Genomic DNA, 71,810 nt, shown 5'->3' with positions numbered 1-71,810 from the left:
CTTGCTCCATCCTCCATGTGACAGCCTTTCAGATATTTGAAGATGGCTATCACATCTCCTTTCAGTCTCCTCTTTACTAGGCTAAACATACCCAGCTCCCTCAACTGTCCCTTGCCAGCCTTGGTTTCCAGACCCTTTATCATCTTGGCTGCCCTCCTCTGCACACCTTCCAGTTTGCCAATATCCTTCTTCAAGTGTGACACCCAGAACTGGACACAGGACTCTTGGTGGGGTCTGACCAAGGCAGAAGAGAGCGGGACTATCACTTCCCTTGAATGGGACACTAGACTTCTCTTGATGCAGCCTAGAATTGCATTAGGTGGTGGCGTTGCTGTTATTTTTGCTGCTGCATCACACTGTTGACTCATGCTAAGCTTGTGGTCTACTAAGAAACTGTACGTAACCAAATGGGGCAAATGTGCTGGACAATTGTATTTCTTCATAAAGTTCCCAGGTGAGTTGTACACATACACTGTCAAAAGTCTAGGCTTAAAGCAATGGGCACCCAAGTGGTGGCTGCTGACACCCAGGGTGTCACCAGTGTCAACCATGGAGCCCATAAGAGATATTGTTTTTCCAATTCTGATGGTTTATATTGCTATGACATTTGTTTGCATAATGCACAAGAATATCTAAACTAGTAATTTTGGCAATGATTGGTGTTATTATAATTTTCCTTGTGTACTGTGTATTTTCTTCTTTGAGATATATGTAGTCAGTGGCACTTGATGAGGAAGTTGAAGGCTGCTTTTGTCCAAGAGAGAGATTGTTGTTATTACTAAATTTGTTCCCAGCATCACACCCTAAATTCCTGGGGTGCCGACTTGAATAAAATATGGGGGCAGGTAAGCCCCACCCCACATAATTGGTCACAAGAAGTGGCACATTCACAGCATTTGAATGGCAATGCCCATTGACCTGGGTGGGGGCCTGGACCCCACAAATATTTTTTGCTCAATCTACGTTCTTGGCAGAGCTATGCACAGTTTCTGGTCCTGATTTATAAATCTGGATCAGACTCTATAGGGTCCAAACCGACCCAAACCTGATTTGCCCTCCCCTGCATCCACATCCAGATCATGATAATGATCCAGAAAATATAGTTCCCCAGTCTGGAGCTGGTCAAGAATAAGAAAACAACACAGAGGAAACTGATGAGACACAAATTTATTCAAAGATCAAGATCAGAGGTCAGAGTGAATGATATCCCAGGACTACTCAAGCTCTAAGATATGGACACACACACACACACACACACACACACACACACTATTTTCTTCCCCTTATTAGGCTTTCCTTGTTGTTCAGGTCAGACCTCAGCACAATGATGTAGCATTTAGGGAAAAAGATGCAACCCAGTAACCCAGCACTGGAGGACAAGATGGAGAAGACCTCCACGGCTACCATGTATTTCCCTTTGGTGCTCAGGTAGGTTGGAACAAAGGTCAGCCAAACACTGCAGAAAACCAACATGCTAAACGTGATAAATTTGGCCTCGTTAAAACTGTCAGGTAACTTTCTGGCCAGGAAAGCCACAAGGAAACTCACAATGGCCAGAAAACCCATATAGCCCAAAGCACAATAGAACATGGCAGCTGAACCCTCATTGCACTCCAGGATGATCTCACTCTTCAGTGACTGCATGTCTGTATCTGGGAATGGAGGGGAAGCACTTAGCCAAAGGGTGCAAATGCCAGCTTGAAGGAAAGAGCAGGAAAAGACCACGCAATTGGCCAGCCCCTTCCCCACCCATCTCCTCATTCTGGATCCGGGCTTGGTTGCCATGAATGCTAGAACCACGGTGATGGTTTTGGCCAGAATACTGGAAAGGGCCACCGAGAAGACGATGCTGAAAGTCATTTGTCGGAAGAGGCAGGTCCCTTTTCCAGGCTGACCAATGAAGAGCAAGGAGCAGAGGAAGCAGAGAAGGAGGGAGAGGAGGAGGAGGTAGGTGAGGCTGCGGTTGTTGGCTTTGACGATGGGCGTGTCCTTGTGCTTCACAAAAGTCGCCAGCACGAAGGTGGTGATCAGGGAGAAAGCCAGAGCGGAGACAGCTAAGCTGAGCCCTAACTTTTCTTGGTAGGAGAGGTAGCTCAGCCCCCTTGGAATACACCCTGTTTGGGCCTGGTTTGGGTAGTTTTCTTCTGTGCACTTGACACAGGCATCCATATCTGGAGGGTAGAGGAACAATTAAAAATGTCAAGATGATGACCTACATCTACCTGAAAGAATCAGTTATGGCAGGCAGTGAAAGTGTTCTTGAAATTGTTTGACAAACTCCAAGAGATTGGACACCCATAATTTCAGGGAGAGGGTTTGAATGTTGCTGAGCTTGGTCTAGTACATGCATATCCTCTAACATTCCTCTGATGAAAATAGGGATGTCCAGTTACATAAACATATTTTTTATTATTTATACTTTGCCCTGCTGCTCTGGGTAGCTTCCAACAGATATAAAAACAATGAAACATTAAGCATTCAGAAAACATTAAATATACAGGGTTGCCTTCAGATGGCTCAGGGGTCAGATTATTTTATAGCCGCTAACATTTCCCCAATCAAGCTAGGGAATTCCTAAGGAAAAGCAAGGCATTCTGGGTTCAAATCAGAAAACAGGATGGCTTCTGTAAAACCAGGACTGTCCCTGGAAAATAAGGACACTTGCAGTGTCTAGTAGATGCACATCTCATCTAAAACGAAGAATGCTCTAGGAAGTTCCCTTATTCCCATAGTATATTCGTATCTGCTTGTTGTTATTGAAAATCTCCATAAATTAATTACAAAATAATTAATTAATGAGCCCCTGTGTTCTGATTCGATACATGATGTCCAATCACAGAACGTTTCAGGATTTGGGCTCATTGGCCCTTAAACTCTAAGTTATGATGCGCAGCTTGGGAGTTTAGACATTACATTGAGAGTGGGAGTGGTTTAGCCCTTCAGGAATGTATATAAACAGTTGCTTTGCCCCTGTGGTACAGTTCTGTTAGTTCAATAAAGTTTCTTGCTGTTACCATTGTGTCTCACTTTGGGGGAACCCAGCTACACTTCTAGGGCCTCCTAGCCACCTGAATCTATTTATGGCCTGAGGTCTCTGAATACAGAGACTGACAAAGGTTCAGTAAAGGGCTTTTCTTTAGGTGCGGAACTCCCAGAGAATGGATCCCACTTTTCCATTTTTAAAATATTCATCTGATTGATCACATGGCTGATGTGTGTGATTTAAATACCCCCTAATAGTCTGTTTTAAATTAAAAATATATTGTTATTTAATCCTGCCTTTCTTCCAATTATCTCAATGCAGCTTATATCATTCCCCTCATTAGATCTTCATGATAATCCTGTTTGGTAAGATAGTGACTGGCATAAGGTCAAAATGTCCTTGTTTGTTTGAAACATAATTTTAAAAATAAAGTTGCTTGTTTAGTTTTCGTTAACATATGTATCTCTGTCCATGTTGCCTCTTACCCTTCTGATTTGAGATCGTCCCTTCTGGACATGGAAAACAATCATAGCAGCAGAATTTCTCTCCCTCCTTCTTTTTCCTGCTGGAGCCAGGATAGCAGTTGTCATTGCACACAGAAACTGGCAGCCCCTGCACAGAAACATGAACAGTGGCTTAGTAGGAATATATGAACCCTCATGATTAGGAGAGTGTGCATGTGCCAGCTGGGTCTGTGGACCCTAAACCAGCGTTTCTCAACCAGGGGCCATATAGCCCCCTGGAGGCCCCCAGGATATTCCAAAGGGGCCACAGGTGAAAACCACATAAATAGGGGGCCTTGACAAGAGACTAGGGGGGCAGGTTTCTGTCATGTGAATTATTTACTCTGCCTAACATGGAGTGGATTACTGTCATCATGCCCAGAATATGGAAATATCAAGCAGAGATAAAGTAAATAAACAAGAAAAGAGATAATGCGGGATTTGACCAAAACAAATTCTGGAAAAAGGAAGAAACTTTCAAAAGTGTTGAAACTTGTTTGCCTCTCCATCATTCAGTCTCCATTCTCTAGATGTTGGCATCTTATACTAAACCCCCCATCATCCTTGATCATTGGCTATCCTGCCTGATAATGATGGGAGTCATAGTCCAACAACATTAGGGGACCCAGCATTATTTTATTTTATTTTACAATATCTGGGATGGATCTACACTCATGATTTATAAGATTAAGAAAGGGTTAAGGAAAGATTTTCAAAATGTAAGAGCCACATTACGTTTAGCTTAGAACGTTGATCATGCATTATTAAAATGGGACACCAGAGGTTGCTGCAGAGCAACCAGGACCCAGGCAGTGAGGGGAACTGCTGTTTTGGAAGTAATTAACTTTTTTAAAGCAATTATGTTTTAGAATGATATAGTTAAAATCATTCTAATGACATTAAAAAGGTCAGTGTACATGCAGCTCTGGTCTCACACTGCTACATCTCACCTGATTAAAGCTTTTATGCCACACAATCTGATCATCATAAATGGTTAACTCTTTGCCGAAAGGAGCCTGAGGGTTCAGTTTTCCAACTTTGGCTCTAATCACTGAACCATTGGGGTAAATCCTCCAGTTTGTAACATCGAAACCTACAACTAATTCTGCATTTTCATTAAAGTATACAGTATCTCCAGCACTGTTGTTGAATATGATGCTCCGTAGAAATTGATGGACCTGGATTTAAGAAAGAACAGTCTGTGGTAGAAAATCTTAAATTAACTGGAGATTCAAACACCCATTGGACAGAGAATTTACTTTTTTCTCAGAGCCAAATTGATCTGCGGGAAGAATCAACTCGGTATGGATATCTAATCAGTATGGATATCTAATGAACTAACATTAAGAACTAAAAAAGTGGAACTACAACCTCGGACACTCTTGGAGCATAATTCATTACTGCTGGAATTAAGAAGAGTAGAAAACTCACCTTACAGATGGAGGCTAAACAAAAGCTTATTAGACAATAAAAATTACCTCGCAGAAAGCTGGGGAAAACCTTGAGATATTATTTTGAACTAAATTTGAAGCAATGTATGGATATAAATGTGGTTTGGGGCACAATTAAAGCAGTAATGAGAGTTTTTTTATACAACAAAATACTCTGCAAAAAGAGAGAGAGAGAAGAGAGAAGAAAAAGAAAGAGTTACTAGATGAACTGATTAAACACGAAAAACAAATAATTAAAAAAACAGGAAATGAACCAACAAAACAGAATATAAAGATGTTACAAACCTAATTTTCATTGTTGGTAAATCAAGAAATTGAATGGAAAATAAAATTGATAAAACACGAATTTTGAGTTTGCAAACAAATGAGGAAAATTGCTAGCTTAGCAGTTTTTTTAAAAAAGCAAGGAAGTTGGATTGGAAAATGAAGATAAAATTGATCCATATTTAAAGTAGAATGTCCTACAAAAGATTCCAAAAGAAAAGATAAATCTTTTAAATGCACCAATAATGATGATGGAACTGCAACAAGCAAGAGGACAAGCTAAAACAGAGAAATTGCCATGACCAAATGGACTTTCAGCTAAATATTACAAAAAACGGCAAGATCAGTTGGCACAACCATTGAAAGATGTAATGAATAAGATAATGAATTTGAGTAAATTGTCAGATTCTTGCTTATATTACATTAATTCCAAAACAGGTTTCAGATTTACTTTTAGTTAAAAATTACAGGCCGATCTCACTATTGAATAATGACTACAAATTATTTGCCAATATTTTAGCAAACTGTTTGAAAACAGTGTTAAAAGAAACAATCCACCAAGATCAAGCTGGCTTTCTACCTGGCTGCCCGATGAAAGATAATACAAGGAATATAATAGACATAAAAGAGTATCTGGAGGCCAGGAATGAAAAGCAAGCGGATGTGATCTTTACTGATGCAGAGAAGGCCTTTGATGATGTTTCTTGGATTATTATGAAAAAGACAATGGAAATGATGGAATTTGGAGGGCCATTCCTTAGAGGAATTGATGCCATATATTCTGAGCAGAAAGCCATTCTGATTGTGAATAATGTAGTAACTGAAAAATGTGGAATTACAAAGGGAACAAGACAGAGTTGTCCCATGTCACCATACTGCTTATACTAGTCTAAGAGATCCTAGCAAGAAATGTAAGAGCAGATGAAGGAATAAAAGGAATTATGGTGGGAAGTAAAGCATATAAACTGAAAGCTTTTGTGGACAACCTTGTGATAACAGTTGAAGAAGCCCTGGTCAACATACCAAGGCTGTTAGATAAGATTCAGAAATTTGGGCAAGTAGCCGGTTTTATGAATTCAGTTTGTTTGTTTGTCTGTCTATCGTTCTTTCATCTATCTATCTATCTATCTATCTATCTATCTATCTATCTATCATCTATCTATCTATCTATCTATCTATCTATCTATCTATCTAATCTATCTATCATCTATAATCATCTATCATCATCATCTATCTATCATCTATCTATTAAAAAAAAAGGCAAATGAAATCGAAAAACTGCAACAGTTGGTAATGATAAGCATCCTAGCTGACCTCAAAGGACACATCATTATTCCTTAAAATCTTATTCCCTTTGTTTCTGTTTTGTCCTCTAGATAGATGGCAAGAGAGTTCCCCCTGCAATGCAAGAATCTCAGCTCAAGCTTCCATGACAGCTCTTCATGTCGGAAAGTTCTTCCTGACAAGTATAATACAGTGATTAAGGATAAGAATAAAAACAACAACATGGGAGGGTTGGGAAGTATATATATATATATATATATATATATATATATATATATATGAGTATGCGAAGTAAATTGATTTAATGTTTTTGAAAAACCTAATAAATACTACTACTACTACTACTACTACTACTACTAATGAAAGTTCTTCCTGATGTTCATTCAGAATCTCCTTTCTTGTAACTTGACACCTTTGGTTTTGGTCCTACCCTCCAGCGCAGGAGAACACAAATCTGCTCCATCTTCCATGGGACAGCCCTTGAGATACCTGAAGATGGCTATCGCATCTCCTCTCACTCTTCTCTTATCCAGGCTAAACATACGGAACTCCCTCAACTGTTCCTTGTCAGGCTTCATTTCCAGAGCCTTGATCATCTTGGGCTCCCTCCTCTGCAGGCAACCCACTATCTGCTGACAGGAATGGCAAAGAGCCAAATTTGAAAACCAGCCCTCTTTACTCCACTTCTTCTCTCACCGCAGCACCTCTCCTCTCCTCCTTGCACCCAATACACAGCTCTGGACTGCAGGGGTGGGAACTTAGTTACCTAAAAAATTATCTGATTTAATTACCTGCCATGGTTCCACATTCTGAAATGCCGTTTTTCGTCCTTCTTTCAATCTTCTATGCATGGATTTGAACTGGAATATAGCATTCAGAGCATGTGCCACAGCATAGATAGCATTGTAGACATTGTAGCTGTGGCCAGTCATTTTCATTTCAAACAAACCTCCAGGAAGACTCTCCAGATTCTCTTCCCCAGTGCAGGTTTTATTCTCTTCTCCTTCCCACTCCTTGGACGTTGTTAGCAAACAGCCAAAAGCCTGTTCCCAGAAGTCTTGAATAAAGCCATCTCTTTTGAACCACAAAGGTCTTACCATCTGAAGGAACTTTTGGAAACCCTCAGGCTGATTTGAGTGAACTGTGAAAGATATGGAGCCATGGAAGGTTTGTAAATCCCAATTCTTTTGAATAGAGTGTGATGCAAAATCCCAGTGAGATGTAACGATCCAGACTTTGCCCCGGAATGGCAATTCCAAGAATGGTGCTACAAAAATGAGCATTCTCAAAGCCTGAAAGGATGGAGGTTCTCCATATACAAAAAACACACTGGCTTTCTCCTTGAAGACAGTTAAATAGTATTCTACACGTTGTAAAACATATTCTATAATCTCATCCACATAATTCCATTTTGGTATTCTCATGATGAAGGCATAACAGATGCCGTTTTCATCAAGCATTGGGGCCATTGTCTGCAAAAACCGGTCCCCTTTGTCATCATCCACAGCCCAGAGCCCAATCCATGTCCATCGAAAATGTTTGAGTAACCGCACAACCCCAATGTGCTGTTGGGCTTCATTTGGGACCATCTGGTACAAAAAGGGGAATAAAGTGTTGGCATGTTGTATTGGCAAAAATGATCCATAAGTGAGCTGAAATAAAATGCACAAGTATTCTTCACGTGGTCTTCTCTGTTTTGCCACCAAACCATTTAGCCACTATCACGTCACCCCCAGAAGTTTATATGCAATAGAACAAATGTTCCAGAGCATGACCAGACCCGTCTCTGGCAGTCAGAGCAGAAACAGGGAATTGGTGAGCTGAGCCAGAGGGTTGGAAATGAAAGATCTCAGTACAGAGCTAAAGTACTAAAGTAGTGTCCAGAGCAGACCGAGGAGATTACATCTACAATAGGAGCAAAGTCCCCACCCACCATCTCTTGAAACACTTTTTTTTGCATCTGGATTTTTGTCATGCTCTGGGGTAGACACTTCCCTGCCTTCCTCGCTTGATACTGCCTTCTGGTAGCAAGGAGATTCGGTTTCCCACAGATTTGGCTACAGTAGGAATAGGGCTCCCTGCTATGTCTCTGCTCATTTAGTGCTCATGGTTTTCATTATGCTGGTTTGCTCCATGTAGATACTTCAGCTTGGCCCTTAGTGGGTACAATGGCCATGGACGTTGTTGAGCTATATGTCACCTATCATAGCTACAGGGGTGGTATGGGCTTTAAAATGGAAAGTCACTTTTCTCATTTCCTGGAAAGAATGGTTTGATGAAATTTTGGGATTTGATAAGAATGGTTAAAAAAACACATCATTTTATTTTATCTCAAAAGTGGCAATTAATATAGAAATAGATGCTGGCAAAACTGGAGGTCCTTTATACAATATTGCCATGAAAATAATTATCTCCTGAAAGAGTACATTTTTAATTTTTTTCTGAATAAATATTATACTTACATTTACTTATGTAACATTGTGATACAAAGTTATTTTGGGGGTAGTTTTGTTGATTATTGATAATAATTCTTAAATAAATAAGCTTTTTTTTAAAAAAAAATGTTTTAAAAGTTCTTCTCTAACTTTGTTTTTTAATGCCAGTGCAGGGCACAGAATAATAATAATAAAAAACCCCATCACTTAAATATGCTAGAAAGGGCACAGATAGTTCCAATATACAACAATCATCTTGGATAGGATGGGAACTGCAAACACGGAGAGAGTGAGCTGAGCAGAGCTATGAGGTTCACGTCAAAGATTGAAAAACCTGAAGAGAACTCTGGAGTGAGAAGTTTATTGAAAGATCAGTATTGAAGACTGTTCACAAGCTCTTGCCTGTGAGGCATGAGATCGGCTTCTGCAAAAAAAGTGTGCAACTTCCTCAAACCTCCCTCTTCTGATTGATTTTAAGAAGTTTTCCATCTCTAGCTGCCACTATCCAACTTTAGGTCCATGAGACAAAGGCGGAAATTGGGGAATAAGACAAAGCTTTAATATTGGGAAGGAGGTGATTAGTGGGCCAAGTGAGTCATTGATGTGAAGAGGGACTTGAGGTGGCCTTAGGACCATTGCTGATTCCTCCAGATCCTTGGTTGTCCTGGATTTCTCTACAGGGCCCCACATCTTTCCCTCAGAAGACTTCTCCCCAGCCTCTGTGTCCCACAGCATCCTGAGAGTTCCCAGCTCTGGAGTAAATCATGGATAAAAATGTTGATCTGAGAAATGACAAAGCCCTGAGTCACTTCACTGCAAATTTATCTCAAGTCTGATTTACCTCCAGGATCAGCCCTGTTTCCAATGAGCTGTAAATAAACCTGATAGTATTATCACTTGGACTGCATTTAACCAGTTGGCTATCCAAAATATCACAGGCCATGTTTTCAAAATCATGATATTGTGCCACAACTCTGAACTATCTGTACTTGCATGCACACAGCTTACCTGTGGAGTCTTGTAGATGGCTGAAATGACGGCCACATTGGCAGAGATTTCAGAGATACACCCTCCAATGAGAGCTATCAGGTTGTTGTGGTTGTGACACTTGAAGTTGGGGACAAAGCGACGTTGTGCAGAAAAGAGGCTGAGGGTGGCCTTATAGGTCGTCTTTGCAGTGTAGTAGCTATTGAGGGTGTGAAATCCCAGCGAGAGATTTGATAAAATGTTGGGATTTTCATTTATCTCTTTGACAGCAAATGCTAAGGCCAGGATGTGCTGGTAGTTCTTTGGCACTGAACTGTAATAAAAGTAGTAGATGACACAAATACTGAGAGAAGCAAGAAAAATATGTGTGTCCTCTTCATCTCTCAGCTCTTCTTTCAGTTATTACAATCAAACAATAAATAAGATGAAATTGCATCAAGTAAGTAAGAAGGAATTATTTATTATCTGGAAATAGCAAGGTAACGGAAGAGTGTCTCCCACTCCGTGATGAAATCAGAGAAGACAGCAAGTGAGAGGTACAACTGGAAGCCTCTTCTTAGTCTATATATTTGCAAACAGTGTAATACAATATGTCTTATGACCAATTTAAAAATTACATGCACACACACCCCATCATATCCAAGATTTAGAACCTCAAAGCCAAAGTGATAGCATTTGGGTCAAAATTAAGGGAGAGAAGAATAACAGAGACCTCATTGTGGGAGTTTACTATAGATCCCCAAGCCAAACGGAGGACATAGATGATGCCTTCCTGGAACAGATGGCCAAGCATGCAAAAGGAAGGGAGATAGTAGTAATGGGGGACTTCAATTACCCGGATATTTGTTGGACGTCAAACTCAGCCAAGAGCATAAGGTCAAACAAATTCCTCACTGGCCTTGCAGACAACTTCATTGTCCAGAAAGTGGGAGAAGCAACAAGAGGAACAGCCATTTTAGATCTGGTCCTAACCAATGTTGATGACCTGGTTAGTGGGGTAGATGTGGAAGGATCATTAGGCGCGAGTGATCATGCTCTTCTGAAGTTTACTATACAGCGGAAAGGAGCAGCCAAGCATACTAGGACTCAATTTCTTGACTTTAAGAAAGCCGACTTCATAAAACTTAGGGAAGTGCTGGGTGAGATCCCATGGACAGCAATACTAAAAGGAAAAGGAGTTCATGATGGCTGGGAGTTTGTTAAGAGGGAGATAGTAAAAGCACAACGTCAGGCAATACCAATGAGACGGAAACATGGAAGGTGCCTAAAGAAGCCAGGGTGGCTATCTAAAGAACTTTTAACTGAATTAAGATTAAAAAAGGATGTGTACAAAAAATGGAAAAGGGGGGAAACCACCAAAGAGGAATTCAAACAAATAGCCAGCACGTGTAGACACAAAGTCAGAAAAGCTAAAGCACAGAATGAACTCAGGCTTGCTAGAGAGGTTAAAAGCAACAAAAAAGGCTTTTATGGGTATGTTCGTAGCAAAAGGAAGAACAAAGAAACAGTGGGGTCACTCAGAGGAGAAGATGGTGAAATGCAAACAGGGGACACAGAAAGGGCTGAACTCCTCAATGCCTTCTTTGCCTCAGTCTTCTCCGATAAAGAAAACAATGCCCGACCTGAAGAATTTGGAGCAAATGATTCAGCAAAGGAAACACAGCCCAGAATAAGTAAGGAGATAGTACAAGAATATTTGGCTAGTTTAGATGTATTCAAGTCTCCAGGGCCAGATGAACTGCATCCAAGAGTATTAAAAGAACTGGCAGATGTGATCTCAGAACCACTGGCAGTCATCTTTGAGAATTCCTGGAGAACAGGCGAAGTCCCGGCAGACTGGAGGAGGGCAAATGTTGTCCCTATTTTCAAAAAGGGGAAAAGAGAGGACCCAAATAATTACCGCCCAGTCAGTCTGACATCAATAGCAGGGAAGATTCTGGAACAGATCATTAAGCAAACAGTCTGTGAGCACCTAGAAAGGAATGCTGTGATCACCAATAGTCAGCATGGATTTCTGAAAAATAAGTCATGTCAGACTAACCTGATCTCATTTTTTGACAGAATTACAAGCCTGGTAGATGAAGGGAACGCAGTGGATGTAGCCTACCTTGATTTCAGCAAGGCATTTGACAAGGTGCCCCATGATATTCTTGTAAAGAAGCTGGTAAAATGCGGTCTTGACTATGCTACCACTCAGTGGATTTGTAACTGGCTGACTGACCGAACCCAAAGGGTGCTCATCAATGGTTCCTCTTCATCCTGGAGAAGAGTGACTTGTGGCGTGCCACAGGGTTCTGTCTTGGGCCCGGTCTTATTCAACATCTTTATCAACGACTTGGATGATGGACTCAAGGGCATCCTGATCAAATTTGCAGATGACACCAAACTGGGAGGGGTGGCTAACACCCCAGAGGACAGGATCACACGTCAAAACGACCTTGACAGATTAGAGAACTGGGCAAAAACAAACAAGATGAATTTTAACAGGGAGAAATGTAAAGTATTGCACTTGGGCAAAAAAAATGAGAGGCACAAATACAAGATGGGTGACACCTGGCTTGAGAGCAGTACATGTGAAAAGGATCTAGGAGTCTTGGTTGACCACAAACTTGACATGAGCCAACAGTGTGACGCGGCAGCTAAAAAAGCCAGTGCAATTCTGGGCTGCATCAATAGGAGTATAGCATCTAGATCAGGGGTCTGCAACCCGCGGCTCCGGAGCCGCATGTGGCTCTTTTACACCTTTGCCGCGGCTCCGGGGCGGATACTAGCAAGGGGAGGAGGCGCATTGTGCGCCCTGACACTCCCCACTGTGGCGGGCGCTGTACTGGCTGTGACATCGCATGGGGGCGGTGTGTGCGTTAGTCACGCACCGTCCCGACGTCACCTTCCCGTCCGCTGTCAGATCGGACATTAAGGTAAGAAACAATATATGCAGTGTTATATTTGTTTTAAATGTCGCAATGGTTTTGCGGCTCCCAGTTTCTTTTTCTTCGGAAACGGGTCCAAGTGGCTCTTTTTGTCTTAAAGGTTGCAGACCCCTGATCTAGATCAAGGGAAGTAATAGTGCCACTGTATTCTGCTCTGGTCAGACCACACCTGGAGTACTGTGTCCAGTTCTGGGCACCACAATTCAAGAAGGACACTGACAAACTGGAATGTGTCCAGAGGAGGGCAACCAAAATGGTCAAAGGCCTGGAAACGATGCCTTATGAGGAACGGCTAAGGGAGCTGGGCATGTTTAGCCTGGAGAAGAGGAGGTTAAGGGGTGATATGATAGCCATGTTCAAATATATAAAAGGATGTCACATAGAGGAGGGAGAAAGGTTGTTTTCTGCTGCTCCAGAGAAGCGGACACGGAGCAATGGATCCAAACTACAAGAAAGAAGATTCCACCTAAACATTAGGAAGAACTTCCTGACAGTAAGAGCTGTTCGACAGTGGAATTTGCTGCCAAGGAGTGTGGTGGAGTCTCCTACTTTGGAGGTCTTTAAGCAGAGGCTTGACAACCATATGTCAGGAGTGCTCTGATGGTGTTTCCTGCTTGGCAGGGGGTTGGACTCGATGGCCCTTGTGGTCTCTTCCAACTCTATGATTCTATGATTCTATGATTCTATATATTACCTCTACCTATTTAAATGCACCAGAAGAGGCATCCGGAGAATATTTCCAAATGCTCCTCTCATACACATACTCTCATCAGATTTGATTGTGGGTCCAATGTATTTACAGTTGCAGCAACTGAGTGGAACTGGTCATATGTAATCTGGAGTGGGATGAAGGAAGGGCAGGATGAAATCAAGAGGAAGGATGGAATAGGGTGACATGCCTGGACCAAAATAATATGAAATGAAAGTTTAAAAGACCAGGTGACTGAAAGACAAAGGGATGGGATACAGATGAAGGCCAAGGATGGTAGAGAACAAAGAGTAAGAAGAAGTAGTGTGGAGAAAAACAAATACATGCAAATTCCTCCACCTAGAGTGTGCGAAAGCCCAGTGGAAGTACTGAAGATCCTTACACTTCAATGACACTTGTGTGAGAAAACTTACTAATGCTTTGTGTTAACAGTATAATGCGGAAGGCTAAATAGATATGAACAAGCTTCTGACATGACACTTTTCTCACTCCAAAAATGAACCCTTTTCCTTAAAGACATATTCCCAGTAATTATATTCTGAACATACGTTGCAACAAGTGTGTGTGTGTGTGTGTGTGTGTTTGTTTATATATATGAGAGAGAGAGAGAGAGAGAGAGAGACTTACATGGGCTCATCTATCACAATCTGTGTTGGCTGTTCCATGAAAGAGAGGAGATTGTAGAGCAAGAAGACCTGAGAAACAATTTCACTGATGACCAGGTCTCCTGGCAGGTAAAACTCATGAGGAATAGGGAGGGGATCGTCACGTATGCTGCAATTCATGGAATATGCCTGGCAAACACTATGACACAGCAGCACAAGCAGCAAGATCACAACCAGCAGGATCCTTCTGTGGAAAGGGTCTTCCCACGAAAAGCAGCTTCCCATGTTTCCCTCTGCAGAATTGCATGTGGCTTTGATCAGGACTGATTTCAGCAGGAGCTAGCTTTCATGAAAATAATCTGGATCAAATCATTTTTCTGTTGACTTTATTCTTTGGTGGTGAGTGGTAATTAATTTTAAAAAAAGGGGAAATACCTCATATACCTCAATGCCCTGGTGTGAAAGCAGGCAGAAAGGGTGAAACTCTGCAAATCAGTTTGTGCAAAGGAACAGAAATAATGCCAAAACAGGATTTCAAATAAAATCTGGGAAGTGGAAGATACAGCAGCCAAAGAGAAATATGAAGCGGGAATGATGATTAATGAATTATACAGACTCTTGCCTATCTCTTGTTCTAAAAAATATGAGGCTTTTGTAACTTCTTTCAGAAACTGATGGTTGATGCGCTAAAGATCCCTGGAAGCACTTTTTGTTCTCAGTCGGATGGAAAGCAGCAATTCTGGTAATGATAGGGGTGACTATTCCCCAAGGAGCCCCTTGTTTTTGAAGTTGCATTTTTTTGAAACTGTGAGGACTCCACCCACTTCGCCTCCCTGGAGTCCTATAACTCATATTTTCTCTTTTGAAGAGTAGTTAGGAATATGTGACACGTAGCTCAGTAGGTCCAAGCTGCCTCTGCTCAAGTTAGAGTAAATTTAACTACACATCCCTGATATTAGGCATTGCCCAACAATTCTTTGTTTTTGCTTTAATGTGAAAGCCCAGATTTTAAGGTAGAATCACAATCTGGGGAAATTTGAGGTTCAATTCAATGGGGAAATTTGAGGCCCAGTTTCATCATGATGTTGGGAACATCTCCTTTAACAAATCTGTTCTAATATTGTTTGCCTATAATAGCATATGGTCAAAAGAATTCATTTATGTAGTATTAGTAATATTAATGATGTAATAAAAATGGGGGTCAAAAAGTCTGGGGCCTAAGCATCTTTAAATCTATATTTTGACCATATTCAAGTGTCTGGAAAGGGGTTTATCAGCTGGATTTTCAAAACCCATTAAAAAATATCTTCAGGACCTACAAAACTCAATATAGTGACATGTGATGACTGTATTAGTTTTTCAGTCTAGATTCCTTCTCAACTTTGCTACTCCAAATCCCCTGGGATGTCATAGGAGAGCCTGCATATGCTGAGGGAACAAGAAAACTCTTTCACTGCAGTCATCTGTGGAGACACCATCATCCAGCCTGGACATTGAGGTCCACCTCCAAAGGCCTTCTGATGGGTCCCTGACTGCAAGAAGTGAGGTTACAGGGAACCAGGCCTTCTTGGCAGTGGTGCCCTCTCTGTGGAATGCCCTCGCATCGGATGTCAACGAGATCAACAACTATTTGACTTTTAGAAGACATTTGAAGGCTGCCATGTTCAGGGAAGTTTTTTATGGTTGATGTTTCATTGTATTTTAAAAAATTTCACGGGAGCTGCCCAGTATGGCTGGGGCAACCTAGTCAGATGGAAGGCATATATGATGATCGTGATGATGATGATGATGATGATGATGATGATGATGATGAAAAAAGGAAGCCATCCAGACTGGTGTTTTATTGTAGGGGTATTTTGTAACACTTTCTGTAATAGTGCATTATTTGTATCTCTATTCTGCTTCAATGTGTTCTGGGATACTTTGCCTGTGCAACCAAATTATTGCAGTAGTGCAAGCAAAACAGGACACAAATATACCAAAACATTTATGGAATAATAGGTTGCAGGAAATTATGTGATATGCACTGATTGGAAGTGAAGCTATGACCACCTGAAATATTTTGTGGACATGATGAGCATAAATCATCAAGATGTCTGGGTGGGCCAAGAAATATGAATACAACAGAGAGGAAAAGAGACGAGACACAAATTTATCAAAGATCATGTTATTTCTCCATTTAATGTCAGTGAAGGATATACCCATTATTTATTTTCTTCCCCTTATTAGGCTTTCCTTGTTGTTCAGGTCAGACCTCAGCACAATGATGTAGCATTTAGGGAAAAAGATGCAACCCAGTAACCCAGCACTGGAGGACAAGATGGAGAAGACCTCCACGGCTACCATGTATTTCCCTTTGGTGCTCAGGTAGGTTGGAACAAAGGTCAGCCAAACACTGCAGAAAACCAACATGCTAAACGTGATGAATTTGGCCTCGTTGAAACTGTCAGGTAACTTTCTGGCCAGGAAAGCCACAAGGAAACTCACAATGGCCAGAAAACCCATATAGCCCAAAGCACAATAGAACATGGCAGCTGAACCCTCATTGCACTCCAGGATGATCTCACTCTTCAGTGACTGCATGTCTGTATCTGGGAATGGAGGGGAAGCACTTAGCCAAAGGGTGCAAATGCCAGCTTGAAAGAAAGAGCAGGAAAAGACCACGCAATTGGCCAGCCCCTTCCCCACCCATCTCCTCATTCTGGATCCGGGCTTGGTTGCCATGAATGCTAGAACCACGGTGATGGTTTTGGCCAGAATACTGGAAAGGGCCACCGAGAAGACGATGCTGAAAGTCATTTGTCGGAAGAGGCAGGTCCCTTTTCCAGGCTGACCAATGAAGAGCAAGGAGCAGAGGAAGCAGAGGAGGAGGGAGAGGAGGAGGAGGTAGGTGAGGCTGCGGTTGTTGGCTTTGACGATGGGCGTGTCCTTGTGCTTCACAAAAGTCGCCAGCACGAAGGTGGTGATCAGGGAGAAAGCCAGAGCGGAGACAGCTAAGCTGAGCCCTAACTTTTCTTGGTAGGAGAGGTAGCTCAGCCCCCTTGGAATACACCCTGTTTGGGCCTGGTTTGGGTAGTTTTCTTCTGCGCACTTGACACAGGCATCCATATCTGGAGGGTGGAGGGGGAGAAGATGGAACAATTAAAAACGTCAAGATAATGACCTACAGCTACCTGAAAGAATCAGTTACGGCAGGCAGTGAAATTCCTCTCCTCCCTCTCCCTTTCCCCTTTCTTTTGCTTTCTGTTATGTATTGGGTTTAACACATTTTATGTTAGAAGGCGCGTTCTAACCAATCGTATAAGCGTTGGTAGACAAACGGTCTAATGGCATGTAAACGCATGCACTTTCAACTGTCAACTGTCAACAGTCAGTTCATGCTCAGCACTATTATTGTGTTGTCCAGTCAGTTCGGTTCTTGTTTTCTTATGAGTGATCTGTTGTCATTGACAAATGTTAAATAAACATAGTTGAGGAACTTATACTGCCTTGGGCTTCTGACTTTTCCCAAACATTTAACACTTTCTTTGGGTTTCCTTTGCTCTGGGCTGTTGTTGGGGGATTGTGCACACATGGGGGGCAAATGGTTGGTGGGAGGACCCTGAGTGAGAGGCAGGGAAGGGAAAACCTCTCAGGGTGAGGGACTGGGAAAACCAAAGCTTCCAGGTGAGAGCTAGAAGGGCCCCCACTTCCTGAGTGAGACCAGAGTCAAGAGCAGCTTTGGAGGGAGGACTCGGCATTCTATCTCTAGCTCTGTTTTTATGTAGAGCGGCTTCTTTTGACTTGTTGTATTGTGAAAAAGCCTTGATAAAATCTTATTTTAAAAAGAAATGAAAGTGCTTTTTGTGTTCATGCCGTTCTTTGACCAACCAAAGGACACTCGTGATTTCAGTGAGAAAGTCTGGATGATGCTGAACTGGTCTACTAGATAGTTTTTCCATGAAATAGTAAATTCTGCTCTCGTTGAAAACCATGAATGCACTAGGCTGTTGTCTTATTCCAATACTCTATTATGATTATGATTTTGTTGTGACTGTTCCTGTTGTTGTTGAAAGTTTCCATAAATTTAACTTTATTCCAAAGGGGAAAGGAAAGTTTGGTGAAATTTCTGTGAGTGTTGTGCAGGACTTTTGTTGCACATATTAATTTTTCTGGTTGCCGGTGTTTTTAGATGTGCTCTCCTTTATTCTACAACCCTTCCCACATACCATGATTCCTGAATACCCATGATACCCTCAGCTGAGCTTTATTTGAGATACCCCATGATTCACCTGGCAGCTGTTCATTTGATTGAAATATTTTTACTTCCAAAGAAACCAGAAATACATTTCTTAAGGTAAAAGGAAGAACTTGTTTTTAGCATACAGCCTGTTAACATTTTCAAGCACTTAGTATTCAAACTTCAATTAAAGCCGGGAGAAGATGTCATGACAAAAGATCTTTTCAAATAAGGAATTGAGAGCAACCAGGGAGACTGAAGGAAATGGTAGAAATATTTAATGGGCTTAAAAGAAGACCTACACACCCCAGACCCATGACCATGGAAGGTGGGAACTAGCATCATAATTTCTCTTCCTGGATTTTCCCATGATTTATTGGGGTAAACAATACTTGCCAAGTATAATTTGTTAAATGTGTTCATGTTGAGTAGCGTCACCTATTTTTCTAGGAAAAAAGTATTGCTCCTACCCTTCTGGTTAGAGATAGTCCCTTCTGGACATGGAACACAATCATAGCAGCAGAATTTCTCTCCCTCCTTCTTTTTCCTGCTGTAGCCAGGATAGCAGTTGTCATTGCATAGAGAAACAGGCAGCATCTGCACCAAAACAAGAAAGGAAGATTAGCAAGAGCATATTATCCATCATTCGAATGTCGCATGATTAGGATTATGTGCTGAGAATAGTGAGCATGGAGCAGTCAGCTGTCCCAGCTTTCCTCCACATGTTGAGGGCTGGATATCTGTAGCAGGGAGTGTCCTCTACATTTATCCATTTTCAGAACAGTTTTAGGACCCTGCATTCAGAGTTCAGCACCCGGAGGGAGACAGGGATGGTCCTGATGGAGAGGCGACAGTCAGTAGCTCCCCCCGTCAGATCACCCCACTTGTGTGAGGAGAGAACGCCTGAAGAGGGCTGGACTACCCTAAGAATGAAAGATAGTGGCATGCTGAGTCCCAAGGATGTGGAATCCTATCTGGGTTCAGAAGGAAGCCTGGGCTGATCTGAATAAAGCATTGCAGAAAGGTTTATGGAGGCTAATCATATTCTCTGCCTCTTTCCAATGCCGTAGCTCAGCTGCCACCTGTGCACTGAACAAATGCCACCCCAGAGTGAGATGTGAAGGACTGCCATCCTCTCTCCATCACATTATTCTCCAGTATTCCTGCCCTTGTCTTCATAGCCGGTTAAGGAACCAATGGCCTATAGATAGCAGATGCTCATGGAGCCTGGCAGCTGTGAGCCCAGAACCATGAGAGACAGCCAGGAAGTCATGGGCCCTCACATCATCGGGGCTTTGGACAGATATAGCCTTTCTGACCACCCCTCAGCATCCCTGAACAGAATCCCCTGGTGGCTCTGTGGGGCTCAGATACTTTGGCACCCAGAGGCCCCTTGATCTGATGGAGATGGTGCAGAGGAGCAATCCTACCTGCCAAAGCAACCAGTCCATGTTTTGCATCTATACTAGGGGAAATTGAGGAAAGGGGTAGGTTTTCTTTTTTTTAACGATAATAAAAATATTTTTGGTAACAGGAAAATATTCCTCAATTGAACCATGTTGCTTCTGTCCAGAGAGAGTTTAAATAGAACAAATGCATCTGAATTGATAAGGCCCAAAGCTTAGCAAATATCTTTTATTGACACCTAATGAGAATTAAAGATGGGCAGATTAAGATGGTGCTTCCGCTGTATCTTACTCACTTTGGGTTGGGTTGGGCCAGGGGGGTATTGTTTTTGCTTGTTACTTTGGTGTTACAAAGGAAGGGCAGTATAGAAATGTAACAAATAATCATCATTCCTGGGGAGAAATGTCAGGATGGGGGGGTGGGGGGATGTGGCCGTGAAGGTGCTTCTCTTCATGCCTCAGGTTTCATCCCAAGTCATGCTTTCCATGTTCCCCCCACCAGCCCTGCTCTGCACCTCTTCAAGCTCTTCTGCTTGGCTAGAATGTGGCCCTGCACAGCGATCATCCATATTGCTTGCCTCTGTGGAGAACAGAGAGAACTACTGGGATGTATCCAGAAGCCTCTGTGTTTGGAGTTGCTGGAATGTAGCCTATTCAACACAGGCCAGAGTCATGCCTGCTGCTTCACCCTCTTTGGGCGCAGTCACTTCCCTCTTCCCCACCCACCACTGGCATATGATCCCTGGATGGTTTCCCCTAAGAGAATGTGGGCAAAGGACTGAAAAAGATTCTGAGCTCCTGGTTTAACTGGCTTTCTTAATAAGGAGATAGACTTCAGTATGACCGTGAGTGAATATGGAAAATGGATTACTAGCATCATGCCCAGAATATGGAAATATCCAGCAAATGGACATTCTCTCTGGATACCCCACACCAGAAATCAAGCAACTGAAAGAAAAAAAAAGACTATGTGGGATTTTACCAAAATTAAATCTGGAACACAATAAGGAATTTCCAAAATTTTTGAAGCCGATCTCAATACCCGTCCTTCAGGATTCAGCTCCCAGATACTGGTGCATTTTATTAAACTTCCCATCCTCCTTGATTATTGGCTAACCCGCCTGATGATGATGGGAGTTGTAGTCCAACAACCTTTGGGACCCAAGGTTGATTTTCATGGCAGTATCTGGTCTCACACACAGCTATGTCTCACCTGGTTAAAGCTTTTATGCCACGCAATCTGATCATCACGAATGGTTAACTCCTTGCCGAAAGGAGCCTGAGGGTTCAGTTTTCCAACTTTGGCTCTAATCACTGAACCATTGGGGTAAATCCTCCAGTTTGTAACATCAAAACCTACAACTAATTCTGCATTTTCATTGAAGTGCACACTATCTCCAGCACTGTTATTGAAAACGATGCTCTGTAGAAAACGATGGACCTGGATTGAAGGATAACACAAAAAAAGGACAACCATTTCACAAAGGGACATATGTTGCTGCACTACAACTTCTATAAGCCGCAATTGATTGAGTTGCAATTCAGCAACACATGGAGAGCTGGGCCTTCCCCACACCTGGCACAGGCGGGGGCTTCGTCCATCGGACTGTCATGTCCTACTCTTGAATTGTTCATGATATGGGATCATTTGATTTTTCTTTTCCTTTCCCTGCCTCCACATGGGTGGCAGATTATGAATTACGAACAATTCACTAGACTGCCATTGCTTATCCAAGTGGATTTGCAAAAAGAAACCAAAAGAAAACTGCTCCCACATGCCTCATCGATAGCACCCCCAGGGTCCTGCTCCCAGGTCAACGTAAAACTAAGTTTGCTACCAACTTTGTGTTCAACGAGCCTTCTATAGGTTGGTGAGACCATGCCTCTAGCACACTCTGCACCTAAGATTATAAACGGTTCCCACATTGATCACACTGGCCTTTATAACTTGGTTTCCAATTCAGGTATCATCCCATCTTTTACAACAAGAACAGGCTGCATCATGAAGGGAACTGGAGGGGAGATGGCTCTGGGGCTAACAGTACCGCTCTGGGTATCCACACCTTAAACATAGTTATAGTAAATCTCAATTTAAGTTTATGACACATGCTAAGTGGAACTTCGTCTGTTCAAGTTGCACCCACCACTTTGAAGCATCTTTTGGAATAAATGAATTTAGGTTTGAAATTTAAAATGCATCATCATCTAGGTAATCCTATACCAAGATCGCCCAGAATGGACAGGGTTGAGATGCAGTGGATCTCTGGCTGAGTTGGGTCGTGGCTGGTACAGCCTGGCTATCCCAGTTTACCTTCCTCATCCTACTCTCAACTGGATGTACATCAGGGTCTCATCCTGCCTCAGCTGAACCACACCCAGACTTCACTGATGTCTTAAGCCCTCTTGCAGCAGAGCTTAATCGTTTGCACAGCAATACAGTGGGGATTAGGCTGTGACGCCTCTCTTAGGAATCCTTTCTGGGCACTGCACCACCTCTCCCCTTTTCACCCACAACTAGACCAGTCTTTAAAGGAAGCACAGAACAGGAGGAAGGCCCCCTGCTGCAGCCAGCTTGCCACTAATGTCTGTACAACAGCAACTTCATTTTTATGAACATTTGTAATGGAAAAAAAGAATGGTTGTCAAATTCCTTTGCCTTTTGGCTTATTGTTGTGGGAAAGGCTAGACAGGAAGGGCTTCAACTAAAAATGTTGATTTGCAGAACACAATCATTTTAAATACCATTATTTACCCTAAGTGAATAACTTGATTTTCTTCCTTACCTTTATTTCTGGATCAAATGAAAACCAACCTTTAAAAAACTGTGTTGTGACTTAATTACCTGCCATGGTTCCATATTCTGAAATGCAATTTTTCGTCCTTCTTCCAATCTTCTATGCATGGTTTTGAATTTGAATATAGCATTCAGAGCATGTGCCACAGCATAGATAGCATTGTAGACATTGTAGCTGTGGCCAGTCATATTCATTTCAAACAAACCTCCAGGAAGACTCTCCAGATTCTCTTCCCCAGTGCAGGTTTTATTCCCGTCTCCTTCCCACTCCTTGGACGTTGTTAGCAAACAGTCAAAAGCCTGTTCCCAGAAGTCTTGAATAAAGCCATCTCTTTTGAACCACAAAGGTCTTACCATCTGAAGGAACTTTTGGAAACCCTCAGGCTGATTTGAGTGAACTGTGAAAGATATGGAACCATGGAAGGTTTGTAAATCCCAATTCTTTTGAATAGAGTGTGATGCAAAATCCCAGTGAGATGTAACAATCCAGACTTTTCCAAGAGGTGGCAATTCTATGAATGGTGCTACAAAAAACAACATTCTCAAAACCTGAAAGGATGGAGGTTCTCCATACACAAAAAACACACTGGCTTTTTCCCTGAAGACAGTTGAATAGTATTCTACACGTTGTAAAACATATTTTATCATTTCATCCACATAATTCCATTTTGGTATTCTCATGATGAAGGCATAACAGATGCCGTTTTCATCAAGCATTGGGGCCATTGTCTGCAAAAACTGGTCCCCTTTGTCATCATCCACAGCCCAGAGCCCAATCCATGTCCATCCAAAATGTTTGAGTAACCGCACAACCCCGATGTGCTGTTGCGCTTCATTTGGGACCATCTGGTACAAAAAGGGGAATAAAGTGTTGGCATGTTGTATTGGCAAAAATGATCCATAAGTGAGCTGAAATAAAATGCACAAGTATTCTTCACGTGGTCTTCTCTGTTTTGCCACCAAACCATTTAGCCACTGTCATGTCATGTGACCCCCAGAGGTTTACACAGTCATACCTCATGTTATGTTTGCTTCATGTTACGTTCTTTCAGGTTATGTCCCGCGGCAACCCAGAAGTATCTGAAAGGGTTACTTCCGGGTTTCGCTGCTTGCACATGCCCTAAAGTGCAAAATTTCTAGCTGCCACTATCCGACTTTAGGTCCATGAGACAAAGGGGGAAATCGGGGACTAAGATGAGGCTTTAATATTGGGAAGGAGGTGATTAGTGGGCCAAGTGAGTCATTGATGTGAAGAGGGACTTGAGGTGACCTTAGGACCATTGCTGATTCCTCCAGATCCTTGGTTGTCCTGGGTTTCTCTACAGGGCCCCACATCTTTCCCTCAGAAGACTTCTCCCCAGCCTCTGGGTCCCACAGTATCCTGAGCTCTGGAGTAAATCATGGATAAAAATCTTGAACCGTATCTAGAGAGTGACAAAGCCCTGAGCCACTTCACTGCAAATTTATCTCAAGTCTGATTCATCTCCAAGATCAGCCCTGTTTACAAAGAGCTGTGAATAAACTTGATAGTATTATCACTTGGACTGCATTTAACCAGTTGGCTATCCAAAATATCACAGGCCATGTTTTTGAAATTATGATATTGTGCCACAACTCTGAACTGTCTGTACTTGCATGCACACAGCTTACCTGTGGAGTCTTGTAGATGGCTGAAATGACGGCCACATTGACAGAGATTTCAGAGATGCATCCTCCAATGAGAGCTATCAGGTTGTTGTGGTTGTGACACTTGAAGTTGGGGACAAAGCGATGCTGTGTAGAAAAGAGGCTGAGGGTGGCCTTATAGGTCGTCTTTGCAGTGTAGTAGCTATTGAGGGTGTGAAATCCCAGAGAGAGATTCGATAAAATGTTGGGATTTTCATTGATCTCTTTGACAGCAAATGCTAAGGCCAGGATGTGCTGGTAGTTCTTTGGCACTGAACTGTAATAAAAGTAGTAGATGACACAAATACTGAGAGAAGCAAGAAAAATATGTGTGTCCTCTTCATCTCTCAGCTCATCTTTCAGTTATTACAATCAAACAATAAATAAGATGAAATTGCGTCAAATAAGTAAGAAGGGATTATTTCTTATCTGGAAATAGCAAGGTAACTGAAGAGCGTCTCCCACTTAGTGATGAAATCAGAAAAGACAGCAAGTGAGAGGTACAACTGGAAGCCTCTTCTTAGTCTATATATATTTGCAAAAAGTGTAATACAATATGTCTTATGACCAATTTAAAAATTACACACACACACCCTAATATATTACCTCTACCTATCTAAATGTACCAGAAGAGGCATATCAAGAGAATATTTCAAATGCTCCTCTCATACGCATACTCTCATCAGATTTGATTGTGGGTTCAATATATTTATAGTTGCAGCAACTGAGTGGAACTAGTCACATGAAATCTGGAGTAGGCTGAAGGAAGGGCAGGATGAAATCAAGAGGAAGGATGGAATATGGTGGTATGCCTAGACCAAAATAATATGAAATGAAAATTTAAAATACCAGATGACTGAAAGACAATGGGATGGGATACAGATGAAGGCCAAGGATGTAGGGAACAAAGAGTAAGAAGAAGTATTGTGGAGAAAAACAAATACATGCAAATTCCTCCACCTAGAGTGTGCGAAAGCCCAGTGGAAGTACTGAAGATCCTTACACTTCCATGACACTTGTGTGAGAAAACTTACTAATGCTTTGTGTTAACAGTATAATGCGGAAGGCTAAATAGATATGAACAAGCTTCTGACATGACACTTTTCTCACTCCGAAAATGAACTGCTTTCCTTGAGGACATATTCCCAGTAATTATATTCTCAACATACGTTGCAACAAGTGTGTGTGTGTGTGTGTGTGTGTGTGTGTGTTTATGAGAGAGAGAGAGAGAGAGAGAGAGAGAGAGAGAGAGAGAGAGAGAAAGACTTACATGGGCTCATCAATCACAATCTGTGTTGGCTGTTCCATGAAAGAGAGGAGATTGTAGAGCAAGAAGACCTGAGATACAATTTCACTGATGACCAGGTCTCCTGGCAGGTAAAACTCATGAGGAATAGGGAGGGGATCGTCACGTATGCTGCAATTCATGGCATATACCTGGCAAACACTATGACACAGCAGCACAAGCAGCAACAGCACAACCAGCAGGATCCTTCTGTGGAAAGGGTCTTCCCACGAAAAGCAGCTTCCCATGTTTCCCTCTGCAGAATTGCATGTGGCTTTGATCAGGATTGATTTCAGCAGGAGCTAGCTTTCATGAAAATAATCTGGATCAAATCATTTTTCTGTTGACTTTATTCTTTGGGGGTGAGTGGTAATTACTTTAAAAAAGGGGGAAATACCTCACATACAGGTAAAGTTATCAATGCCCTGATGTAAAAGCAGGCAGAAAGGGTGAACCTTTGCAAATCAGTTTGTGCAAAGGAACAGAAATAATGCCAAAACAGATTTCAAATAAAATCTGGGAAGTGGAAGATACAGCAGCCAAAGAGAAATACATCAACATATGAAGCGGGAATGATGATTAATGAATGATACAGACTCTTGACTATCTCTTGTTCTAAAAAATATGAGACTTTTGTAACTTCTTTCAGAAACTGATGGTTGATGTGCTAAAGATCCCTGGAAGCACTTTTTGTTGTCAGTCGGATGGAAACCAGCAATTCTGGTAATGATAGGGGTGACTACCTATTCCCCAGGGTGCCCCTTGTTTTTGAAGTTGCATTCTTTTTGAACCCACTTCGCCTCCCTGGAGTCCTACAACTCTTATTCTCTCTTTTGAAGGGTAGTTGGGAATATGTGACACGTAGCTCAGTAGGTCCAAGCTGCCTCTGCTCAAGTTAGAGTAAATTTAACTACACATCCCTGATATTAGGCATTGCCCAACAAGTCTTCATTTTTGCTATAATGTGAAAGCCCAGATTTTAAGGTAGAATCACAATCTGGGGAAATTTGAGGTTCAGTTCAATGGGGAAATTTGAGGCCCAGTTTCATCATGATGATGGGAACATCTCCTTTAACAAATCTGTTCTAATATTGTTTGCCTATAATATCTTATGGTCAAAAGAATTCATTTATGCAGTATTAGTAATATGAATGATGTAATAAAAATGGGGGTCAAAAGGTCTGGGGCCCAAGCATCTTCGAATCTATATTTTGACCATATGCAGGTGTAGTGGTTTGGAGTTACTCGTGTGTAAACTGTCCCCTTTTGGAGCTTGGCTGCCTGGGTTAAACCGTCCTGACTGCACAGCCCATCTCAGCGTGGCTGCCTCAGTCGCTCACAGAATCTGTCTGTGGGCGTTTCTTAAACCATTGCCAGCATAAGAGTTGTTTGACTCCCAATCGTCTCCGCCTCTCATTGCGCGGAAGTCTCCTGCGCAAAGAGGGCGTGGGTAGTGGAGGACCAGGGCTCTCCTCACTGACTTCCAAGGAAGAATCCCGGAGCCCTTCCACCTCTTCTCCCATTTGCTCTCCTGGATCCTTGGTGTTACGCTGATTTCCTTCCTCCTCCATCAAGCTGTGTCTCCCCCTAGTGCTTGTACCTTCCCCCGCAGAATCGGAGAGCCTCTCTTTCGCCTGTTGCTCTGATGTCAGTTTCCTGACATCCACCTCCCCTCCAGGACCCCCAACCCCCGCTCGACCTGTGGAATCGATTTCTCTCTCTTCCTCGGCCGACGAGACGGGGAAACCCCTGAAGGAACCGTCACCCTCCTCAGTGGATTTGAAAACCTCTGTCCACCTGCTTTGGTTCCCACCCACAGGGTGACTCTCCCAGTCCGATTCTTCCTCGGATTCTGAAAACCCCTCGAAACTCTCTTCGTCATCTGTGGTTCCAAATTGTTCCTCCCAGAACCTCTCTAAGGGTTTGGGCTTGTCTGGGAACCGGTGATGGAATACTTCCACCATATACCTGTCATCGGTGGCTTCCGCGGTAACCCACGTGTTTTCTGACCTGGGCTCCCCTTCCCAAGCCACCAAGTACTCCATCTGACGACCTCACCACCTCAAATCAATTATTTCCATGGCTGAGCTCTGGTGTTCCCCTTCTTCTACCTGCGGTTGTGGGATGACTCCTACCTCCCGCCCCGGGAATTCCCGCCCCTCCCTGTGTGGTGAGAGCAAGGACCTGTGGAACACAGGGTGTATTTTCATACTGTCGGGCAACTTGAGCTTGAATGCTACGGGGTTTACCTGTTGTGTTACCTCAAATGGCCCCAGCCGTTGGGGCTGCAACTTCTTACACCCTCCCTTAAAAGGTAACCCTTGAGTGGACAGCCACACCTGGTCCCCCACCCGTATGGTTTCCCCTTCCCTGCGGTGCTTGTCTGCCTGCTTCTTGTAAATCGCTTTGGCCCTCTCTAAGTTCATCTTAAGTTGCTGGTGTAGGGCTTCCATTTCTTCCACGAACTGCTCCGCCGCGGGTACACTCCAGCTTTGCTCCTCACTCCCCGGGAAGGCTCTGGGATGGCACCCATAATTGGCCATAAACGGACTCATTCCCGTTGACACGTGTTCAGCGTTATTGTACACAAATTCCGCCAGCGCTAGTTTCTCTACCCAATCATTCTGCCTCTTGCTGACGTAGCAGCGTAAGTATTGTTGGAGTATACTGTTTGCCGTTTCCGCTTGCCCATTGGTCTCTGGGTGCCTTGCTGTCGAGAACCCCACCTCGACTTGCAGCAAGCTCATGAGCCTCCTCCAGAACCGGGAGGTAAATTGTTTTCCGCAGTCGGAGATAACCCTCAAGGGGGTGCCATGCAACCTGAAAATGTGCTCTACGAACAATCGTGCCGTCTCTTCGGCCGTCACCCCATGTGAGCAGGCTATAAAATGGCACATTTTGGTCAGTAAGTCGACTACTACCATGACCGCGGTTTCCCCCCGTGATTTGGGCAAATCAGTCATAAAATCAATGGACACCACCTCCCAGGGTTTGCTCGGTGTGGGTAAGGGTTCCAGTAAACCTGCTGGTACCGTTCGCTCCCCTTTAGCCCTTTGGCAGCGGTCGCACCCTCGTACATATTCCCGTACATCCTCCCTCACCCGTGGCCACCAGAACTGTCTGGTGACCAACATCATCGTTTTGTGCTGTCCAAAGTGCCCCGCTGTGGGGTTGTCGTGGAGTTGTTTGAGTACCCATTCTCTTAGAGCTCCCCCCGGTACATACATGGCCCCTCAATAGTACAACACCCCTTCCTTTTCCTCAAACCCTTCTGGTGCCTCTCTCCCATCTCGGAGCTCCCTGATTTTAGTTCGTGCGAATTCATCGTTCCTAGTAAGCCCTGCCAGTTCTCTTTTGCCCACTAGAGTTCCCCCACACACCCATCGGTCCTCAGGTATGATGTGTCGTGTCTCCGGTGGCCCCTCTCCTTTGAAGTACTCTGGCTTCCGCGAGAGAGTGTCCGCTCTCACGTTTTCCTCTCCGGGCACATACTGGATTTCAAAAGAAAACTTGGAGAATTCCTGCGCCCAGCGAATCTGTCTCTGGTTGAGCACTCGTGCGGTCCTCCAGTATTCCAAGTTCTTGTGATCTGTACAAACCTGGATCTTGTGCTGCGCCCCTCTCAGTAGATGACGCCAACGACGAAAGGCAGCGTAGATCGCGAGCAGTTCTCGGTCATACACGGTATAGTTTTGCTCCGACTTGCTCAGCTTCCTCGAGAAAAAGGCACACGGTTTCCATTCCTGTTTGCTCCGCCCTGGATGCAAAAGGACTGCCCCTATGGCTCTGTCAGATGCGTCGGTCTCTAGCCTCAGGGGTTTCTCCAAGTCTACGTGTAATAGTTGCTCTTCTGACGCGAATGCCTTCTTCAATCTTTCAAAGGACTGCTGAGCTTCCTCCGTCCACACAAACTTCTTTTTGCTACTGAGACAGTCCGTGATGGGTGCGGTCAAGTGAGCAAAGTTCTTTATGAACTTCCTATAGAAGTTGCTGAAACCTAGGAACCTTTGTACGTCCTTCCGTGTCCTTGGGGGCTTCCATTCCAACACTGCCTGCACCTTGCTTGGGTCCATCGCTAAGCCCTTGTCAGACAACTTGTACCCCAGAAACTCCACTTCTCTGGCATGAAACTGACATTTCTCTAGCTTGACCCACAACTGGTGTTTCTGCAATCGTTGTAGCACTTCCCTGACATCTTGTACATGTTGCTCCTCGCTTTCCAAATAAATCAATACATCATCCAGGAAGGCCACACAGTTCTTGTAAAGCAGAGACCCCAACACATGGTGCATGAAAGCTTGAAAACAGGCGGAGCCTGATTGTAATCCAAAAGGCATAACTAAATATTCAAAGGCCCCTAGGGGGGTGGACATGGTGGTCTTCCATTCATCCCCCTCCCTCATCCTGATCAGGTTGTAAGCCCCCCTGAGGTCTAGTTTGGTAAAAATCTTTCCCTTCCTCACCCTCGTCAAAATGTCGTCAATTCTGGGCATTGGGAAAGTCACTGGTTCCGACACTGAATTTACGGCCATAAAGTCCACTACAAACCTGGGTTTGTCCGTGTCCTTTTTGTCCACAAAAAACACCGGACTGCCCCCCACTGCTTTCGACTCTCTTATGAATCCTCTCTTTAGGTTCTTGTCAATAAACTCCCGTAACTCCTTCATCTCCCTGTCCGACATGGCATACAGCTTACCCACCGGCAGCTGCGCACCCGGGAACAAATTGATTTGGCAGTCAAAGGGCCTGTGGGGTGGTAGCCTATCTGCCTCCTTCTCACTGAAGACCTCCTTCAGATCAGCATATTGTGGTGGCACCTCCCCCTTCCGTCCCACTGCCATTCCTGCCACTCGGGTGACACTCATTCTGGGTGTTTCCCCTCCTAGGCAGTGCTCCAGGCAGTAGGCTGACCCAAAGCTGACTGTCCTCTGATACCACGCCACCACGGGATCATGTTGTGCTCGCCAGCTCATTCCTAATATTATTGGGGGCCCCGCTAGTGAGGCAACGTGAAAGGCGATCGTCTCTGAGTGCCTAGACACCCTCATTCTCATTGGTGGGGTCTGGTGGGTCACTTCCCCTCCAATGAGCTCCCTCCCATCAATGGTGGTTACTTGCAAGGGAAAATCCAAAGGTAGCAAGTGAAGCTGGTGCTCTAATGCAAAGTCCCTGCTGAAGAAATTGCAGGAGCTCCCTGAGTCCAGCATCCCCTGAACCTTGACTGGGTGCCCTGGGAGTTCTAGCACCACCTCAATGGCTATCGCTGCCCTTGGGGAATCTGGTTTGGGCACTTTTACTGGTTGCTGGCCTGGCTGCTGTGCCCGCTGATTGGCAGCCAAGCGTTCCCGTTTCCCTGTTCCTGTGTCTGTTGCTCTTCCTCCTCACCTCCCATGGCCCCCACCATTCCTTGCCAGGCCTTTCTCTGTGGGCAGACTCTGGCAAAATGTCCTGGCCGCTGGCAGAGAAAACATTTCTTGGTCGTTTTTATGTCCTTTCCCTCCCTCTTGCGACCTTCGCTGGAGTTTGAAACCTCCTGGGCGCGTGCACCACCTATTTCCAGTGGGTCCTCCGGCGGGGAAGGCTGCCTTGGTATTTCAGGAATGCGGTAGTCATGGCAACGCTGCTCTCTCCTTTCCCGCCTCTCCTGCGCCCGCGCTTCCTGCCGTACACCAATCACAAGTGCTGCTTTGGTCAGCTGGTCCATGGATTGTGGGCGGGGTGCGCGCGAAAGCTCATCCTTGACCGTTGGTGACAACCCCTCCTCAAACAACATTTGTATGGGTTCAGAGTCCAGCTGCCACCCGAGACGGTGAACTATCATTGCAAAACGTGACCAGTAGTCTCTAACTGACTGGTCTCCCTGTTTACAGTTCACCAGTTCCCGTTTTGTCACACTTTGTTGCACATCACTGGAAAACATTGCGTCCATCGCCTGGAAAAATTTCCCCAGGTCCTGCATGGCAGCATTTTGCGTCGCCATAAGGGGCCTGATCCACTCTCTAGCCCCATCCTGCAGGTGCCCCACAATATAGGCAACCCGCGCTGCGTCATCTTCAAAATCGCTATGTTGCAGTTTCAAGGCGTATTCTATTTCTGTTCTAAACGCCCCATAATCTTGAGGTCTCCCCCCAAACTTATGCACCTGTCCCGGTACCTTCCTTGCTATGGGGGTGGGCCTCCCCTGGGCATCCTGAGACCGTCGTTCATCCAGCCTCGCTGTCAAGAGGGCTATGTGCTGTTCCAAGTCGCGGTTTCTCTCCTCCAGCGATTGTCCTCCAGCAGCCCCCTCCGTGGCTCTGACTTCTCCAGTTTCTTAAACCGTTGCCAGCATAAGAGTTGTTTGACTCCCAATCGTCTCCGCCTCTCATTGCGCAGAAGTCTCCTGCGCAAGGAGGGCGTGGGTAGTGGAGGACCAGGGCTCTCCTCACTGACTTCCAAGGAAGAATCCCGGAGCCCTTCCACCTCTTCTCCCATTTGCTCTCCTGGATCCTTGGTGTTACGCTGATTTCCTCCCCCCTCCATCAAGCGGCGTCTCCCCCTAGTGCTTGTACCTTCCCCTGCAGAATCGGAGAGCCTCTCCTTCGCCTGTTGCTCTGATGTCAGTTTCCTGACAGCAGGTGTTTGGAAAGGGCTTTATAAATGGGATTTTCAAAACCCATTAAAAAATATCTTCAGGACCTACAAAACTCAATATAGTGACAAGTGATGGCTCTATTAGTTTTTCAGTCTAGATTCTTTCTCAACTTTGCTACTCCAAATCCCCTGGGAGGTCATAGGAGAGCCTGCATATGCTGAGGGAACAAGAAAACTCTTTCTCTGCAGCCATCTGTGGAGACACCATCGTCCAGCCTGGACATTGAGGTCCACCTCCAAAGGCCTTCTGATGGGTCCCTGACTGCAAGAATTGAGGTTACAGGGAACCAGGCCTTCTTGGCAGTGGTGCCCTCTCTGTGGAATGCCCTCCCATTGGATGTCAACGAGATCAACAACTATTTGACTTTTAGAAGACATTTGAAGGCTGCCATGTTCAGGGAAGTTTTTTTATGGTTGATGTTTCATTGTATTTTAAAAAATTTCACGGGAGCTGCCCAGTATGGCTGGGGCAACCTAGTCAGATGGAAGGCATATATGATGATCGTGATGATGATGATGATGATGATGATGATGAAACAAGGAAGCCATCCAGATTGGTGTTTTATTGTAGGGGTATTTTGTAACACGTTCTGTAATAGTGCATTATTTGTATCTCTATTCTGCTTCAGTGTGTTCTGGGATACTTTGCCTGTGCAACCAAATTATTGCAGTAGCGCAATCAAAACAGGACACAAATATACCAAAACATTTATGGAATAACAGGTTGCAGGAAATTATGTGATATGCACTGATTGGAAGTGAAGCTATGACCACCTGAAATATTTTGTGGACATGATGAGCATAAATCATCAAGATGTCTGGGTGGGCCAAGAAATATGAATACAACAGAGAGGAAAAGAGATGAGACACAAATTTATCAAAGATCATGACATTTCTCAATTTAAGGTCAGTGAAGGATATGCCCATTATTTATTTTCTTCCCCTTATTAGGCTTTCCTTGTTGTTCAGGTCAGACCTCAGCACAATGATGTAGCATTTAGGGAAAAAGATGCAACCCAGTAACCCAGCACTGGAGGACAAGATGGAGAAGACCTCCACGGCTACCATGTATTTCCCTTTGGTGCTCAGGTAGGTTGGAACAAAGGTCAGCCAAACACTGCAGAAAACCAACATGCTAAACGTGATGAATTTGGCCTCGTTAAAACTGTCAGGTAACTTTCTGGCCAGGAAAGCCACAAGGAAACTCACAACGGCCAGAAAACCCATATAGCCCAAAGCACAATAGAACATGGCAGCTGAACCCTCATTGCACTCCAGGATGATCTCACTCTTCAGTGACTGCATGTCTGTATCTGGGAATGGAGGGGAAGCACTTAGCCAAAGGGTGCAAATGCCAGCTTGAAGGAAAGAGCAGGAAAAGACCACGCAATTGGCCAGCCCCTTCCCCACCCATCTCCTCATTCTGGATCCGGGCTTGGTTGCCATGAATGCTAGAACCACGGTGATGGTTTTGGCCAGAATACTGGAAAGGGCCACCGAGAAGACGATGCTGAAAGTCATTTGTCGGAAGAGGCAGGTCCCTTTTCCAGGCTGACCAATGAAGAGCAAGGAGCAGAGGAAGCAGAGGAGGAGGGAGAGGAGGAGGAGGTAGGTGAGGCTGCGGTTGTTGGCTTTGACGATGGGCGTGTCCTTGTGCTTCACAAAAGTCGCCAGCACGAAGGTGGTGATCAGGGAGAAAGCCAGAGCGGAGACAGCTAAGCTGAGCCCTAACTTTTCTTGGTAGGAGAGGTAGCTCAGCCCCCTTGGAATACACCCTGTTTGGGCCTGGTTTGGGTAGTTTTCTTCTGCGCACTTGACACAGGCATCCATATCTGGAGGGTGGAGGGGGAGAAGATGGAACAATTAAAAACGTCAAGATAATGACCTACAGCTACCTGAAAGAATCAGTTACGGCAGGCAGTGAAATTCCTCTCCTCCCTCTCCCTTTCCCCTTTCTTTTGCTTTCTGTTATGTATTGGGTTTAACACATTTTATGTTAGAAGGCGCGTTCTAACCAATCGTATAAGCGTTGGTAGACAAACGGTCTAATGGCATGTAAACGCATGCACTTTCAACTGTCAACTGTCAACAGTCAGTTCATGCTCAGCACTATTATTGTGTTGTCCAGTCAGTTCGGTTCTTGTTTTCTTATGAGTGATCTGTTGTCATTGACAAATGTTAAATAAACATAGTTGAGGAACTTATACTGCCTTGGGCTTCTGACTTTTCCCAAACATTTAACACTTTCTTTGGGTTTCCTTTGCTCTGGGCTGTTGTTGGGGGATTGTGCACACATGGGGGGCAAATGGTTGGTGGGAGGACCCTGAGTGAGAGGCAGGGAAGGGAAAACCTCTCAGGGTGAGGGACTGGGAAAACCAAAGCTTCCAGGTGAGAGCTAGAAGGGCCCCCACTTCCTGAGTGAGACCAGAGTCAAGAGCAGCTTTGGAGGGAGGACTCGGCATTCTAGTTCTAGCTCTGTTTTCATGTAGAGTGGCTTCTTTTGACTTGTTGTATTGTGAAAAAGCTTTGATAAAATCTTATTTTAAAAAGAAATGAAAGTCCCTTTTGTGTCCATGCAGTTGCATGTCACAGCCCCAAGCCCTCCCCCATTTCTTGTATAATGAAACACACGGACACCAATATTTTGGGTTGATGGGATAATTAAGGCCACAACTTTATTGGTTACAGATGTGAGCAGTATTGGAAGGCACTGGAACGGAACTGACTCTATCTGACTCCTGCCCACCATGCAGGTAGTCAGTCTCCTAAGGGTCAACCACCAGTAGGGGGAGCCCTGTTGATTTACATCAGCTACGAGCTCCCCCAGGGTTCCCGTTGGGGTTTTGGCATGGCCCTAGCCACTATCTGGGCTTCAGATAAGATCCACACCCCAGGATCCCTTTAATGGAATACCCTTAAAGAGGAGGAGCAGGTGAAGGCCACAACCTCCCCTCCATAAACCAGGTTTTACCAATGCCTAACTGCCAAACCTTACAAAGTTGTGACAATTGCTATGAGGCAGGCAAAAACCACATGGCAGGTGCCAATTCGCTAAGTGGAAAAATTCCTATCTGGCACCCTCAACAGGCGACCAACCGTGGTCCATAGCAAGGCCAAATGGTGAACGAATGAAAATAGGGCGGGAGGGCGGGAGATCCGACAAAGGAGGAGGTAAGGAGAGGGAGTTCCCTGGCCATATGGCGGTTCAAATAGGGTAAGCCATGCCCCAATGTCGACTGGATTGGTCGGCCGGGGGGCATGACGCAGCCGGGACTCCCAGTGATGCGGGCGGCTTTGTCATGCCCCCTGCTGTTCACAGGGAGTACACAAGACCTGCCTCTGGCAAGAGTAGCAGCCATCTTTGACCAACTGAACAACAGAGGACACTCGTGATTTCAGTGAGAAAGTTTGGATGATGCTGAACTGGTCTACTAGATTGTTTTTCCGTGAGATAGTAAATTCTGCTCTCATTGAAAACCATGATTACACTGGGCAGTTATCTATTCCAATACTTTATTATTATTATTATTATTATTATTATTATTATTATTATTATTATTACTACTACTACTACTACTACTACTACTACTACTATTTTGTAGTGGCTGTTCCTGTCGTTGAAAGTTTCCATAAATTAAACTGTATTCCAAAGGGGAAAGGAAAGTTTGGTGAAATTTCTGGAGATGTTGTGCAGAGCTTTTGTTGCACTTATTTATTTTTCTGGTTGCTGGGGTTTTTAGATGTGCTTTCCTTTATTCTACAACCCTTCCCACATACCCATGCTTCCTGAATACCCATGATACCCTCAGCTGAGCTTTGTTTGAGATACTCCATGATTCACCTGACAGCTGTTCATTTTGACTCAAATATTTTTACTTCCAAAGAAACCAGAGCTGAAATACATTTCTTAAGGTAAAAGGAAGAACTTGTTTTTAGCATACAGCCTGTTAACATTTTCAACATTTTCAAGCACAGTATTCAAACTTCAATTAAAGCCAGGAGAAGATGTCATGACAAAAGATCTTTTCAAATAAGGAATTGAGAGCAACCAGGGAGACTGAAGGAAATGGTAGAAATATTTAATGGACTTAAAAGAAGACCTTAAAAGAAGAACACCCCAACCCATGGAAGGTGGGAACTAGCATCATAATTTCTCTTCCTGGATTTTTATATGATTTATTGGGGTAAACAATACTTGCCAAGTATAATTTGTTAACATTTTCAAGCACTTAGCATTCAAAGCCAGGAGAAGATGTCATGACAAAATATCTTTTCAAATAAGGAATTGAGAGCAACCAGGGAGACTGAAGGAAATGGTAGAAATATTTAATGGGCTTAAAAGAAGACCTACACACCCCAGACCCATGACCATGGAAGGTGGGAACTAGCATCATAATTTCTCTTCCTGGATTTTCCTATGATTTATTGGGGTAACCAATAATTGCCAAGTATAATTTGTTAAATGTGTTCATGTTGAGTAGCGTCACCTATTTTTCTAGGGAAAAAGTATTGCTCCTACCCTTCTTGTTAGAGATAGTCCCTTCTGGACATGGAACACAATCATAGCAGCAGAATTTCTCTCCCTCCTTCTTTTTCCTGCTGTAGCCAGGATAGCAGTTGTCATTGCATAGAGAAACAGGCAGCATCTGCACCAAAACAAGAAAGGAACATTAGCAAGAGCATATTATCCACCATTCGAATGTCGCATGATTAGGACAATGTGCTGAGGATAGTGAGCATGGAGCAGTCAGCTGTTCCAGCTGTCCTCCACATGTTGAGGGCTGGATATCTGTAGCAGGGAGTGTCCTCTACATTTATCCTTTTCCAGAACAGTTTTAGGACCCTGCATTCAGAGCTCAACACCTGGAGGGAGACAGGGATGGTCCTGATGGAGAGGCGACAGTCAACAGCTCCCCCTGTCAGATCACCCCACTTGTGTGAGGAGGGAACGCCTGAAGAGGGCTGGACTACCCTAAGAATGAAAGATAGTGGCATGCTGAGTCCCAAGGATGTGGAATCCTAGCTGGGTTCAGAAGGAAGCCTGGGCTGATCTGAATAAAGCATTGCAGAAAGGTTTATGGAGGCTAATCATATTCTCTGCCTCTTTTCAATGTCATAGCTCAGTTGCCACATGTGCACTGAACAAATGCCACCTGAAAGGAAGGTGCCATCTCATCTTCCCCCCAGAGTGAGAGAGAGGGTTGGGTCAGGGGGATATTGTTTTTGCTTGTTACTTTGGTATTTCCAAGGAATGGCAGTATAGAAATGTAAAAAATAATAATATTCATTCCTGGGGAGAAAATGCCAGGATGGGGGGTGAGGGGATGTGGCCGTGAAGGTGCTTCTCTTCATGCCTCAGGTTTCATCCCAAGTCATGCTTTCCATGTTCCCCCCACCAGCCCTGCTCTGCACCTCCTCAAGCTCTTCTGCTTGGCTAGAATGTGGCCCTGCACAGCGATCATCCATCTTGCTTGCCTCTGTGGAGAACAGAGAGAACTACTGGGATGTATCCAGAAGCCTCTGTGTTTGGAGTTGCTGGAATGTAGCCTATTCAACACAGGCCAGAGTCATGCCTGCTGCTTCACCCTCTTTGGGCGCAGTCACTTCCCTCTTCCCCACCCACCACTGGCATACGATCTCTGGATGGTTTCCCCTAAGAGAATGGGGGCAAAGGGCTGAAAAAGATTCTGAGCTCCTGGTTTAATTGGCTTTCTTAATAAGGAGATAGACTTCAGCATGACCGTGAGTGAATATGGAAAATGGATTACTAGCATCAGAATATGGAAATATCCAGCAAATGGACATTCTCTCTGGTTACCCCACACCAGAAATCAAGCAATTAAAGAAAAGATTATGTGGGATTTTACCAAAATTAAATCTGGAACACAATAAGGAATTTCCAAAATTTTTGAAGCCGATCTCAATACCTGTCCTTCAGGATTCAGCTCCCAGATACTGGTGCATTTTATTAAACTTCCCATCCTCCTTGATTATTGGCTAACCCGCCTGATGATGATGGGAGTTGTAGTCCAACAACCTTTGGGACCCAAGGTTGATTTTCATGGCAGTATCTGGTCTCACACACAGCTATGTCTCACCTGGTTAAAGCTTTTATGCCACGCAATCTGATCATCATGAATGGTTAACTCCTTGCCGAAAGGAGCCTGAGGGTTCAGTTTTCCAACTTTGGCTCTAATCACCGAACCATTGGGGTAAATCCTCCAGTTTGTAACATCAAAACCTACAACTAATTCTGCATTTTCATTGAAGTGCACATTATCTCCAGCACTGTTATTGAAAACGATGCTCCGTAGAAAACGATGGACCTGGATTGAAGGAGAAGAAAAAAGGACAACCATTTCACAAAGGGACATATGTTGCTGCAGTAGAACTTCTAGTGCAGGACAGGATAACACTTCAAAACGACCTTGACAGATGAGAGAACTGGGCCAAAACAAACAAGATGAACTTTAACAGGGAGAAATGTAAAGTATTGCACTTGGGCAAAAAAAATGAGAGGCACAAATACAAGATGGGTGACACCTGGCTTGAGAGCAGTACATGTGAAAAGGATCTAGGAGTCTTGGTTGACCACAAACTTGACATGAGCCAACAGTGTGACGCGGCAGCTTAAAAAGCCAATGCAATTCTGGGCTGCATCAATAGGAGTATAGCATCTAGATCAAGGGAAGTAATAGTGCCACTGTATTCTGCTCTGGTCAGACCTCACCTGGAGTACTGTGTCCAGTTCTGGGCACCACAGTTCAAGAAGGACACTGACAAACTGGAACGTGTCCAGAGGAGGGCAACCAAAATGGTCAAAGGCCTGGAAACGATGCTTTATGAGGAACGGCTAAGGGAGCTGGGCATGTTTAGCCTGGAGAAGAGGTGGTTAAGGGGTGATATGATAGCCATGTTCAAATATATAAAAGGATGTCACATAGAGGAGGGAGAAAGGTTGTTTTCTGCTGCTCCAGAGAAGCGGACAGGGAGCAATGGATCCAAACTACAAGAAAGAAGATTCCACCTAAACATTAGGAAGAACTTCCTGACAGTAAGAGCTGTTTGACAGTGGAATTTGCTGCCAAGGAGTGTGGTGGAGTCTCCTACTTTGGAGGTCTTTAAGCAGAGGCTTGACAACCATATGTCAGGAGTGCTCTGATGGTGTTTCCTGCTTGGCAGGGGGTTGGACTCGATGGCCCTTGTGGTCTCTTCCAACTCTAGGATTCTATGATTCTATGATTCTATAAGCCGCAATTGATTGAGTTGCAATTCAGCAACACATGGAGAGCTGGGTGTTTCCCACACCTGGCATAGGTGAGGGCTTCATCCATCGGCCTACTCTTGAATTGTACATGATATGGGATCATTTGATTTTCCTTTTCCTTTCCCTGCCTCCACATGGGTGGGAGATTATGAATTACAAACAATTCACTAGACTGCCATTGCTTATCCAAGTGGATTTGCAAAAAGAAACCAAAAGAAAACTGCTCCCACATGCCTCATCGATAGCACCCCCAGGGTCCTGCTCCCAGGTCAACGTAAAACTCAGTTTGCTACCAACTTTGTGTTCAACAAGCTTTCTATAGATATGTGAGACCATGCCTCTAGCACACTCTGCACCTAAGAGTATAAATGGTTCCCACATTGATCACACTGGCCTTTATAACTTGGTTTCCAATTCAGGCATCATCCCATCTTTTACAACAAGAACAGGCTGCATGAGATCATGAAGGGAACTGGAGGGGAGATGGCTCTGGGGCTAACAGTACTGCTCTGGGTATCCACACCTTAAACATAGTTATAGTAAATCTCAACTTAAGTTTCTTTAATTTTATTACCTGCCATGGTTCCACATTCTGAAATGTCATTTTTCGTCCTTCTTTCAATCTTCTATGCATGGATTTGAACTGGAATATAGCATTCAGAGCATGTGCCACAGCATAGATAGCATTGTAGACATTGTAGCTGTGGCCAGTCATTTTCATTTCAAACAAACCTCCAGGAAGACTCTCCAGATTCTCTTCCCCAGTGCAGGTTTTATTCTCCTCTCCTTCCCACTCCTTGGACGTTGTTAGCAAACAGTCAAAAGCCTGTTCCCAGAAGTCTTGAATAAAGCCATCTCTTTTGAACCATGAAGGTCTTACCATCTCAAGGAACTTTTGGAAACCCTCAGGCTGATTTGAGTGAACTGTGAAAGATATGGTACCATGGAAGGTTTGTAAATCCCAAATCTTTTGCATAGAGTGTGATGCAAAATCCCAGTGAGATGTAACAATCCAGACTTTTCCAAGAGGTGGCAATTCCATGAATGGTGCTGCAAAGAACAACATTCTCAAAGCCTGAAAGGATGGAGGTTCTCCATATACAAAAAACACATTGGCTTTCTCCTTGAAGACAGTTAAATAGTATTCTACACGTTGTGAAACATATTCTATAATCTCATCCACATAATTCCATTTTGGTATTCTTATGATGAAGGCATAACAGATGCCATTTTCATCAAGCATTGGGGCCATTGTCTGCAAAAACTGGTCCCCTTTGTCATCATCCACAGCCCAGAGCCCAATCCATGTCCATCCAAAATGTTTGAGTAACTGCACAACCCCGATGTGCTGTTGGGCTTCATTTGGTACCATCTGGTACAAAAAGGGGAATAAAGTGTTGGCATGTTGTATTGGCAAAAATGATCCATAAGTGAGCTGAAATAAAATGCATAAATATTACTCAAACGAGAATGTTCAATGAATCTATTCCAGTCGACTTGTATGCCATTTTATCTGTGGAATATCAGAATAACACCATCTGCAAGTAATTGCATTGCTAGGTTTAAGTACTCTTGCTCCCAATACTAGTGCTTATTTCTGGGAGTGTAGAAAAGGGGGTCTCTGCTATGAAGTATTTAAATGTGTTGCTTCAGGTCGGTCATATGCTGCCTTCATCTGTAACAGAGGATCTTACAGGAATCCAGAATCATGTCAAAAGGGTGGATCCAGGGCTGGATTTAGGGTTTTGTGAGCAGTGGGTGCTGAGAAAAGGTGGCGCCATTTTAAAGATTTTGTCAGGGTCCTAGAGTCCCCATCCTCCTTCCCTGCTTTCCCTGCTTTGGGGAGGAGGTGGGTGGGCTCCAGGACCCTCCCAGAGCCCTTCTTCTTCCTTCCTAAAGCTTGACTTCTCCTTACCAACCTGGGACACACACACACCAAATTACCCAAGTCCGCCACTGCTCGCAGCTGGTATATCAACAGTGATCTTGACTCTACTGCCAACCTTCAGCCTATTAAGCTGAAAATGTTGAGCGCTAACTCAAAAATGCTGTCACTGAGTTGGACTTTAATGCGAATCAACCAGAAAACATATGGAATTTACATCCTAATTGTTAAAAGCTACAAGAATGTTATTGGCTCAAAATGGAAATATTACTTTGTTCTGTCCCTAGAAAGAATGCTTAATAAAGATTCAGATTTGACTAAAATGCAAACGGCAACATTTTATTTTAAGAGTGCAAATGGCTAGTAAATATATAAATGAATTGTAGGGAAACTAGTGGCTAACAACAACAATAACAATTTTATTATTTATACCCTGACCATCCAACTGGCCAAGAAAATAATTATCTCCTGCTAAGCAAATTCGATTAACTTTTCAATTTTTATAGGGTATGGGTTAATTTTATGTTAATCTTCATTTACTTGCATGATATTATGATGTGAAGCAAATCTTTGGGAGTTTTGTTGATTATAGATAATAATTGTGAAACAAATAAAGAAAAGGGTCTTTTTGTGCGCATTCTGTAAATCCGTTGTTTAATGCCAATGAAGGACACAGGGTATTAACAAATCATCACCTAAATAGACCACAGAGAGCTGGTACACATTGGGGCTCATGCAAGTAAGGTGTCAGATTGCTTTGTGTGCAAACATGCAAGCTTGATCCCAGCTCCCTCTTCTCACTTTTAACACATTTTGTCACCATCTGGGATGAAAGCAGGACTTTCAGATTGTGAGAGAGGCTATGAGGGAGATCAGGAGAGTCCTATATGTTAAAAGGCACTTCAGGTGGCCTTGGGACAGGACTGGTTCCTCCAGATCCTCGGTGCTTCTGATCTCCTCTACAGGCCCCACATCTTTCCCTCTGAGGATGTCGCCCCATTGTCTATGTCAGACAATGTTCATAGCATACAGCTCCCAACTAGAGATCGAAGTCATGGATGAAAAGGTTGAACAGGATCCAGGAAAGAACAAAGCTCTGCTTAAAACTTGTTGATCCGCACAGTTTGCCAAAGAACTGTCGATAAACCTGATAGCAGTATCATTAAACCTGCATTTATCCAAAGGATGACAGGAAATTTTTCTGAAATCATGATCATAGAATCATAGAATTATAGAGTTGGAAGAGACCACAAGGGCCATCGAGTCCAACCCCCTGCCAAGCAGGAAACACCATCAGAGCACTCCTGACATATGATTGTCAAGCCTCTGCTTAAAGACCTCCAAAGGAGGAGACTCCACCACACTCCTGGGCAGCAAATTCCACTGTTGAACAGCTCTTACTGTCAGGAAGTTCTTCCTAATGTTTAGGTGGAATCTTCTTTCTTGTAGTTGGGATCCATTGCTCCGTGTCCGCTTCTCTGGAGCAGCAGAAAACAACCTTTCTCCCTCCTCTATGTGACATCCTTTTATATATTTGAACATATATCTATCATATCACCCCTTAACCTCCTCTTCTCCAGACATGATCCCACCATGATGGGAGCATATTCACCCAGTGCTTTTCAAGCTGCACTGGCTCCCGGTGGAGTACAGGGTCAGATTTAAGGTGCTGCTTTTGACTTTTAAAGCCCTTCACAGCCTGGGACCCTCGTACCTACGGGACCGCCTCTCCCGGTATGCTCCACAGAGAGCCTCAAGGTCCATAAATAACAACACCCTAGTGGTCCCAGGCCCTAAGGAAGTTAGATTAGCCTCAACCAGAGCCAGGGCCTTTTCAGCTCTGGCTCCAGCCTGGTGGAACGCTCTGCCTCATGAGACCAGGGCCCTGCACGATCTGATTTCTTTCCGCAGGGTCTGTAAGACAGAGTTGTTCCGCCTGGCCTTTGGCTTGGAGCCAATTTGATTCCCTCCCTCCCTCTCTTTCTATTTCCTTTCCTTCTCCTCCTGCGATGAGGCTGCATTTTAATATTTTAATGTTTCAATATTTTAATGTATTTTAATTTTGTTTTTAAGTTGTAATCATTCATCTTCTTTTTATTATTGCTTGTAAGCCACCTCATTCACTGTAGAGGAGCACGAGGTGAGACAAGTATTGAGGATGGTGAACCCGAGGAAGGCGGCTGGACCTGACGGCATCACTGGAAAGGTGTTGAAGGGCTGTGCGGATCAGCTGGCGAGGGTCTTTACTAAGATCTTCAACAAGTCCTTACACCAGTCTACTGTCCCACCCTGCCTGAAGTCGTCAACTATTGTCCCTCTGCCTAAAAAATCCACAATCAGTAGTTTGAATGACTACAGACCAGTTGCACTGACTCCAATCATCATGAAGTGTTTTGAGAAACTGGTGCGCCGTCATATTATTTCCTGTCTTCCATCAACTTTTGACAACTACCAGTTTGCATACAGGGCAAATAGATCCACAGAAGACGCTATCACCATCACTCTCCATGCTGCTCTGTCCCATCTGGAGCAGCCGGGGAATTATGTGAGGCTGCTGTTTGTGGATTTTAGCTCTGCTTTTAACACTATCCTCCCCCATAGACTGGTGTCCAAGCTAGAGACGATTGGACTCCCCAACTCCACCTGTCTCTGGGTTTTGGATTTTTTGTCAGAACGTTCTCAGAGGGTTAGAGTAGGGTCACATGTGTCCACAGCCCTTAGCCTTAACACCGGCTCACCACAGGGTTGTGTGTTGAGTCCCCTGCTCTATGCTCTCTATACGTATGACTGTACAGCCATCTACTCCAGCAACAAAATCATCAAGTTTGCTGATGATACTACGGTGGTGGGGCTCATTTCAGGAGGGGATGAGTCCGCCTATCGGGACGAGGTGGAGCGGCTTTGTGTTTGGTGTGGAGAGAACAATCTGGCTCTTAATACGGCTAAGACCAAGGAATTGGTGGTGGATTACAGGAAAAAAAAGGCGGACATTCAGCCCTTGTATATCAACGGGGAACGGGTGGAGAGGGTGGCGGAATTCAGGTTTTTGGGAGTGACTATGGATCAGGGCATGACTTGGAGCGCAAATACCACTGCTCTGGTGAAGAAGGCCCAGCAGAGAATTTATTTCCTCAGACTCTTAAAAAAGAACAATCTGAGTGAGAGACTGCTGGTGTCCTTCTACCAAGGCTCCATAGAGAGCATACTTACATACTGTATTTGTGCTTGGTTCTCCAGTTGTACAGCTAGGGAGAGGAAGGTGCTCCAGAAGGTCATAACCACAGCCCAAAGGATTATTGGTCACCCTCTCCCACCTTTGGAAGAACTGTACGGTTCCCGTTGCCTTAGGAAAGCAAACAACATCCTGCAGGATCCATCTCACCCGGGATACAGTCTGTTTGCACTACTGCCTTCTGGCAGGAGGTATAGAAACATCAAGTCAAGGACAAATAGACTGAAAAACAGTTTCTACCCAAGAGCTGTGGCCTTTTTGAATGCTGTAACTCGATAGTGAGACCTGGGAGTTTGATGGGTGTGGGTGTGGGTGTGGTTGGAAGGTGGTTTGTTTGGTTGTTGTTGTGTTTTGCTTTTGTTGTTTTTAAGGGATGGCATCCAATTTCGTTGCACTTGTGCAATGTTGCACTAGTGTAATGACAATAAAGAATCTATCTATCTATCTATCTATCTGAGCCCAGCCTTGGCTGGGGAGGGTGGGGTATAAATAAAAATTATTATTATTATTATTATTATTATTATTATTATTATTATTATTATTATTATTCTCCTCTCAGGAACAGGCTTACCTGTGGAGTCTTGTACATTGCTGAAATGATGGCCACATTCGCAGAGATTTCGGAGATGCATCCTCCGATCAGAGCTATCACTTTCTTCTGGTTGTGACCCTGGAAGTTGGGGACAAACCTCCGTTGTGCCGAAAAGAGGCTGAGGCTGGCCTTATAGGTCATCCTGGCAGTGTAGTAGCTGTTGAGGATGTGAAATCCCAGAGAGACGTTGGATAAAATGTCGGGGTTTTCATTGATCTCTTGGACAGCAAATGCCAAGGCCAGGATGTGCTGGTAGTTCTTTGGCACCGAACTGTCATGGAAATTACAGGTGTTATAGCTGTTGACAAACAACAGTAACAGAAGCAACCAAAGGACATCCATACTCTTCTTCTCTCAGCTGCTTGTTTCCAAGATTGACTTGCAGTTTGAACCTCAGTTGAGTCATTCCCTTTGCCAATCAACTGAGTATAAAAAGTAAGATTTTCTTTGCATGTTTTCATAAGGTACATAAAATATTTTGTTTAGTTTTAATCTTATTTCTTCTGGATCAGTATGTTTATTCATTATTAGTTAATAATAATAATAATAATAATAATAATAATAATAATAATAATAATAATACCTTTATTGTCATTGCCCCCTTCGGGGACAACGAAATTACTTGACTGCTCCATAAAAACACTAATTAAACAATACAGTATAATACAGCAAGGGAGATTAGTAAATGTATAACCTGCCTTTTCTCCCTGAGTTTTATATACCTAACCTTTCTCCCAGTTTCTTTCATTATTCATCTTGCTAATCAGCCACATGATTACAATTTTCATCCTTTTTCTGGCATTTCCCAAAATCACTTTAATTCCTATTTATTCGATTTATTATTGTTTTAACTCATTGCACCATTAACTTAGCACAATTTCCCCTTAAATTCGTGCATAGAGAGAACCTATGTGATTCCTCTATCCTAACTTTTCTCATGCCACTATGGGCACACACTTTCCCAGGCCCCCCCCCCCATTTGATCATTATTTCCTTCCTCAGTTCCAGTTTAGGGCTGTGTTTCAGGGATGATGTGCTTCCTAGTATTTTAAAAGGAAACTCTAAGAAGAGAAGTAATATAGAATCAGACCCTTTTGCCAACTCTCTGCTGACAATCTCATTACTTCATTCTATACAGAGGGGTCCAGACTATATTTCCAAATGCATCTAGCCAAGACATTCTCTCATCATATTTGATTGCTGGTTCATCTCCAATGTACTTAAAGCAATAAAATATTTGACAGCGGGAGGGAATAACTAGCTTTAATATCACCCAGATTTAGTGATGCTTCCTCACTCCTGTCTTCATTGAAGGAGCTTGCCGGAGCAAAATCCTCCCTGTAGCTATTCTGTGCAAGGCTGGTGGAAGTGCTCTTGTGAGACTCGGCCACACTGAGATTTGTTGTGTGGCAGAGACTATCACAGGCAATGGGTAGCAAAGCAAAAACGCTTTATTCTTATGCAAGAATGGTGGCTCATCCATCTCATGGCGCAGACAAGAGACTACAGGGGCTGCAGGTTACACATATGGTTTTATACTGTCACATATGCAGCTTGATGACCTGTTTGCTCCCAGCTTGACTCACCTTTATGTAGGAGCTAACCATAACCTTTGATAAGCCGCCTTCATTATGCATTTTGGGGGGGATTTCCACTGCCCCTTTGTTCCCTCTATTATTTCTGGTTTTGCTCATTTCTCTTGAGCAGAGTGCCTCAATTTCCCAACACAAACACCAACCTAATTCCAATACAGTGCACAACTTCCATACATTTCAAGAACACTTTTGAGAGAAAACTATGAATGCTTTCTGCCACCAATATGCTGTAGGTGCCACTTTTCTCACTCCAGAAATGAACAAACACAATTGTTCCTTAAATATAAGTTCTCAGCAACTATACTTGGAACTTAATACATAAGCAGCATGAGTGAGAGGGAGAGATGGTGCCTTACATGGGCTCATTAATCACAATCTGTGTCGGCTGTTTCAGGAACGAGAGGAGATTATGGAGGAAGACGACCTGAGAAACAATCTCTCCAATGACCAGGTCTCCAGGATGGTAAAATTCATGAGGGATCGGGAGGGGATCATCTTGTATGCTACAGTTAATGGAATGTTTCTGGCCCACAACATGACACAGCAATACAAGCAGAAGCACTGCAACCAGCATGATTCTGTTGGAAGAACAGAGCCATGAAACGCAGCCTCCCATCTTTGCCTCTGCAGCATCACATACCACGTTCATCAGGATTGACCTCAACAAGATCTAAAATCATTCTTTTTGTTTTAAAAATCCTCATACAGAGCAACGGTTATCACAGCACTAGTGTATAAAGAGGGGGAAATGGTGCAACCTTGCAAATCAGTTTGTCCAAAAGAAAGGGAGGTCAGTTAGGATGAAGCAGTTAGCTTGGATATGTGTGTTAATTAAGAGCCATAGAATGAGGTCCAATTTTCCAGTGGCCAAAGACGAATGCCCTAACAAACAGAGGGGAAATGATCATAACAGGAATGATACAGAGTCCTGCCTAGACCCAAATCTAGTTCTAAATAATGTGAGATCTTTATAACTTCAGATGGTGATTGTTGATGTAGCTGAAGAGCTCTGGAAGCACTTTGTGTTTTTCAGGATGGAAACTAGCAATTCTACTAATGATGGGGAGGATTATCTGTTCTCCAGGGTGTTCCTTGTTGTGGAAGTTGCATTATGCACGATGAACCTGTGAGGAGTCATCCTCCCAACTTGGAATCCTATGAATCTTATTATTTCTTTTGATGAGTAATTAACAGGAGGAGGCACTTAGCTCAGTAGGTCCAAACTTCACCTGCCCAGAACTAGAGGAAATAATAATAATAATTTATTATTTATACCCCGTCCATCTGGCTGGGCCCCCCCAGCCACCCTGGGCAGCCCCCAACAAAACACTAAAATACAATAACCTATCAAACATTAAAAGCTTCCCTAAACAGGGATGCCTTTAGATGTCTTCTAAAAGTTTGGTAGTTGTTGTTCTCTTTGACATCTGGTGGGAGGGCATTCCACAGGGCGGGCGCCACTACCGAGAAGGCCCTCTGCCTGGTTCCCTGTAACTTGGCTTCTCGCAGCGAGGGAACTGCCAGAAGGCCCTTGGCGCTGGACCTCAGTGTCCGGGCAGAACGATGGAACACATCCCTGATATTGGGCATAATCCAGCAAGCCTTCATTTCCCCCCAAAATGTGAAGGCCTAGAGCTAAAGGTACAATCACAGCCTAGGGAAATTCCAGGATCAGATGCATTGTGATTATGGGTTCATCTCTTTAAATTATTTGCCCCATTAAATTTTATTTGTGTATTGCGTTATTATCAAACGTATTTGTTTATGCAGTATTATCAACATGAATGTCATCAAATAATATCTATACATCATTTTCATATAGTTTTCCCTCAAACCATAATTTCCTGTAGACCTCAGATCTATATTGCACAACCGCTCCCATGTCAACATGAGAGAAAGGAAGAAAGGACTGTTTCGCTGTAGCTGCAGCAGCATCTTTTTACTGCCCTCTCTCCAATGTGAAGGAGAAGAAAATTACCTCCCTGCAAGCAGGAAACTGGGGCAATGGCTTGGCCAGCAGACAAGTGGGATCCAAACTGGGAGGAGCTCAATTGATACAACAAGACAGAAGGCAGAGGAAGGAAGTTTCGTGCGTGTCATCGCAGGCTCAGAAGGGCCATGTCCCCCCCCCCCGGGAAATCAGAGCCCCCCTTTCTTCGATTTCAAGGGGGAATAACTGTCTGCTGAGGTCGGGGCTCCCCCCTTCGCCCACCAACCTGCATCCCGAGGAGGCCTGGCAGCCCCCTAATAAGGAGACCCCCACCCCCCCAAATAAAAGCCCCCTCCAGCCCCCAGCTCCCCTTTGCAAGAAACATCCCTGGTGCTGGTGTCTGAGGAGCCCCATGCACAAACACACGGTGTGTGGGGGGGAGAGACAGAGAGGAGCCCCCGCAGCCCATTCCCTGCAACAGACCCCTCCCCTCTTGGGAAGATGCACCCCCCCCCCGCAAAAAAGCTCCCCTTTTCCAGCTGCTCTTTTCGCTCCGTCTCCGGTTGAGGCTCCTGCCTGGGGATGGTTTACCTGGAGACAGGCTGGTCATTGCCAGGGCGCTTGTTCATTGGCCGAGCTGGGAGGGACTTTTCTGCTCCGCCAAACCAGCCCCTGGCCTCCCCCCCCCACAGCCCCTTGGAGGACGAGCATCCAGGAGGAAGGGGCAAGGGACACTCGGGCTTGAATCGCCCCTCACCCGCCTCGGCCCAGGAAGAGGAGGAAGAGCCCTTTGCTGCCTCTGGGCGACTCCCCTCCTCGCCCCGCCAAGGACCGGAGCCCTGAAGGGTCAGGGGGCGCAGGAGGGAGGGGGAGATGCCTGGGGAGGGGTCCCCACAAAGAAGCCTGGGGGGTTGGGGGAGAAAGATCGCGCCCCTGGGCGTTGCTTGTGGGCAAAGGTGGAGGGGTCTCTCTGGCTGCAGGGAGGAGAAGCCCCCTGCCCTGACAGGTGCAGATGCTGCACCCGGGAATACGGAGGGGTTGGGGGGAGGAAGGAAATTGGACGCCCCCAAAACACGAAAGGGAGGGAAGGGAGGATCTGAAGTTGGAAGGAGGGAAAGGGAGATAAGACAAGAGTTGTTCTTTCCCCTTTATGGGCTCTGCTGCCACAGAGACCTGCTTGGTTCAGAAGCCCCCAATAGTCACACCCAAAAGGCACCAGCCCCCCCCCGTCCCTAATGCCCCCAGAAGACAGAGTGGCCTCTCTCCTCCCCAACAGCACAAAAGGCGGAACCTATTTACCCACCCTGGAAGAATGGCAGATGAAGCTGATGGACTATATGGAACTGGCAGAAATGACTGGCAGAATCCGAGACCAGGGAGAAGAGTCGGTGGAAGAAGACTGGAAGAAATTTAAAGACTATTTACAGAAATATTGTAAAATTACCGGTAATGAATGTTAGAATGATGTTGGATAGGAATTAAGTGGTTTCCAGCTGTAATGCTTTAAGGGAATATGAAAAATGGGTTGTTAATAGGGAAAAATCTAATGTTACTATTTTAAGACCAAAGATTAGGATAAACAAAGAGGGTAAGGATTTGCTGAGCCAACAAATTGAACTGGAATACAAAAAAGGGAGGTATGAGGAGGTCCGGGAAACAAGCTAAGGAAAATAAGTAATAGAAAAATGGAGTGGTTTTTAATCATTTTTATTTTGTATTTTTTTTTCATTTTGTATTGTAATATCTTAAAAAAACTTAATAAATATCTTATAAAAATAAAATAAACAAAAGGCGGAACCTAAAAACATCGCGGAGCAGAACCCTTGAAGACTCGGAGGAAATCCTTGTATTCTTGGCTTCACTTTGCGGCAAGGAGCTCAGGGCAGAGTTACATCCTTGCTTCATTCACAACAATCCTTTGAGGAGACATGGGTTGGTCTATTGAAGGATTGCTCTGCCAGAGTCACCCCAAATGCAAATCCACCCCAGGATCACCTTTTGGGGCTGTTACGGCTGTGAAATGAGGGGATTTAAAAGTGTGTGTGTTTGGGAGCAGAGAAAGTCCTTCAGCATCGCCTGAAGTCTCGCCCCCCCCTCTGCCCCTCTCCCCCCCCCCCCCCCCGCAGTGGAGGACACCCTGGTGGAGCTGGACTTCTTCCAGGAGAGCTACCCTTCGGAGAAGAAGTCCGGGGAGTTCCTGCTGGAGTTTGACAACGAGGAGATTCTGCACGTGGACTGGGAGAAGAAGCAGAACGTCTGGAGGCTGCCCGACTTCCAGCGCTTCTACAGCTTTGAGATGAGGGCGCCCTGGCCAACATCGCCCTCATGAAGAACAACATGGAGCGAAGCAAGCACACCCGTGCCCTGAATGGTAGGGCACTCGAGGGGGGCAGGGGAGAGAGCTGAGGGGCAGACAGGGGGTGGTCTCTTGGCTTCTGACAAGGAAGACCTTTCAGGACCCCTTTCTGCCTACCCAGAAGGAACTCTGCTCAAGGGAGCCAGTCCTTGGCTGACTGAGACAGGCTAAAATGGAAGAAAAATGAAACGGGAGGGGCACCATTGCACTTTGTACAAGCTCAGAGGCATTCCCAAACCTGAACACCCGGTGCAAATATACTCACAGCAGCTAATGGTGTGGGAGATTTTGCAGTCAAATCTAACAATGCATATTCTTGCTAGTTAGCATGTGAAGGGGTCAAGTCCAGAGAGCTGTACTAGTGATACAGGGACCATAGAAAGGTAGTTGGTAGAGAGGAATTTGTGTGATGGGGGGAAGGAGAAAATAATATTTTCTTCTCTCTCTCTTCCTTTGAACAATGGTGGAAGCAGACTGGCCGTCACTTGCTCCAAGTTCAGGCACATGCCTGAAGTTGTTTTTTGCTGTAAATGCAAATATTTTGTCCGTGTTGTTTTAATGCTGTTGGTGCTGAGGATGAATGCTTGACTGTGAGCAAATATATGTTTTAAACTTACTTTTCAGCCTGTAGCAGGTTTCTTTGATAAACTGGGGGGAACAAAGGGAGAGATCAGCCTAATAGCTAATTGCTATGTTTTCAGTTTATAGACTGCTTAAAATGGGTTTTAATCCCATTTCTTTCTCCATCTCCTTCCTCAGTTGCTCCTTCAGCCATTGTGTACCCAGAAAATGCTGTGGAACTGGGGGACCCCAACGTCCTCATCTGCTTTGTGGACAGGTACTCCCCCCAGTCCTGAACATCACCTGGCTGAAGAACAATGAGGTGGTCTCTGAGGGCGTGGAGGAGATAGACTTCTATCCTAGCATGGACAACACTTTCTGCAAGTTCTCCTACCTCCCCTTTGTCCCACAGCAGGAAGACATCTACATCTGCCAAGTGGAGCACTGGGGCATCCCAGAGGGAAAGATGGAGAAAATCTGGCATAAGTACCGGACAGGATTGGGGCTTTTCTCTGGGACTTGAACTCACAAACCCAGATTTTTAGCTCATAAGAAGCAAGTTCAGATTATCAGATCAATTTATTCAATTGAAGTATATTTGCACTTTTGCATAATTCATTGTGCTCTTTCTAGCCATAGGACAAAATAAGGTGCTCAGCTCCCTTCAAGGTATTGTCCCTCAATTTAACTTAAAAGTGTATATTAAAGGGTGTAGGGTGAGTGTGTCAGGACTCTTGGGTTCTTTCTTCTGCTGAACACACACAGAGAAACAGAGTCCCTCCTTAGCCCTGTCCTCTCTCTCTCTCTCTCTCTCTCTCTCTCTCTCTCTCTCTCTCCATCCCAGTTTCCAAGGTGCCCTCTCCCATCCCAGAGATGATGAAGAATGTGCTGGGTGCCCTGGGCTTGGCCTTTGATATCCTGAGCATCATCTCTGGCACCATCATTTTCTTCAAGGCCATGAGGATTAACAGTCACAGGGGCCTCTTGTGAGTTGAACCCGTTTCACTTCATGGGCAAATTCAAGGGAAGCCAAAATAGGGGACAGCGGCTTTGTCATAGCAATGGAGTAGGGTGGGCCTCATCCTGCCCAGAAGCTGCTCAACCTCAATACTCCCAGCTCACAAGCTCCCTTCTCCTTTCTTTTCAGATAATGGAGGATTTGTTTCCTGACAGCCTCTTCTGCAAGGCCCTCTCAGCTCAGCTCCTTTGGCAAGAGTCTCTTCTGCTATAAATAAGCTGGAAGGAGTTGCTACCTCTATGTGAAGCTTATTCTTAGAAGCTTTTCTGATAATGTGTTTAACTTACGAGAACAATAATGATAGCCAAAGATCTTAGGCAGACTTACTGTACATTACTCTTCTCCCTTTTATGTTTCCCTCTTAACAAAGAAATTGCCCTCAGACTGTTGACAGCTATACTCCGATGTTTTTTTTACAAGGGGAGGCCATCAACCATAAGGGTTTTTAATGCAAAATCTGTTTCCCAACATCTCTATGCTTCAAACATCTGGTACAATGGCTCTTTTCCTAAGTTGGACGGGTTCCAGGCAAAGTTTCTTTGATCCTTACAGGTCCCAAACTGTGTCCCAAATTCAATTCTATTTTTGGAAACAGGTCAATGCTTGGTGGGCTGCCTTGAGATACTGGCTCAAGATTTCAGTATTCAGCCTGGGGAAGGGATTATTCATACATTTAACCAACGAGAAGTTTGTCAGCCCATGGCTGAAAAACATGGCCAGTAAAGCTACCTTGGTTGGACTGCCATCATCCCCCTTATATCATCTGGGTTACAACACTCCCCTTGAATCCCTGAGGCAAAGGCTTTGAGACATCTCACATAGCGACCTGCAATCCTGATCTTATGTAATTTGTAGCCCAGTTGCAGCTGGAACCCAATACAGGTATGACTTTCAGATATCCTCATACCTTAGGAATTTGTCTGTACCTACCTATCTGCATTTATTTACCAAAGCCAGGCTAAATGTATTTCCCTCGGAAGTTCTAAATGGCAGACTGAGAGGCATCCCCTATCAGAATAGGCTTTGTTTGCCTTCCCAGGACGTCAGTTGTATGAAGCATATCCTACTGCATTGTGGGCAGCATGAGCAAGCAAGGGGCCAACTGATCAAACCCTTACTGGCAAATTTGCAGGGAAAATCTGAAGCCTCCCATATTAAATATCTTTTGGAAGACAGGTCAAATGATATTACACTGGCCGTGGCAAAGGTTCTATCAGAGGTTATAAGAAACAAAGATCATTATGCCCTAGATGAAACAAAATGACTGCCTTGGTTCTACCATCTGTCTGTCTGGTTGTTTTAACTGTATCTAGTTTTGAAATTGTTTTATGGTTTATGTTTTATGGGACTTTGGACCACAATAAAGTATTGATTACAGTGGTACCTCTGCTTAAGTACTTATTTCGTTCCGGAGGTCCGTACTTAACCTGAAACTGTTCTTAACCTGAAGCACCACTTTAGCTAATGGGGCCTCCTGCTGCTGCCACGCCGCCGGAGCCCGATTTCTGGTCTCAACCTGAAGTAAAGTTCTTAACCTGAAGCACTATTTCTGGGTTAGTGGAGTATGTAATCTGAAGAGTATGTAACCTGAAGCGTATGTAACTCGAGGTACCACTGTATTATGTTTTTATATATGTTGGAAGCACCAAGACTGGCTGGGGCAACCCAATCAGATGGGGAAGAAGAAGAAGAAGAAGAGGAAGAGGAAGAAGAAGAAATAATAATAAATGGAGGGTGGTATACAAATTGAATAAATAATTATATTATTGATAGTCTGGTTGGCTTTTTGAGAACAGGATGCTGGACTAGATGCGTAATGGGTTGGATCCAGCAAATTCTCCCAATGTTCTTATGTATTATTGTGTTTAGACTTAGATTTCTGTGCAAACAACTTTGAGACGGATTGTGCAAAACGCTGTAAATAAATAGACAATGACAAGAGAGGGGTGAAAACACTGAGTATGAGAAAGATTAGAATTGGGACACACAAGGGGATTCCTTGGCCAGTTTTATTCCAACAAATGTCTGCATTTTCTAATAATGCAACAATTAAAGGCATCAGTGAAGGTTGACTCTTATTTGCTCCTCAGAATCAAGTGGTCTTTGCTGTTCAAGTCGGGCCTCAGAATGATAATGTACAATTTGGGGAAGAAGATGCAAGCGAGCAAGCCTGCACTGGAGGCCAAGATGCAGAAGATCTCCACAGCCACCATCTGCTTTCCTTTGGTGCTCAGATAAGAGGGAACAAAGGACAGCCAAACACTGCAGAACACCAACATGCTGAAAGTGATGAACTTGGCTTCGTTGAAACTGTCTGGCAACTTCCTGGCAAGGAAAGCCATGGTGAAGCTGACACTGGCCAGGAATCCCAGGTACCCCAGGACACAATAAAACATGGGGGCAGAGCCTTCGTTGCATTCCACAATGATTTCCTCCGCCAGAGAGTTCATGTCCACATCTGGGAAGGGAGGAGCTGTACAGAGCCAAACAGCACAAATACTGGCTTGAAGGGAGCAGCAACCCAGAAGAACAGAGTTGGCCAGAGATTTCCCCACCCATTTCCTCATCCTGGATCCTGGTTTGGTGGCCATGAAGGCCAGAACCACCATGATGGTTTTCGCCAAGACACAAGACACCGCAATGGCAAAGATGATGCCAAAGGCCGTTTGTCGTAAAGAGCAGCTCACTGGGTGAGGCTGGCCAATGAAGAGCAAGGAGCAGAGGAAGCAGAGCAAGAGGGCAAGGAGCAGAGTGTAGGTGAGGTCCCGGTTGTTGGCTTTGACAATGGGAGTGTCCCCGTTCTTAGAGAAGACGCCAAGGACCAAGGCTGTGACCAGAGCAAAGAGCAGAGCTAAGGCAGCTAATGTGAATCCCAAAGGCTCGGCGTAGGAAAGAAAATTGTGGGTCTTAGGAATGCAATGATCTCTCTCCTGGTTTGGAAATTGACGTTCTTGGCATTTGAAACAATAATCCATATCTAAAAAAATCAGATTAATGATGTATGAGTTCACACAAACAAGGCAACCTTTTTCTTCTGGCATATTTCATTCTTTGTAATGAAATGGATTCCTCCATCTCCAATGACCTTTCAAATTTCCTTTGAAACAAATACTACTTCTGCCCCCAAAACACAATTCTGAGACATTAATTAGTTGGAAACAAGTATCAGAGATAAGTGGAAACCACAAAAATGCAACGGGTATTATTTCTTCATAAACCATAGAGGTGGTATCAATCAAATCACCAGGAATTTCGGATGCAACGTATTGATGACTGTTAATATGGTGCCATTGAAAGAGCAAACTGTAGTCTCTTCTGAAAAGTGAGAAGCCGCTATGATATCTTGGAGCAGCAGAATTTGATTTTGTGTTTCTGGCTCTCAGCCCTAAAACTATGGGGATGGAGGGTTAGGCAAGTCTTCCTTGACTCCGCAAGCTGTGGCAGGTGGGGAGCAGGCAGAGTACACTGGACATGATCCACACCTATTTCCACAGGTCTACTTTGTAAAGGTTAAAGTTGTGGCTCTAGTTTGCCCCACTCTCTGTGTCTGTCTTCTTTCTTCCAGATCTGAGTGCAACTGCTGTCCTGTTTAGGAGCACTGAACTGCTAACAAGGGGAAACTGTTGAAATAGACTAGTAAGCATTTTATAAAAGAGCAGATGATGTCTCCTACCCATTTGATTCGAAATCATCCTATCTGGACATGAAGCACAGTCATAGCAACAAAATGGCCGCCCCTCCTTCTTTTTCCGGCTGTAGCCTGGCTGGCACCGATCATTACACAAACCAAGGGGCAGCACCTAGACAGAAAAAGAGGAGAAGAAGAAGCTCCCTTTTGCATGGTAAAGAACACAGTTTGAACCAAGAGATGAGATCATTTGGCACATTCATGTTATTCCAGAAGAGTGGTGTATAAGTGAATAAATTGTAATATAAATTTTGGGGGTGAAGCAGAAAGGAAACTGAATTTTTCATCTGTATAAGATGGTGGGTGGGAAGAGGACAGGGAAAGACAACAGATTCTGAATTACAGGGAGTTGGCAGAGAAGGCAAAATGGGAAGCATATACACTACAAGACAAATACTCTTCCTTCAACACAAATGGGTAATTAAGGGACATCATCAATCAGGGACAGCAGTGGGAAACGGCACTGGGATAAGGGAGTTTCCAGCCAAATAAGGGACGGTTGACAGATATGCATTAGGGATGTCGGTGATGCTGTGGTCAAAACCCCCGAGCCTCTTGGGCTTGTTGATCAGAAAGTAGGTGGTTTGAATCCCCCTATTTGGTTGAGCTCCCATTGCTTTGTCCCAGCTCCTGCCAACCTCGCAGTTCAAAAGCACACCAGTGCAAGTTTATAGGCACCACTGTGGTGGGAAGGTAAACGGTGTTTCTGTGCGCTCTGATGTCACAGTGTTCCATTTTGCCAGAAGCAGTTCAGTCATGCTGACCACGTGACACAGAACGATGTCTGAGGAGAAATGCCAGCTCCCTCTGCCTGAAAAGCGAGATAAGCGCTGCACCCCATAGTAGCCTTTGGCTGGATCATCCAGGGGTCCTTGACCTTCCCTTTCCCTTTACTCTGACATCAATGAGACCTAGCTAAGCCTGGCAGGAAACCTCACTCTATTGTAAGAACCCCTTCATGCATTTACTGGACTTAAGTATGTTATTAATATCAGACCTTATTCTTGCATTTGTATTCTTAATATTAATAAAATGCTCCTTTTTTACAAAACCAAGAGTCCACTCCCACCTGATTGAATGCTTTGTGCCATGTGATGGCTTCTTCATCCATGCTGAAGTCCACATAGTGTGATTCCTTTGGTTCTACCTTTCCTACTTTCACTCGCAAGAAGGTTTGGTTGGGGAAAGTAACCCAGTTCAGAACATCAAATCCAGCTGCCAATTCCCCATTCTCATCAAAAGACACAAAGTCCCCAGCACTGTTGTTGAAGGAGATGCTCCTCAGGAAAGAGGGAAGCTAGACAGAATAAAACAAGGCATAGATCAAAAAGTAAAGAAGGGAGAAGCTTAATTGGTTTTATAAAGGAAAAAGTATCAATCAATGTATGTCACACAATGGAAAGGAGTCAAAAATTGTGTGGTCCACCTTTGGAGCAGATATAAAGGACCCTCCCAGAGCCCTGTCAGGACCTCCCCACAGTCTGATAAACAAGCATCATGAGGTTGCAATCCCATATGTAAAGTGAATGTAACTTGTGGGCCCCCTGTAAATAAGGAACATTCTAGCAACATATTACAAAATTGACCAGGCAATTTCACTTGAAAATAGCCATATATGTTCCTCTTTTGTGCAGAAACAACTGCAGGCTCTAGAAGATAGTTGTTGTTGGTGAACAGAATGTTTTGGCAGTCAGGGGTAGAAACAAACCTAAATAATTTCAAATGCATTCTTCATTCTTCATATTTCTCCTTCTCCTGCCTGACTTTGTGCATTATCACATTGATAATGAAGCAAGTCTAGTTTCAGAACCATTTTTATATAGAATGCATTATGATGTTTGGCATCTATATTGCAGGGAAGTTTTTAATGTTGGAGTTTTAATATTATTATGGGGTGCTGAGAGACAAACATCAGTGGTTTGTGCAATGTCAAAGGGTGAGATGCTGCCTGAGGAAAGTACTGGAGAGGTTCTTCCTGGATAAAAACATACCATCTTTCTGATATTAACACATCATGAGTGCCAGTTTAACCTGCCTCCTTCTTCACCACTCCTGACATATCAGCATCACAAACACACTGACAGCAGAACATGCAGCTCCTTCCACAACATTGTTGAGTTCTACAAAGAGGTGGCATTTCTGTGTGAGGAAGAGCAGGAGGAGATACTTCCACCTCTGCAACTTGAAGGGGAAGTAAAGGGAATAGGTTTATTCTGGCTCCAACTTGAAGGCAAGCAAAGCAGGAAAGCACTGAAAAGAACATTTGTTTTGTGCGGGAAAGGTAAATGCTGTAAGAGGTGTTTTTCTTCCCTGTGTATTCATTCTATGGACTGTGTGTCTTCACCCATTAGATTTATCCTGAATATGAAATCTTACCTGCCAAGGTTGCAGTTTGGGAGGATCGAGTCCACCTCTGCCTGCCATCCTTCTGTATTTTGGTCTGGATGAGAGAATCTTATGCAAAGTATATGCAATGGCATAAACCGCATTATAGGTACTGTAACTTTGACCAGTCATGATCATTTCAAAAATGTGCCCAGGAAGGCTCTCCAGACTCTCTTTGCCAGTGCATGTGTCTCTGCTTTCATTGGGGTCATTGGAAACAGAAAATAAGCAATTGAATGCATTTTCCCAAAAAGCCTGGAGGAACCCATCTCCATTTGGAGAGTTGGGGTTTAGTGTCTGAAGGAATTCTTTAAATCCCTGGACTTTTTCTGTGTGGATTGCAAAAGACAGGGCACCATCAAAGAGTTGAATATCATGATACCTTTGCATTGTTTCTGCTGAGAAGGCCCATTGGGCTGTCAAAATCCACACTTTGCCTGCTGAATTCTCTGCAATATCTTCAGATAATGAAGAAAAATAAGTCATCCATTTCACAGCTGCAGTAGTTTGAGGTTCTGCACATAGCACTAATATATTGACGTCTGAGTCCATCAGGAAAGAGAACTTAGCCTGAATGAGATCCAGTGAGATAAAATGATCTACCCCTTGAGATAAGGATGGTAGTTTTTCATTGAAGGCTGTGCAGACTCCATGCTGGGAAAGCATTGGCACCAAGATTTGCATAAACTTCTCTCCATTTTCATCATCTGAAGCAACAAGTCCGACCCACGTCCATTGGAAATGAAGAAGTAGCTTGACAATCCCTGCATATTGATATTTCTCATTGGGCACCGTCCGGAAGAAGGTTTGGAGCTGCAACTCAGTCCTCCTCACTGGAGCTAATACACAATAAGCAATCTAAGGAAGAAATCAACCTCACAATTGATAGCAGTGATAGAGTTACAGCAAACGGTTAGGATTCATCCCACATAACTGCCTGAAGTGGAACCCATGAGAATTTATTAAAGGTAAAAATATATTCTTTAGTTGGTATATTGGACAAATTTGAATGAATGTAAGCACAAGTTCCCTGTTTTAGAGGTGTTATAACATAAAACACTGAATCCATTACCCATCAATGACAACATCTTGGTCAGCTTTATCATTTACCATGAAGTATGTAGAAAGTGAAATATTTCTTAAGAGATATTAGATTTACCTGAAGTGGAACTCATGATGATTTTTTTTTTGTTGGTAGCCAACCAGAGCCAACCAGAGCTGCTGATGGCACCCAGTCAGATGGGCAGCATATAAAATTATTATTATTATTATTATTATTATTATTATTATTATTATTATTATTATTCCTAGTTCACAATTCCTGAAACAATTTGTGAACCAAAATGCAGCTTACTGGGAGGAGCAGAACTCCTACTGGTGCACTGGCACTGTACTAACCTCCCTTCCTCTGCCTGATTCCCCTCTACTTCCAGACAAGCTGCAGGGACACATGTGACAGGAGGCCAGGCAGTCATCCAAGCCCTTCCCCTACAGCCACGACTTCAGGGCTCCCTGCCCAACATGGACACCATGAATATCAGTGAGAATTCTTTATCTTTCCAGGTAGGATGATTTACTGGAAAAAATGTGCAAAGCCAGACACTTTTCTATCAGTTATATATTTTTCTCTCTTTCTTCTTTTTCAGAAAAGGGAACCAAAGTAAAAGAAAGTATAGAGAACCCAGAAGAGAATTATTGTACCAGAGGCAGAAAGGCTCCACTGCCCACACACTCACTATATCTGTGATATCACTATATCCACACACTCACTATATCTGTGGGATCTTGTAGATGTCTAAGATCGTGGTCATGTGAAGGGAGACGTCAGAGTTAACTGCCCCAATAACAGCTATCATATTTCTTTTCTTGTCACATTTGAAGTTGGGGACAATCCTTTCTGTGGTGGACAGAAGTTTCAGGGTGTCCTGATAAGTCGTCCTTGCATTTAAGTGGCTCTCATAGAGGTAGAACCCAAAGCTCATATTCGTTACGGTATTAGGGTTCTCGTTGATTTCTTTCACAGCAAATACCAGGGAGGGAATATTCTGGTAGTACTTTGGTGCGCCACTAATAAAAGAGCCGTGCTATGTGGCAGAGATATTCTCCTCTACACAGGTTATTTTCTGGCTGTTTCAGGCAAATTCCAAAAGATTAAATAAAACAAATAAGCAAACAACACATATGCATTGTGTCTCCTAACAGTTGATAACTGAAACCCATGGACAGTGAGGCAGGGTTTCTTCCAAGCTGACAAATGAAGGACAATATCAGAAATATTATAGATGTTATAGAATACCTGGAAGTAAGAAATGAAAAACAGGCAGCGTTGATGTTTTTAGATACTGAGAAAGCGTTTGATAATGTCTCATGAAAATTCATGAAAAATGTTCTAGAGAAAATGAACTTTGGTGAAAATTTTAGGAAAGGGATTCAAGCAATATATTCAGATCAAAAAGCCAATTTAATTGTAAATCATATGCATTGTGTCTCCTAACAGTTGATAATTGAAACCCATGGAAAATATTCAGTCAGCTTTAGGAACAGAGCATCTAATTTTGTGCAGAACATTCACATCCTGCAAGATACACATGTACATAAGTTACTCTCTTATCTGGAGGTGGACCACTGGAGCTTTAAATCATGGCCCCTCACAGGTTGCTAAAGCAAGCAACAATTCCTTCCTTGTGTGCTACTGGACAGGAGGATGATTGTATTGATTTCAGTGAGCCTACTCGAGATATGGCTTAGATATAACCCTTTGTTGTGCAAAGGGGGGGGGGAAGGGTTGCAACACTGCTGTTTTTATTGCACAATATTGTTTACATTTTATAGTAGGGAATATTATCCAAAATCTATGATCTCACAGCATCTGTGACTGTCAGATTAAATGATGCTGATTGTGAATGTGGGAATCAAGCTTTACTGCAAAGTAAAAGCATCCATGGACGCGGGTGGCGCTGTGGGTTAAACCACAGAGCCTAGGACTTGCCAGTCAGAAGGTCGGTGGTTTGAATCCCGAGCTCCTGTTGCTCGGTCCCTGCTCCTGCCAACCTAGCAATTCGAAAGCATGTCAAAGTGCAAGTAGATAAATAGGTACCGCTCCGGCGGGAATGTAAATGGCGTTTCCGTGCACTGCTCTGGTTCACCAGAAGTGGCTTAGTCCTGCTGGCCACATGACCCAGAAGCTGTACGCTGGCTCCCTCGGCCAATAAAGTGAGATGAGCGCCGCAACCCCAGAGTCGGTCATGACTGGACCTAATGGTCAGGGGTCCCTTTACTTTTACCTTTACCTTAAAAGCATCCATCATTGATGTGAAAGGAAACACAATGGGAGTATGAGGATAAAGCATGAGATCAGGAGAAAAACATGGGATCATGTGATGAGAAAGAAGAGGCAGAAGACAGAAACCTCCAGATGAGGAATAAGGCAACACAGAAGAAGATGCCGAGATCACAATATAAAGAGAAGAAAAAATATTTTCCAATTCCTCCAATGATCAGATCCCCTCTCTGATAATACTGGTATGGAAACTGGAAAGGATCCGTCATGATGCATCTTCCAGAGTCTTCCTTGCACTCAGTTGGAGGCATCTGGAGCCACAGGAAGAGAAGAATCAGCAGAAGAAATGTTCCTCCCATCTTGACCAACAGTTATGCAGAAAAGCAGATGTTTTTCTCATCCACCATGAATTGCATTAGGTTAAATGGCTCTGGATTATTTTGATAAAGGGAAGTGCCAAAGATGTGATCCAAGAAAACCTGCATGCTCAGAATTTCTCACTGGGAGTCAGATTCACACAGGGTTTATTTTTTAAACACTTTGTGTTTAAGGCCTGATAGAATGTATGTGGGCTTCGTCAAGATGGATGGTGAAACCCAGCAATTTGAAATAATTACTTGTTCCAAACTGATCTCCTTAGAGCATTGTGCTCTGTGAGAGAAAACAGTAAGAGCAAATAATCATATGCATTTGTTATTGAACTGTGACCTGGTAATTGTGAGTGTCACAGGCAAGCATGCTGTCCCCACCTGAGTGATCTTGGCTGGATCTAGAAGCGTCAAAGAAGCAATTCAGTTAAACGCATTGTAAACTCATACAGGGAAATCCAGTAGGGAAAGACGGGACTCCACAGCGCCATCTGGTGTCACAGTTTTATATTGCATATACAATGAATATAGAACGCTTTTCCTTTACCAATCTAGCTGAGTCCTTAGTCTTACTAACAACTCACTTTCCCCTAGATCTTACAGCCCTTGCTTTAAGCTGAGGCTGTTTATCAGACTACATTCCTTGCATATTATTATTATTATTATTATTATTATTATTATTATTATTATACCTGTGGAATCTTGTAGATGCCTAAGATTGTGGTCATGTGAAGGGAGATGTCAGACTCAAATGCTCCAATAACAGCCATCATATTTCTTTTCTTGTCACATTTGAAGTTGGGGACAATTCTATCTGTGGTGGACAGAAGTTTCAGGGTGTTCTGATAAGTCATCCTTGCATTTAAGAAGCTATTATAGAGGTGGAACCCAAAGCTCATATTCGGTACGATATTAGGATTCTCATTGATTTCTTTCACAGCAAACACCAGGGAGAGGGTATTCTGGTAAGCCTTCAGTGTTGAACTAATAAAAGAGTTGTACAATGTGTCAGACGCATTCATCTTTTCTGGCTTTTTTCCAGCAAATTCCGAAAGATTAAATAACACAAATAAGCAAAAAACCCATATGCATTGTAACTCCTAACACTTTTTAGTGGAAATCTATGGTTTGTATTCAGTCAGCTTTTGGAAAACAGCATCTAAAAAGCATTTAATTTTGTGCAGAACATTCACATCCTGCAACACACAAAAATATAAGTTATTCTCTTAGCACTTATGATTAATAGATCAGACAAACTGAGAGGTATTAATTTCACTTGGTCTACTTCGCATATATCTCAGTTAGATACTTTGTTTTTTTAAAAAAGTTTGCAGCACTTCAGTGATTTTTACCCAATGTTGTTTAAATGGTACAGCTGGGAGTATAAATCAAAATATATAATATTCCTGTCTCACAGAATCTGTGACTTTCAGATTTAATGATGGCGATTGTGAATGTGGGGATCAAGTTTGCTGCAAAGCTCAACCATCCTTGCATGGTGTGGAAGGACAGACAGAGGGAGGATGAGGATAAAGCATGAGATCAGGTGAGAAACATGAGATCAGGTGAGGAGAAAGCAGAAGAGGCAGAAGATAGAAACCTTCAGATGAGGAATAAAGCAACACAGAAGAAGATGCCATGATCACAATATAAAGAGAAGAAAATGTAATTTTAACCTTCATACATGGAAAAAAGTCAAGAAGTCAAATGTTTTCTGAGCATGCCGTGGTTTGTGTGGTGTAGTTGTAGCTTATAGCAGCATAGAAGTGTACACTATGAAGGAGAAAGTGGTTTCCTTACAAAAGTTCATCTGTAAACTTCATGTTTGGATGGTCCTGGAATTTTTTTTCTTCAGATGCATATGCAAAAGTATTAACAATTCCTCCAATGGTTAGGTCTCCTCTCTGATAATACTGGAATGGAAGCTGGAAAGGATCTGTCATGGTGCATCTTCCAGAGTCTTCCTTGCACTCAGTTGGAGGCATCTGGAGCCACAGGAAGAGAAGGAGCAGCAGCAGAAATGCTCCTCTCATCTTAGCCAACAGTTATGCAGAAAGGCAGATTTCTCTCTCATCCACCAATAATTGCATTAGGTTTAATAGATCTGGATTAATCTGATAAAGCGATGTGCCAAATATCTGACCCATGAGATCCTCTTTGTTTAGAATTTCTGACTGAAGCTCTGAATGATACAGGGTTTACGTAATATATGCTTTTGGACTCTGAAAGTACTGTGTTCATGGCCTGACATGGGATTTGACAAGATGGATGATGAAACCCATCAGTTTAAGATAATTACTCATTCCACAGTTATCTCCGTTGAGCACTGCGCTCTGTGAGACAAAATAATAAGAGCAAAATAATCATACATATTTCTCGTTGAGACGTGCACTGGGAATGGCGAGTCACAGGAAAGCAAGCAGCCCATCTGCAAACTGATAATCTGAAGGGAGCTCCCTAGTTTTTCCAAATCTCTTCCTCAATCCCACATGCCCCATTTTCCTTAAGTGTACATGTGTCACCAACATAGACCTGATTTTTAAGATTTTGGACCTTAGGGGTGTAACAACAAGAGCAGCAGCAGCAGCAACAACAACAACTGGTGTATCCTTGTACACCAGTTAAGCGGAGGGAGGAAACAATTAATATAATGCAGACTCCAGTTGCTGGTGCAATACAGGGTATTACAAAATAGAAAAATGGTTAGTGTTTGCCAGACATTTGTGTTTCTAAACACTTCAGGAAACCCTTCTTGCATGAACCAACAGCTTAATCTGACTAGTTATATGTAAAGATACAGACAAATGCATATGGTGAAATGTATTCTGTCATTTAAAGTAGGAGAGCAACGTGAGGGACCCAGCGGGTGACAATGACAGCCTAAATGCAGGGGTGCAACTTGAAACATAAAAGACATGTGATTGTGGCAGGTGAGAATGGAAAAGCCAGTGAGATCCTTCAATTTAGAAAGTGAGCGAAAGAGACAACCTGAAGGTTTAAGTTCTGGTTATGATCTGTTCATGGGGCAAGGGGAAATAATATACCAGATCTTTCTTGGGCTTTCACTGTTACCTGGCAGTGTGAGGTTCAGATTCCATATGAGCATTCTTGGAGCAGTTCCATTCTTGCGTGGTCAAACACTAAAATATAATAATAATTTATTATTCATACACTGCCCATCTGGCTGGGTTGCACCACCCACTCTGGGCGGCTTCCAGCAGAATATTAAAATACAATGATTCATCAAATATTAAAAACTTCCCTAAACAGGGCTGCCTTTAGATGTCTTCTAAAAGTCTGATACTTGTTTATTTCTTTGACATCTGATGGGAGGGTGTTCCACATGGCGGGTGTCACCACCAAGAAGGTCCTCTGCCTGGTTCCCTGTAACTTCACTTCTCACAGTGAGGGAACCCCCAGAAGGCCCTCTGAGCTGGACCTCAGTGTCTGGGCTGAACGATGGGGGTGATGATGTTACTTCAGGTATACTGGGCCCAGGCCATTTAGGGCTTTCAAGGTCAGCACCAACACTTTGAATTGTGCTCAGAAACATACTGGGAGCCAATGTAGGTCTTTCAAGACCGGTGTTATGTGGCTTCAGCGGCCGCTCCCAGTCACCAGTCTAGCTGCCGCATTTTGGATTAATTGTACTTTCTGGATCACCGTCAAAGGTAGCCCCACATAGATCGCGTTGCAGTAGTCCAAGCGGGAGATAACTAGAGCATGCACCACTCTGGCAAGACAGTACGCAGGCAGGTAGGGTATCAGTCTGCGTACCAGATGGAGCTGGTAGACAGCTGCCCTGGACACAGAATTGACCTGCACCTCAATGAACAGCAGTGAGTCCAAAATGACTCCCAGGATGCACACCTGGTCATTCAGGGGCACAGTAACCCCATTCAGGACCAGGGAGCCCTCCACACCATCCTTCCCCCTGTCCCCCAAGAACAGTTCTCCTGTCTTGTCAGGATTCAACCTCAATCTGTTAGCCGCCATCCATCCTGCAACCACTTCCAGACACTCACACAGGACCTTCACTGCCTTTAATGAATCCAATTTAAAAGAGAGATAGATCTGGACTTGCAGTCTTGGACTTGCAGACTGTAAGATGTCCCTGGTGATGGAAGCACCCAAGGGAAAGGCTCTAATGGTGAACGAACGGTTGGCAAGGTGTTAGAAGTTCTCTCAAGCTCTTCTCTTCTCAGTGTGGCTCCTAAGCAAGCAACCTGGGTTCTTAGTGGCTCTTGTGTGATTGCTTAACTTGTCACATAAGAAGCACCAAGTCACAAACTCCCTTTGGTGTGAGTGACTTCACTATGATGACACAGCACAGGAAGATGGCTGTGCAATGAACATAGCTGGGAGAGAAGTCTTGGGATCTTCTCTGGACACTATTGAGAAGAAACACTCTTGATGCTCCTTCTCAAAATGAATAGAGAGAGAGCAGAGCAGCGGTGAGCAAAGTCTCTGAAGTGAAACAGAGAGAAGGACGGAAATTAAAAGTGGATTTCTTCAACTACCTGCATAGCGTCTATCCTAAAGTACAGGCCGAGAGCATATCTGGAGGAGGGAGAGACACACGGTTGTGTTTAAAGCAAGAAGCTGTGTTTTTCTAAGTGAAGCTGAGCCTATGATTGGATAAACTTACATTTTTAGAATGTGTTTCAATATATTATTCCTTTATCATCCCTTCTGCAAGTAAAGATTCTGAATATTAAAGGAACGTATGAATAATTTTTAAAAGGGTGTCAGTTTTACGTGGGATTAAGCTTCCAAGTGAAGTAAATTACCAAATACTCTGACCAATCACACGGTGCTCCCTTTGTCTAAGCTGTTGACCAATCACACGATGCCCTCTTTATTTAAGTTGATAGTTAGTACGCATGCTCTCCAGTGTAGGAACGTTAGAGTTAAGTGCCTTATAAGGAAATGGGGTGAGGGGAACTAAGTTTCGATTGGATATGAAATTTAAACTTAATGGAATGTATAGAATGTATATTATCTATGTATAAAATGGTATGGAATTCTTTGTCCTGAGTCCAGTTACTTTGGAAGTCATCCCTGCTGGACCTTTCTGCCCAGAAATAAAATACAGAAGGACTCCTTTTCCACTCACTGTCTCATGTGGTTTTTGGTTTATCCATGAGAAAGGGCAGGCTTTGTGTGCAATACAAGCAGCTCGGTATCGCTACTCTACAACAGTTAAGGCCTCCTTGTGCAAGGGGATTATTGGTTTGTTGTTGTTCTTAATGTTATTGTGTAAATTGCGGTTTTAACATTGGAAGTCCACGTGGTGAAGAACCCTGAGATCTATGGGTGTATACTTGAAGGGGCCTCCATCGTTCAGCCTGGACACTGAGGTCTAGCTCTGAGAGCCTCCTGGCGGTTCCCTCACTGCATGTCAGGCAGCTGTCGGCAACTCTGGGCTGGTTGCCCAAGAATGTACAAAGACAAGGGAATGTTTCTTACCGTCCTCTTTTTACCACCCTCTGTGGCCTCCCTCAAACCCCTGTTGTAACTCTAAACTGTCATCCTCTTCTCCCTCCCTGGAAGGGTCAGGCTCCTCTGGCCAGTCCCTAACACTGCAAGAAGTGAGATTACAGGGAAGCAGGCAGAGGGCCTTCTCGATAGTGGCTCCTTCGCTGTGGAACGCCCTCCCTTCAGATGTCAAAGAGATGAATAACTATATAACCTTTAGAAGACATCTGAAGGCAGCCCAGTATCGGGAAGCCTCCTAGTATGTGATGTTTTATTATGTTTTTATATATACTGGAAGCTACCAAGAGTAGCTGGGGCAACCCAATCAGATGGGCAAGGAATACTACTACTACTACCACTACTACTACTAAATGAAGGGTGGTGTACAAATTGAAAATAATAATAATAATAATCATCATCATCATCATCATCTGCTTTGTCCCTGTGAGAACAGGATGCTGGACTAAATGCACCATGGGTTGGATCCAGCGAGTTCTCCGTATGTTCTTAAGTATTAGTGTGTTTAGGCTTAGATTTTTGTGTGAACCACTTTGAGAACAGATTGTGAACAATGCTGTAAAGAAAGGCACAGTGACAAGAGAGGAGTGAAAACACTGAGTATGAAAAAGATAAGAATACACAAGGGATTTCCTTGGCCTGTTTACTTTCAATAAATATAATGATAATATATAATAATATTTGGCTGGGTTGCGGCTTCCAACACAAAACATCACACATTAATAGTAACAATCTGATGCAATATAAAAAATCACAACAACTTTGAAATGAGCAACTTATATTGAACAAAGCAACATTCAACAATACATCAGAATCTAATAGTAAACAATAAGATTAAACATCAGCAAATAATAATTAAGCAGTTCACATGTACCGCATTAAATAATTACCAATCTATAATCAATAAAAATAACAGCAAATCACAATCCATAAAATACCACAAAACATACAAAACCATGTAAAAGGATCAAATTGGGAAACAAAGACACACAACTTATAAAACTATTCTTATAACATATTCTTGAATTCCCCTCTTCCCAGCTGCTGCTGCTGTTCTCAAAGTCACAGTCTGGGAAAGGCTGGGTGGTGCAGATGGAAACACCATTGTCTGATGAGGAACAGAAAGTCTCTCTCTCTCCTCACATTTGTCAGGGATTGTTAGTGACTCCTGCACTGCAGAGGGTTTGAGTAGATGACGTTGGGTGTCAGGAACGTGGCCCCCCAGGGAGCAGCAGAAGGGTCAGCCTTGGAAACTGAACAAGAGGCTGACTCTGCAGATGAGAGAGAACAGTTAGAGTCCAGGCAAGGCAGCCTGTGGCTCCTCCTTCCCAGGGGAGAAGCTGTTAGCTCCTAGGAGAGGAAGAGTTGGAAGCCGGCCAAAGCGTGGCCAGGGAACCATCAGATAAGCCGGAGTCTGAGACAGTGTCTTCAGGGGAAGAGACAGGTCAATCTTTCAGTCCCCGTAGCAGGAGATGGGAGAAGATCCAAGGACTGTGGAAGGGGAGGAGAAGAAAGGCAGGGTTCCAGTGTCATTCCTGTTGGAATGATTCAGATTAAGCAAATAACGTTACTGAGCAGGAGCGGGAATGTGTTTTTTCAGTAAATAAACCTACATAAAACTGATGGAGTCTCATTATTGCTTACTGGACTGGTTGCATACCATGGGATCATTACATTGGGGTACCTTCCAATTCTTTGATGCTATGACCTTCCCCCACTTAGGACACAAGCTCCCCGATAAATGCTGTCCCTTTAGGGATCTCTCAAGACCTCTGTCAGCCTAGTACCTGTCTGGTGGCCACCACATAAATGTCTGCTTGTTCTAATAATGCAACAATTAAAGACATCAACACAGGTTGGCTCTTATTTGCTCCTCAGAATCAAGTGGTCTTTGCTGTTCAAGTTGGGCCTCAGAATGATTATATACAATTTGGGGAAGAAGATGCAAGCGAGCAAGCCTGCACTGGAGGCCAAGATGCAGAAGATCTCCACAGCCACCATCTGCTTTCCTTTGGTGCTCAGATAAGAGGGAACAAAGGACAGCCAAACGCTGCAGAACACCAACATGCTGAAAGTGATGAACTTGGCTTCATTGAAACTGTCTGGCAACTTCCTGGCCAGGAAAGCCACCGTGAAGCTGACACTGGCCAGGAATCCCAGGTACCCCAGGACACAATAAAACATGGGGGCAGAGCCTTCGTTGCATTCCATGATGATTTCCTCCACCAGGGAGTTCATGTCCACATCTGGGAAGGGAGGAGCCGTACAGAACCAAACAGCACAAATACTGGCTTGAAGGGAGCAGCAACCCAGAAGTACAGAGTTGGCCAATGATTTCCCCACCCATTTCCTCATCCTGGATCCTGGTTTGGTGGCCATGAAGGCCAGAACCACCGTGATGGTTTTGGCCAAGACACAAGACACTGCAATGGCGAAGATGATGCCAAAGGCCGTTTGTCGTAAAGAGCAGCTCACTGGGTGAGGCTGGCCAATGAAGATCAAGGAGCAGAGGAAGCAGAGCAAGAGGGCAAGGAGCAGAGTGTAGGTGAGGTCCCGGTTGTTGGCTTTGACAATGGGAGTGTCTCCGTTCTTAGAGAAGACGCCAAGGACCAAGGCTGTGATCAGAGCAAAGAGCAGAGCTAAGGCAGCTAATGTGAATCCCAAAGGCTCTGTGTAGGAAAGGAAATGTTGCCTCTTGGGAATGCAGTGATCTCTGTTGTGGTTTGGAAATTGACATTCTTGGCATTCAAAACAATAATCCATATCTAAAAAAAATCAAATAAATGATATATGAGTTTAAATAAACAAGTCACTCTTTTTGTGTGTAATGAAATGGATTCCTTCATCTCTAATGAACTTTCAATTTTCCTTTGAAAGAAATATTGCTTCTGCTCCCAAAACACAATTCTGAGCCACTAATTAATTGGAAACAAGTATCGAGATAAGTCTAAACCAGTAAAATGCAACGGGTAGATTATCTTCATAAACCATAGAGGTGGTATCAATCACATCACCAGGAGTTTCAGATGCAATGTATTGATGCCTGTACATATGGTGTCATTGAAAGAGCAAAGACTCGTCTCTGCTGAAAAGTGAGAAACCAACTATGATATCTTGGAGCAGCAGAATTTGATTTTGTGTTTCTGGCTCTCAGCCCTAAAACTATGAGGATGGAGGGTTAGGAAAGTCTTCCCTGACTACACAAGCTGTGGCAGGTGGGGAGCAGGCAGAAAACACGAGACATGATCCACACCTATTTCCACAGGTCTACTTTGGAAAGGTTAAAGATGTGGCTCTAGTTTGCCCCACTCTCTGTGTCTGTCTTCTTTTTTCCAGTTCTGAGTGCAACTGCTGTCCTGTTTAGGAGTGAGTACTGAACTGTTAATAAGGGGGAAATGTTGAAATAGACTAGAAAGCAAATGATAAAAGAGCAGATGGTGTCTCCTACCCGTTTGATTTGAAATCATCCCATCTGGACATGAAGCACAGTCATAGCAACAAAATGGCCGCCCCTCCTTCTTTTTCCGGCTGTAGCCTGGCTGGCACCGATCATTACACAAACCAAGGGGCAGCACCTAGACAGAAAGAGAGGAGAAGAAGCAGCTCCCTTTTGCATGGTAAAGAACACAGTTTGAACCAAAGAAATGAGATCATTTGGCAGATTCATCTTATTACAGAATGGTGGTGTATGCGTGAATAAATTGTAATATAAATATTGGGGTAGAAGCAGAAGGGAAACTTAATTTTTCATCTGTATAAGACGGTGGATGGAAAGAGGACAGGGAAAGATCACTGATTTACTCCTACATTAGGGATGTGGGTGATGCTGTGGTCAAAACCCCTGAGCCTCCTGGGCTTGTTGATCGGAAGGTTGGTGGTTTGAATCCCCCTATCGGGTTGAGCTCCTGTTGCTCTGTCCCAGCTCCTGACAACCTAGCAGTTCAAAAGCACACCAGTGCAAGTTTATAAATAGGTACCACTGTGGTGGGAAGGTAAACGGTGTT

General features: G+C 43.9%; 3 protein-coding genes and 1 pseudogene across 4 annotated transcripts; 1 reads left to right on the top strand and 3 right to left on the bottom strand.

Moving 5' to 3' along the window:
* Positions 1-1,269: 1,269 nt before the first annotated feature.
* LOC310693808 (vomeronasal type-2 receptor 26-like) lies at positions 1,270-14,331 on the bottom strand (the record flags this gene model as incomplete). The annotated part of the gene is made up of 6 exons (XM_083476185.1): positions 1,270-2,171; positions 3,469-3,595; positions 4,437-4,664; positions 7,277-8,137; positions 9,929-10,106; positions 14,174-14,331. 6 exons carry the CDS (start codon positions 14,329-14,331, stop codon positions 1,270-1,272), a joined length of 2,454 nt encoding a protein of 817 aa, XP_083332311.1.
* Positions 14,332-16,292: 1,961 nt separating this feature from the next.
* On the bottom strand, positions 16,293-47,373 carry LOC310693807 (vomeronasal type-2 receptor 26-like; the record flags this gene model as incomplete). The annotated part of the gene is made up of 5 exons (XM_083476184.1): positions 16,293-17,261; positions 18,841-18,967; positions 24,221-24,512; positions 47,081-47,247; positions 47,365-47,373. 5 exons carry the CDS (start codon positions 47,371-47,373, stop codon positions 16,360-16,362), a joined length of 1,497 nt encoding a protein of 498 aa, XP_083332310.1. The 3' UTR covers positions 16,293-16,359.
* LOC310693028 (vomeronasal type-2 receptor 26-like) lies at positions 32,730-45,376 on the bottom strand. The gene is made up of 5 exons (XM_083474626.1): positions 45,109-45,376; positions 39,995-40,855; positions 38,252-38,479; positions 36,673-36,799; positions 32,730-33,985 (listed from the first exon to the last, which is right to left on the bottom strand). The coding sequence occupies exons 1-5, from the start codon at positions 45,268-45,270 to the stop codon at positions 33,084-33,086; spliced, it is 2,280 nt and encodes a 759-aa protein (XP_083330752.1). The 5' UTR covers positions 45,271-45,376; the 3' UTR covers positions 32,730-33,083.
* A 469-nt stretch (positions 47,374-47,842) lies between the features above and the next one.
* LOC310693806 (RLA class II histocompatibility antigen, DP alpha-1 chain-like) lies at positions 47,843-52,369 on the top strand (annotated as a pseudogene). The gene is made up of 4 exons (XR_014530124.1): positions 47,843-47,850; positions 49,223-49,500; positions 50,781-51,025; positions 51,770-52,369. The product of XR_014530124.1 is annotated as an RLA class II histocompatibility antigen, DP alpha-1 chain-like (transcript).
* The last annotated feature ends 19,441 nt before the right edge of the window (positions 52,370-71,810 follow it).

Source organism: Podarcis liolepis (assembly GCF_965112155.1).
Source record: "Podarcis liolepis genome assembly, chromosome: 14".
NCBI lineage: Eukaryota > Metazoa > Chordata > Lepidosauria > Squamata > Lacertidae > Podarcis > Podarcis liolepis.
Note: the sequence above shows the minus strand (reverse complement) of the source record. Positions and strands in the feature narration are given on the sequence as shown.

What these genes read in the sequence shown, in the direction of transcription:
- LOC310693028 (XM_083474626.1), bottom strand. Translation starts at nt 45,270, where the DNA reads ATGACCTATAAGGCCAGCCTCAGCCTCTTTTCGGCACAACGGAGGTTT. An exon ending in CAATGTACAAGACTCCACAG is followed by an intron (nt 40,856 to 45,108) that starts GTAAGCCTGTTC and finishes ATTTTATTTCAG; the next exon opens with CTCACTTATGGATCATTTTT. An exon ending in AGAATGTGGAACCATGGCAG is followed by an intron (nt 38,480 to 39,994) that starts GTAATAAAATTA and finishes CCTTCAATCCAG; the next exon opens with GTCCATCGTTTTCTACGGAG.